Source organism: Diadema antillarum, unplaced genomic scaffold, assembly GCF_040938485.1.
Source record: "Diadema antillarum isolate AM-2024a unplaced genomic scaffold, OU_Dant_1.0 scf00000074, whole genome shotgun sequence".
NCBI classification, from domain to species: Eukaryota; Metazoa; Echinodermata; class Echinoidea; order Diadematoida; family Diadematidae; genus Diadema; species Diadema antillarum.
Window position 1 is genome coordinate 716,345 of NW_027270963.1, and position 68,656 is coordinate 785,000.

The window sequence follows — 68,656 nt, forward strand, 5'->3', positions numbered from 1 at the left end:
GACTTCTTTTTTTCTTGAAAGGATAAAAAGAAGAAGTATGAGCCTCCAGTCCCAACAAGGGTGGGCAAGAAGAAGCGGAGGACTAAAGGACCAGACACAGCAAGCAAACTTCCACAAGGTGAGTTACTGCATCACTGCTAGTGCCTCATAAGGCAATCAGTTCACCCTGGTACACAATACAACCTGACCATCGTGGACACTGCATGTAGTGTGGTCACAGGCCCACAGCAGAAGATGTAAACTGTTCACTGTACTTTGCAGTTCCCATGTCCATAATAGTAAGGCACACATGTGATAAATTTGTTAAGCAAGCATTGATCATCAGTGGCAATAGATTTGCAGTAAGTATTGTATATGCCATCTGTGCATTTTTGAATAGCAAGCATGATATTTCACCAATCATATGTGTGGTTAAAGTTGCTGTCAAGAATCACAGAGAATCACAGAACATGTATTGAAAAATAGCATCATTTTCAAGAAGTAAATTAAACCATATTCTCCCTCGGAGATGATAAACATTGTATTTGTTACCTTAGGAAGCAATAGTTGCCATGTTAATTTTGCGAATGATTCATGATTTGTAATTTTGTAAAATTTGTGACAATAAACTACTGCTATGTAATTAAGCATATGTCCCATAAACCATATTGTTTTTCATACACTGATATGCAGTTGCTTTTGAGGAGAGCACTGCAGAAGGACTTCACTGCAGTTTTTCATAGACTGCTTCTTTATTCACACACACACACACACACACACACACACACATTTATTCACATATAAACATTCATGTACAAATAAATGTGACTCTGCATGATATATAGTATAAATAATGCAATTTTACAGACAGCTACAGTTTAAATGAAATGAATACCATTCCAGCTGATAAGGGATACAAAACCTTCAGGGTCTTGTTTTGGACATATATTCATCTATTTTCTTCACTTTATGAAATGACAAAATGAGAAAGTGATTTCTTATTGTTTCTGGCAGAAAATATAAAATATTTTGCGTGCAAAAAAAAAACAAAAAAAAAAATGGCAATGTTACATCCAAGGTTTTCTGTAGAACCAAATATAAAAGTCCTTTTAGTAATTCAAATTTTATTCTGTAACAAAATTCCCTGTATTTTAGAAATAAATGTTTGTGTAACATCACATTCCCAAAATATAAGTAATTGTTTCATAGACTGCTTGCCTGAATGCAGAAATGGCTTTGCCGAGTGCACACACACACACACACACACACACACAAGAACAAGAACATATGGCAATAGCGTGTTCTTTTTATACCCCCGCCAAACGAAGTTTGAAGGGGGTATATAGGAATCAGTGGACGGTCGGGCGGTCCGTTGCAAATCTTGCGTCGCGAACTACTTCCTCAGTTTTCAACCGATTCCCATAAAACTTGGCACAGATGTGTGCCTTGGGTTGTAGATGTGCAAGACGTATTTTTTGACAGTACCCAAAAGTACGTTGCCATGGTAACGGCATATTATGGGCAAAAATGGGTACAAATCTTGCGTCGCGAACTCCTCCCACAGTTTTTGATCAATTTTTATGAAATTAGGTACAGATGTTCATCTGAATATGTTAATGTGCAAGACACATATTTTCGCAGTGGCAAAAAGTGCGTTGCCATGGTAACGGCATGTTATTGGTAAAATATAGGGCAAAATGCTTCATGGCAAAACTGCTTCATCAGTGTTCTTCCAATTCTCATGGAATTCATATTGAATGTTTGTCTTAGGATATAGGTCAGCATGACACATTTCTTGACAGTGACAAAGAGTATGTTGCCATGGTAACAGCTCACATATTATGAGCCAAAATGATGGAAAATTTTGTGTTGCAAACTACTTCCTCAGTTTTTGCCCAATTTCCATGAAACTTGGTACAGATGTGTGCCTTTGGTTGTAGATGTGCAAGACGCATTTTTTGACAGTACCCGAAAGTACGTTGCCATGGTAACGGCATATTAATGGCAGAAGATCAAGGAAAGATCTTGCGGATTTAACTACTTCCTCAGTTTTTTGACCAAAGCTTATGAAATGTGGCACACACCTTGATCTTGGTGGGAAGATGTGGAAGACATATTTTTCGGATGTGTCGGAAGCTGCGTTGCCATGGTAACGGCATATAAATGGCAGAAGATCAAGGAAAGATCTTGCGGATTGAACTACTTCCTCTGTATTCGACTGAAGCTCATGAAATGTGGCACACACATTGGTCTTGGTGGGAAGATGTGCAAGACATATTTTTTGAACGTGTCGGAAGCAGCGTTGCCATGGTAACGGCATATTAATGGCGGAAGATCAAGGAAAGATCTTGTGGATTGAACTACTTCCTCAGTTTTTGACAAAAGCTTATGAAATGTGGCACACACAATAGTCTTGGTGGGAAGATGTGCAAGACATATTTTTCGGACGTGTCGGAAGCTGCGTTGCCATGGTAACGGCATTTAAATGGCAGAAGATCAAGGAAAGATCATTCCTTGGGTAAGACTGTCGTCACGGGGCGGGGGTATTTATCACCTTAAGTGATATTTCTAGTTTACTAATGGGATTTTTTATGCCTCCGCCACAAAGTGTCGCCGGAGGAATTATGTTTTCGGGTTGTCCGTCCTTCCGTCCATCAAAGGCCAGATTAGAATGCTAAAATTTTACTATTTAATACTGAAATTACACTTTTTCTCCATACCTTAAAAATTTCTCAATGCATAAACTTATCAAAGGGTCAAAAGTCAAGTAAAAATCTTCAAATCCCCAAATACCTGCACTCTTAAACAATATAGCCATTCTTCCAATTAAACCTAGTTCAAGGAAAGTGAATATTCCACACATTTGTGACAAACCTGTCATTTTACTATTCTGCCAATTATGTGAAACTGTCATCACACATTGCCAAGACATTGGACTATAGACCTATTAGGAAAACAATGCATTATGGCGGAGGCATACTAGTCGCCATAGCAACGTTTCTAGTTGTTTTTGTGTTTATTTTTGTTACAAAAAGAGGATTATCTAGGATACACTGTAGATTATGTGTCATTTGTTCCACTGATGTTCTCATACATCATATGTACAAGTAAGTGTGAAGAGAGCAACAAAGTCATTCGTAACAATATGATACTGTCATCAACCAACTTTTTTTCAGCCTCTTGGTGGCGCCCTAGTGTAATATTTTACAATCCTCTTCATGTTTTTGCTACTCAGTTACGCCACACACAAAGTGCAGACTCCGGCTTCTAAAGATGGAGCGTATCAAAGACTACTTACTGATGGAGGAAGAGTTCATCCGAAACCAGGAGAGACTTAAGCCCCAAGAAGAAAAAGATGAGGTCAGTCATCTCTCATTCTCTTTTTTTTTTTTTTCACGTGCTGTCGACTTTTGAATGTTTTGTGACATGAGCAGAAATGGAGTGACTGAAGTGATAAGTAATGAGAAAATGAAAAACCAAGATTTACCCATGTGACAAACAACGAGGAGATTGCCTCTTTACGGGCTAGGGAAACTTATGTGTCAAAACCACATGATAATCATTGCACTGTGGATAACTATATCTTTGTAGGTCAAACATTTAAGGAAGTCTAAATTTATGTCCTGAATAAAAAGGAAATATTTTTCACCATTTACCAATATACATAACTTCAGTAATTCTAGTATCATAGTTCATTTATATCGTGCTCCCAGATATGTGGGCTGCAATATTGTAATATTTTGTGATATATACTGACTTGGAGGGGGACACCAGAATACAAATGTGTGTAATATTTTTTCTGGTGTCTCCCCCAAATAAGAGACCCAATATTATTGTAACTTATCTACTGAATGAAATACAAGTACCTCTCAAAATTTTAAGCAGTTCTTTGTTTAGAGTAGTGCAAACCTTGAGCTAATTGTGTCAACAATATAACCAAGGTAGCCTATGTGTGGTATGAAATATTGGTCTACATATTTAACATGTAAGGGTTTAACTTCGTCACTCCGTCTCTTAACACATGCACATTAGTCTATAAAGGATGGAAGATGGAGTTGTCAGGCCCACTATGTTGTTACAGTGCAATGTTAGCAAATGGCAAATATTCCTGGAAAAGGGAAGATAGTAATGTGGGGATATGTGCTAATATTCTAGACAGATTTGAAAAATTGTTTGCAGGCAAAAATACAAGTCTTATTTTTCACCCAACGCGTTAGCTCAAGTGAACTATTGCAATCAACCACCCCTAATTGAAAATATTCTGGGGAGAAATCCTGATGACCCCCTATTTCAAGGATCCCCCCCAAAAAATTGAGCCCCTAAAATATACCTCTTTTTCAAAAAGTTGGGAATGTTCATGCGGTACAGAATGACCACCCTAGTGAAGGGGGCGGGGGCAAAATGCAATGCTCAGGTGAGTTGTAGACCCACTGGTCTCTCCTCTCGTAGGAGTTTTTACAGCTTACAGCTTTTTACAACTCGCCACATGTATGACAACGATCAGCATTTTCTCTGTCACCTGACTTTCAGGAGGAGAGATCCAAGGTAGATGACCTTCGAGGAACCCCTATGTCAGTGGGCTCGCTGGAGGAGATCATCGACGACAACCACGCCATCGTGTCGGCCTCGGTGGGCTCAGAATACTACGTCAGCATCCTTTCCTTCGTTGACAAGGACCAGCTTGAGCCAGGCTGCACTGTCTTGCTGAATCACAAAGTGAGTTATCAGGATATTTCCCCGATTTAGTCAAAAGAAGAGAGAAATAGTGGAATGGGAACATTGTAATGCTGCAAAAGTGAATATTTTTTTGGGCGACTGAATCTTCGCGCTCTGCCAGGTAAGAAACGTTTCTCTTTGTTTTAATTCTGCGGCATCAAGACATCAACTACTAGAAGATATGGCAAGCAAAAATATTCCTGTGCTTTTGCTTTCGTGCTAGTTTCTGGTTGCGCGAAATGCTCAATAATCTCAACTCCGCAAAAATTTCCACTTGTACGGTACAATTTGCAAGGTGCCTTGAAGATAGAGAATACAGTGCCAGACCATGTACAGATCTCTCTCCAGTGTCAGTGTTTGCATTTCTGCTATATCATGTCTATTACTACCTCCGCCAAGGAGGTTATGTTTTTGCCGCCATTGGTTTGTTGTCAGTGGTGGAAATGAACTGCTTGGTGGAGGTCTGCGCTCTCAGAGTGCTTTTCCAGTTCAGTTTGCTCTACACCGCAAGGGCAACATCTTTCTCAAAGAACTTTAAGAGAAATTATGCTTGTCTATAGCAAATTGGGTTGTATCAATGAATTGCATTTGTAAGTACTATTGTGTTTTATAATGACGAAGTTGTAATGAAATCCATCTCTAATGTGAAAGAGTCAAGTGATCCTTACATATTTTACTGGTAACTGAGGTAGTTACTCAAGAACTTGTAATTGAATAGTAATTACAAATGAGACTGGCATGTTGGTTATTGTATTGCCATGTATATCACATTGTTAAAGTATTCATTTCAACAGTGTCTGAACAAAGAAGATGGCATTGACAATGTGACAAATCACATACTGTATACACCATATGTCTAGCGAGTCTAATTTTGTGCAAATCGGGACTTCCCGACAATTTCACCATCATGGTGGAGTACAGTAATGAAGGAGAAATGTACACATGCAATTGCATGTCACACTCATGTCTTGATCTGAGTTGATCTTTTAGCACCCGACTCACAAAATTCACGAAAGTAAAAATCCTGCAAAATATTTGGTGCATACAGTATTGGATGAAGTGATGCAGGCTCCACTCATTGTCGGCCTTTTCTCCTAATCTCCCTCCTTCTCTCTCAAATTATGTCCTCTTTCTCTTTCTCTGTCTCTTATTATTTTATGTAATCCCTTCCCAATCTGACCCCTGCAGGTGCTAGCTATTGTTGGTGTTCTGGGGGATGACACCGACCCCATGGTGTCCGTCATGAAGCTTGAGAAGGCACCGCAGGAATCCTATGCAGACATAGGAGGCCTAGACACACAGATCCAAGAAATCAAGGTAGGGTCCAGAAAGTCAGGATATTTTGGAGTGTCACTGATGATGAGAGCATGGTCATTTTTTTTTCTTTTTCTAGAGAATTTTTAAAATCCTATTGTAGCTTGTGGGTGAAATGCCACAGTGTTGATTAAGATAGTGATGATTAAAAACTGTAACAGATAACATGTTATAGTGTTTGATATAGAGATATAATTGCATTGATTGCAAAAATTGATTTGATATACAGAACTTCATTACAAACATTCTCTTATTTACATAGCAAAGGAGAGGGAAAAAAAGTGTATGGAGTGTGTGTATATTTGTCTTTTGAATTAAGATGTAGATAGTAATGTGAGGACATTGGTAGAGTACTTTCATTTCACTCAACCAAGAAACATGCAATGGAATACCAGGGTTGAATGAACAAAATCTAGGAGGAATCTAGAATGAAATCTGATGACTGTTATCTACAAGAGTCATTCTACAAGTGTGTTCCACTGTCAGGTTTACAAATTGTATGTTCACAATGTGAATTGTAATCTCGTAATAGCGCTTGGACTTCCTTTCTAGTGTATGAATGTTGAAGATGTACACCATCATCTTATCTCTGTACACACACTGGTTTGTGCCTATGTTTTTATAGGTATGGCTCTTTGCTGAATGACAGATTGAATGGATTTTTACCTTCTTGATCTTTTAAGTGGCTTCACTCATGATATATTGTGCATTTTATTGGCAGAAAAAAAAATTGTCTGATACATGAAGACACTGAGTGTTATCCTCCCAAGAATTGAAGGAATATTGGAAAGATTTCATTAGAGTCGAAGAGCAGTGTACACTGCAGCAATCCTTGTCTCTATGCTAAAAATACTCGCATTGCAAGTTTCTTGTGAAAGTGGCAGAAAAATATGCAATATAAGTATAACGTGAAGTCCTAACACAAGTGAATTGCGACACTCACCAGTATTGTGCAATTGATTTAAGCTCGACGTTGTGCAATCGAGCTCATTGTGTATGAATGAGAATCAAAGATGACAATACTACTTGTTGTTTCCATGGTGACAGGAGTCTGTGGAGCTCCCTCTCACCCACCCCGAGTATTATGAGGAGATGGGTATCAGGCCTCCAAAGGGAGTCATCTTGTATGGAGCACCTGGCACAGGTAATTACAAATATTATGGAAATATATTGAATACTGAATCGGAATACAGGAATAAAAACTTGTGCACAAATAAGTTGTGGGAGAGTTTCATTCTACCAAATGCACACCTGCTATCTGCTTGGTTTTCATCACAGTTGATATTTGACAACGGTGTAATGAAATGAAAGAGGATGGCTGTCTTCTCATGGATGAGAAATTGCAGTTACACTTGAGTTGATGTCTTAATCATTGATGCTGCTGTGTTTGTGTTGTTTTCTTTGTGTTGTTTTGGGTGCAAGGATTGAGGATGTTGGTAGGAATATTTCTGCAAGTTTGTCACCCAGGTTTTTTCATGTGGTATTGCTTTCTTTTGTTTTCTTCTCTGATAGATTTTTAGAATTGTTTTCCAGTACGTGTTTGTATGCATGTGCCTGTGTGTTCGCATGTATTTGTTCCTTCACAATTTGGAAGGGGAGAGGACTGAGAGTTGGTCATGACTAGATACATCCTCAAAATAGAAATGTTAGTGTATAACAAACATAAATTGCAAAACTGTGTACCATAATCATGAAAGTACATGTACAATTCAAAGACATGAATATTCCGATTATGGTAATATCTATGTGTAAGGAAATGTGACTTTTAGGAATATTGGTCCGTTTCTTCTGTCTGCATATCTTTCTACTGGTAGTTACTCTGTGGTATAATAACAAAGAAGTCTTTAAACTTTGAGCATTTTATGCTGTCATTGTTTATTTACCACTGGGTTCTTAGTCTTGGTACAAGTTCATTGTTGATTTTAACATTCGCTGATGGTGAGCAGCAGTTGTGATTTCCTCCAGTGATTTTGCTTTTTAAATTCTAGACATTACATTGTATATACATGTATTTCTCATGTGCCATTATAAATGTTGTTTATTTTGCGTGTTGAATACTTTTCCCCCTTACCAGGCAAAACACTGCTTGCCAAAGCTGTAGCCAATCAGACTTCCGCCACCTTCTTACGTGTTGTTGGCTCAGAGCTCATCCAGAAGTACCTGGTAAGCACGAAGATGCACTGTGTCTTTTATTATGAGAACTTTATGCATGGAGAGAGGGATACTGATAAGTTTTTAAGATCTTGCATTTATAATTTACACACAAGAAGAATGGGAAGAAAAACAGACAGACAAAAAAGACAGGCAGACAGACAGACAGAAAGGGGAGCACAAGTATCTATAGTGAATGAAAGTAGCAACTAACCAAATTCTGATGATGCTGATATTAAATTTTCAGATATACAGGACCTAAAGTGAACAAGAATTAACAATATGTTGGATTAGCTGGTAGTGAAATTGAAATGCCATATGTGATTAAAATGTTCATAAAATGTGTTTGCAGCCATACTTTTCATTGTATTTTGTCAGAAAAAAAAGACAAGAAAAATTATTAGTTTCTCACAAATGCGATGTGAGGCTGTACTGTAAAGTAGATTATTTTCACGAGGGTAATTTTTCGTGCGTGACTGGGTAAGGTAAGATGAATTTCACATTTTTAATTTCATACCATGGAATCAAGACGTTAGATACTGGAACACTCACTGCTTGCTCAGCCCCCCCCCCCCCCCTCCTCACTCTTTCTGTTGCTATTTCACTCTTCCTTTCTTTATCCCTCTGTTGTTCCTTATTTTATCTTGTTTGATGTTGCCTCCCTTTTCATCCTGATCCTTCATGGTCCTCCAGATTATCACTGACCCTCCTCTGCCTTTTGTCTGTCCACCCTCCTTTAATCCCCATCCCCCTCCCTTTACCTGTTGGGCTCCTTGCCCATGACCCCCAACCCTCCCCTTTTGTTTTCTTTGTTCTGTGTCCCTAGCCCTCCCTTGATTGTTCTTGTTGTGTGTAGTCCTACATGTATGTGATTGCTTTCCATGCCTGTTTGTCATTTTGCCTCTAACGAAGATTCTGCTAGGATCAAAAACTCTGGCCCCTTTTGACTTTAGAAGTCAGTTTATTAAGTTTTAGCTAAATATCCACTGAAAGATATCTTTTCAAAGGTCATACCAAAAACAAAAAAAGCTTTTGAAAAAAAGATAAAGTCAATCCTTTTGTATGTGTAAAAAAGAACTCCACAAAGGAGTTCATTCATTTGAAGAAAAAAAGTCATATTTTTACTACATGTATCAACATGTTAATTGGACCACAAGAAAAGTTGATGATATTGGGAAACTGAACATACTTCGCAGAATATGCTTAAATCATTGGGATGATGACTATGATGTCATTCCCATCATGCATTGCTGACAACTTCTTTCTCCTCACAATCTGTGTCATCATGTGACCAGGGAGATGGCCCCAAACTCGTCAGGGAGCTCTTCAGAGTGGCCGAGGAACACGCCCCGTCAATAGTCTTCATAGACGAGATTGATGCTATAGGAACAAAGAGGTAATTGTAATTTCCAAATCTCAACAAAACTATGTCACACAATACTTGTTTCGGGGGTTGGTTTGTGTTTTGTAGACAAAGAGATGAATAGTTTTACAACTGAAGCATCACAGAAAAGAACCTCGTGATATTATCACTTTTCTGGTTTGCAGACTTGCTTACTTTGGCTATTGTCTATTAAAATGTCATGAAACTCCTCTTTGCTCATATGTGATAGATAAGTATCAATTGCTTGTGCTTTCACAAGAGAATATTCTACAAACTGATCAATTACCTGGTCAATTATGATCAATTGTCTTAGGATATAAACTGAGGGAGACATATTTTCCATCCAGTTTCAAAATTCCTGTACCAGGTGTGTGGCAGATGACCTACCAATCATTCATTAGCACGTGTGGATGGAATATTGGATATGTGGCATGTCATCAATCTAAACTGAGGCCTGTTGTGCATGAAGTTTCATATCCTTTAATGCATACATCATATTTTTATTTTCTAATGATAATAACATGCTTATATCAAATATACACACATTTCCATGTATTTTATCATATACATGTATATTTTTAACCCACCCATCAGGTACGAGTCGAATTCCGGCGGAGAGCGTGAGATCCAGCGGACGATGCTGGAGCTTCTGAATCAGCTGGATGGCTTTGACTCCAGGGGGGATGTCAAAGTCATCATGGCAACCAATAGGATTGAGACTCTGGACCCCGCCCTCATCAGACCAGGTCAGCAAAACAGCTGTGATGGCGCCATCATTACTTGTAGATGCACCGTCACTGTGTAACAATGCCTGAACTCTTTATATGCCATGTTTGCACACCTGACACAGTTGACCGGCGTGCCAGGTTCGCATGTTCTACTCAAATGCACAAACCCACCCAAACCGATTGATAAAATTGCCAACTGCCACAGTGCAATGAAAGCATTCTCCCGGTTTCATTCCAATCACATGTAGCTTGGATTTTTTTGTGGTGTTCAAGTTCAAGTGGTGTTCCCTACTGGATTTGTGAGTGAATTCTATGTTTCTGTCACTGTTTTGTGTGCAAAAGTCATGCCTCTACAATAATGTAACTATTGGTCAATTTAAAGAAAAACACTCATAGATTTGTCATACAACTTACATGAAAGCAAAGCTTGGCATTTTCTCTACAACTTTGCTCATTACATTTCCAGAGTAACAAAAATTTAAACAGAATGTTTTCGCAAAGCATGACGACGTTGCTGTCACAGAATGATGTGGCACAGAGGAGGGTTTATACCATGGCACATAAAGAGTTAAAAGAAAAGGGTGGAAATAGCCTGAAATGTCTCAACAATGTCTACAATAGTCTGTAGTTAATGTGATTATACTGATGGTAAACCAGTCGGACTTTCAAAGTTGTTCCTTGGCTCCATGACTCCAGTGGGCATCTCTTGAGATTTGTGATGCACATGAGAGTGAAGCAGTATGCCATTATCTCTTCAATTTTTTTTTTCATGTAAATTCCTTGTTAAAAGCACAACTGTGACAGTCGCTTAATGTGCAAAGTTGTCTACTGTGCTGCTATGCATGTTGCATGTCTTCTTGATGCATTCTCTGTTGTATGGCGTATGCTTGATTATCTTGTGAGTATGCAAAGTGGCTCTGCTGCATCTCTTTTATTAAAGGAGGTGTCCCATTTTGATGTACATATTTCATGCTTGCATGTGCAGGTCGCATTGATCGTAAAATCGAGTTCCCGCTCCCGGATGAGAAGACAAAGCGACGCATCTTCAACATTCACACAAGCCGCATGACGTTGGCTGAGGACGTCAACCTGGATGAGTACATCATGGCCAAGGATGATCTATCAGGGGCAGATGTCAAGGTCAGTGATGTGTCGGAAATCTGCAATTCTAGTCGGAACACCAGTGGAATTGTGACCTGTTGTTACCCAACCCCACCTCCTCCCACAGCCATTTTTGTCAGTTTTTATGCTGCATTTGTAACTATACAACAACAACTACTACTACTATTACTACTACTACTACTACTACTACTGTTACTACTACTACTACTACAGGGCTCCTATTGAAAGCAGTTGTGTATGGCTGCACAAGAGGCTACCCTGCTGTCGAAAAAAAAGAATGCAGATACATTGATAGAAAATGAATGAATGAAAAGATGCCAAAGGATGATTTCATTTTTGCTGTTGTTATCATTTTAAATAAAACTTTGGTGGTTGCCCATTCAAGAAAAGGCTATTATGTGATATTTAGAAACACAAGCAGACAAGTACACAAAGCTACTTAGGGACTCATAACTCAAGTATTTTGGCTCAACATTGCGTCATTGGCTGCTTTATGCACTAGCGCATTAAAGACAACTCAGATGTTTGTTGACCTCATTAGACAAACTATTTTGACACATTGTTTTTGTGCATGATATGTGTAAATGGCTGTGTATGACAATATTGTACATATTATGAACAAAAGCAGTCACTCGACTTATCATTCTTTTTTGTGTGTGTTTGTATTTGATTTTTATTCCAACAGGCAATCTGCACTGAAGCAGGCCTTCTTGCTCTACGTGAGAGGAGAATGAAAGTTACAAATGAGGATTTCAAGAAGTCGAAGGAAAATGTGCTGTACCGCAAGAACGAAGGGACACCAGAAGGACTGTACCTGTAAAACATGTTACAGAATTCAGCATCATATCATTAAAGTCATATAAGTTTCAATTAATTTTTTACAAAATTAGTACCCCAACTATGTATTGGACTCAACATTTCTGGAAGTATGTGTTGTATGTTGTGGAAAATCATTCGGATGTCACAGTGCAGAAATCTTCAAAGTGACCTGATGCCGTTTTGAACTTTTGAACGTACAATGTATTCAAGTACAAAGGGGGCATTGCGGTACCACCCTTGCAAGGCGGGCCTCTGAGCCACATTGAAAAAAGGCCTTGCCCTTTAGCATTGTTTTTGCAACGATGTATTTCCGTAAGATAGAAACAGTGTTCAGTTCGCAAGTTTGCTGTCTAGCTCTCCACCACACCCTAGTTTATGGTTTCAAAACAAAGATAAGGAGCTAAATGAAAATTTCCGGTTCCTCTTTGTCTTGTGCAAAGATTCTGGCTGACAGTGCCCAGGAATAGCACATGGAATTTGTCTGTGTGTGAATTATCAGTGGTACAAGAGCAGGGCCTCAGCCACTGCACCTGCCGCAATGTGTAAACAGCCTTCTGTTGTATAAAATGACCACAAAGAAATCACAACTAAATCTAGTCGTGATGCGTCTTTTTGTACAGTCTCAACCACTAGAACAATATTCTTATGATATGTCTGCTTACATGTGCAGCTCAATAGCCATTTATATACCTTATAGTGGGGTGGCTTAGTGACAAATATACTGATAATCGTGACACGCCGGACAAAAGTGTCATTTTTTCCTCAGACATTTGTATATATATGAGGATCAAAATTAGGGGGTGCTCCAAGAAATCCGCTAACAGAAAAGATGAGAAAATGCCCTTAATTTGTACATAACAATAGTGTCTGAATTCAAAGACTATACACAGGGCATTCGCCAGGTTTCTGTACAATGCAATGCAATGTACATGGTTGCTAGTCTTAAAATTCAGACCCATAATACGACATATTGTGTGCATGTTTACAGTAATACACCATTTTTACTGGTTTTCCTATGGTAACAGGTGGTTAGTCTGTGTTGCAGACCTGAGGGAGGTGTGTTGGAATAGTCCAGTTTTCTTAAGCACCTTTTCATTAAATAATTTCCTATAATTTCTGGTAAAGGATTTTTTTAGTACTGTCTACCTCCTGTAGAGAAATGGCAAAGAGTGACATGTGACTCTGGCTCAGATACTTTAAATCTTGGGCAATGACTGAGCCAGGTGTAGGACTATGTCACAGTTCATTTTTTCTCCCAGAACTACTAGTTTACCAGTAGAAGAGCTGCATATTCCATTGAGAACTTAAGGTTTTGGGTATTGACCTACATATTTCCTAACAAATTTAACCCGTTTCCTCCAAGATTGTGTGAATTCCATAGGTTTAGCGCAGGGATTACCTGGTTCCCGTAAGCAATTTTTATAGTCCGCACCTCCCCTCTTTATATGTTTCTTATTTCTTGTGGGGGTTATTCAAATGTTTAAAAAGGTTAAAAGTCTATTTTCATAGATGAAGTTGAATTTAGACAATTTGAATATTTTTAAAAATATATTGATATTTGTAATTTCACTCATAAAGACTTGAAGCGGTTTGAATATTTTTGGTCTGATAGCTATGTATAGACATGTTATTAAAAAGTAAAAGCAATGTTTGATTGGTTCACATTATCCAAAGAGGGTGGGATGTAGTTGGCTGGTGAACAAAGTCTATGGGGAAGTTTAAAAAGTTGATAGAAATAAAACAAAATCGGCATAGAGCAGAATCTAAATCACAATATGATATGACAAAATTCCCGACCCCAAAGGCGGTTGATTCTATGATGCTTTATGTCAAAATACATTCCACCCAAAATACATGTGATTGATAGGAGGAAAAAGTATAGTACATTAAAAACAATATAGTTCAACTAACCCCATTAGTCGAGCAGCATAATGAAATGATTGTTAAGTTTTATCGCCTTGTCAATTGAAGATGATGTTACATAATGACAATTATCAAAGTCAGCTAGATCTACGAGTATATCAAGAAACCAAAAAGAAGGGGTGGGGTGGGGTGGGGAGAGAAGAATGAAGTAAGTTATTAGTATTTGTAGTTTTGGTTTTCAGTATATTCATTTTAATTTCCTTAATTTCCGTTAGGTCATCATGGATTGGAGCATTTGTGTACTAGTAATCTGCCAGGAACAAACACAAGAAAAACTTAAAGGTCCTATATTATACACTTTTGGGAGAGTGACTTGAAAAAAAAAATGTTCAGGATATCACATTTTATGCATAATATGTGTAGGTCTGGGGGCATTTCATGAAGCATTTTGTCCGACAAGTTGTCGGACAAATTTGCTCTCTGCCAATCAGATGCAAGGATTTCTGTAGTTTGTAACAGTTTGTCAGAAAAATATCTGACCAAACTGCTTCATGAAATGCCCCCCTGGGGGGCATTTCATGAAGCATTTTTGTCCGACAACTTGTCGGACAAAAATGCTCTCAGCCAATCAGATGCAAGGATTTCAGTAGCTTTTAACATTTTGTCAGACAAAATATCTGACAAAACGCTTCATGAAATGCCCCCCAGTTGTATCACAAGACATCCTACCATATACAGTTTTTGCAATCAAAGCAAACATATAAAGAGATATCAGTATTTTTCTCATTAAAGCATAAATGCGGACGGTTTAGTCTGGAAACATGTTATCATAGAAATATTGTTCACATTTTGTGTTATTAACAATACTTAACATTGATTATACAGATTCATTTTTTACAGAGGTTCTTTGTATCCGTAACTTACACTTAAGAATAATTTTCAAGCACTAATTTTGGGTTTTTGCCTTTAATTATCCACAAAAAGGAGGACTCAGTGCATAAAAGGTGTATGCTTTATTTTTGGAAAATGTTGAGGAGATCAGGAAAATAATATATATTGATGTAGATTTTGGACCTGAAGGAGCAGTTGAAGCATTTTTAAGAAACAATGCCTTGTGGCATCGTTCTTATCATCAAAAATTAATAATGGCAAACTCAAATGAAAATTGGAGGGGGGAAGAAAAGATGAACATAATGACATGAGACAGCTTGGTAAAGATTAAACGCTAAAATAGACAATGCAGCCTCTTTTCTCAGTTCATACTTATCCAGAGTGTGTGCTTTCTTTCCAGTACCGGTATTATTATTTAGATAGGTTAGGGGAATCCCTTTGAATTGTGTGATACATCATTTTAAAGCTTACAGTCTGCTCTTTCAGAATCTGTCCTTAAAGGACAAGTCCACTTTCATGCGCACGTGGATTCAGTGAATACAACAATATTAGTAGGACACATCACAGAAAGCTTGGAAAAAATCGTACAATCCGTTCAAAAGTTATGATTTTTTAAGGTATCTGCACAGTCGCGGCTGGATGAAAAGACTACCACAGTGTATGATGTCACATGCACACATTCTAAGGAAAATGAAATGAGAATTTCACAAAACCATACTTTTTGAATAAAGTTCACATAGTTTCTTTGACTTGCTACTTACGTATGTCAAGGGTAAAATTATTCCCCCTGCCTTCTGAAAGAGAAGTCGAGTATCCTTTTGTAAGCGAAAATAATTTATGTTGAATTTTCTTTATTCATTCTTTATATCGTTGTACACATGTGACATTACAAGGTATAGTAGTCTTCTCATCCAGCCTCGACTGCATGAGCAGAAACTTCAAAAATTCATAACTTTAGAACGGATTGTCCAATTTTCCTCAAACTCTCACTGATGTGTTCTACTATTGTTGCTGCATTCACTCAACCCACATGCTATAAAGGTGACAAATCTTTGTCTGGCGACTTTTTTGTTGATCAATTATACCAACCCTGATGGAAATCTCTTCAAATTCATAAGTTCTGAAGTCTCCTTTAAGTTTAACCAAAATCTATATATGTAGTTGCCATGGCAACATACCACTTAACACTAATGAAAAGTATTTCAAACCTCTATACATCCCGTTGATCAGTTGTACCTATTCAAATGGAATCTCTTCCAAACTGGAAAATAGCCTCCTGTAACTAACTTCAATCAAAAACCCTCGTTTTGGGTTGCCATGGCAACGCACAAATCAACAATTATATTTGACCCCTGGTTTATACTCTTGGTACCTTCTATATAACGTTCATATCAAATTTTGTGAAAATTGAATCTTCCTACCTGGAGAAATAAACAAAAACATGATTTTTAGAAAAAGTTCATTGACCTTTGACCTTTGACCTTTGGAAAATTCACCCCAAATTCAATCAAAATATTTTACTTGTTCTCAATATTCTTCCTGCCAAGTTTTATCCAGATTGGATATTCCTGACCTGAGAAATAGCCAAAAAACCTATTTCACAAATAAAGGTCATTGACCTTTGACCTCTGACCTCCTTCCCAGCATCAATTTTCTTGGAGCACCCTATTTTTTGAGAAGGTACATCATGAAGTACCTTTGGTGAAAAAATCATGCTTTTGTCCGCCGTGTCACGATAATTTCACTAAGCCACCCCACTATTATCCCTTACTTGGTTTGTCGTGGGTACTCAACAGAAATAGCATACTGTAAAAGTGGAAATTTTTGCGCATTTCACGCGACCAAAAACCAGCGCTAAAGCACGACACACAAATATTTTTGCCGGTCATATGTTCCACTTATTTCATTGTTTTGATTCCACAGAATTGAAAACACAGCAAATTCATCTTACCCTGCTGAGCGTGAAAAATTACTAGGGGAAAAACAACCACTTTTACAGCGCTTTTGACAAATAGATTATTGTGTAAATCTGAAGGTTGGAGATCTTTGGTTTTGTGGCCAAATACTACATTAAAGGTAGTGAGTTGACCGTGATCATATGATATGTATACGTAGTAGCTTTAATGAGTGATGAAGAATTGTAGACATTCAATGAGAAAGTGGAAAATCTGCAGTTTTGTTTTCCACTTCAATGATGCTTTGTGGCATGTTTGAAAAACATTCAGATCCCAGTTTAGAGGCCATTACTCTCCATCACGTACATGTTAGCAATACATGTATACATATCTTTTTTATGTCACAACTGATTGTCCCAAGTCCAGTGTGTATCTCTCACATTATTAGTGCATTGTTTTTGCTAATAAACAGTGCTATCATGGTACAATGTAACATTTGTATTCTATTGTTTTCCTTCAGAAAGTGCAACCTTTGTATTTTCAGTTACTTAGGGATGGAGAATGAAGAATACATGCGAGGAAAAATGAATTGTGATGTTCTGTGTGTACATGTACTTTGCTTGTCTATGAAGCGTATCAGGGCAATTACCCCCTAAGGACAATTACCCCCCAGCTACATACTGGTTAGTGATAAGATTACAGTAAAGATTAGGGTTAGAGTTTTGGTCAGGGTTAGATTAGGTTCAGGATCAGGATTAGGGTTAGGGTCAGGGGAAGGGTCTGAAGTAATTGCCCAGGGGGTAATTGCCCTAGACCCGAATGAAGGAATGCAGTTGTCATAAGTGTGAGGAAATAGGGTTGTACAAAATGTCTTTGTCTGTCTCTGCACAATGCAATGTATGCTAAGACAGCTCAACATCAGATCTGCTGACTGATAATGTATTGAGAGGATCAATCATTTGACTCCCTGGTCATGTGACTCTCTGTCTCCAGCTCCAGGGTCGTCCTCCCACACAGCCGCCCATTGTGACAGAAAATTATTTCCTGTCAATCCTTGATAAAACCTGAAACGGAGATCCCTAATGGCTCAATGTTGATCGAAATCCAGTTTCATTAATTGTCCCTGGTAGGCTTGTGTGTGTAGAATGTGCATTGTCGGTCAGTGATGTCAAAACAAACAAACATAAAAGATTGCTTCTTTGTGTAGAGTGTAAGAATTTGCCTTTGGAAGTACCAGGCATAATAAACTTCACAAAATTGGCAGATTTATGAAGTGTAATGAATCTTTATTGCCGTGTTGCTGTCATGGTTACACGAGGAGAGGTGATCAAGACACCACCATGCTCTCGATTCTATACTGTACGTGTACTTTGGAATGTAGGAATGAATTTGACCTCTGTACTCCACACAATTGTGTAATGTGCCAAATAGTGTAGGTACAGTACTGCTTTCATTGCTCAGCCCTGAACATGCCTTGTCCCAGGAGGTGTCAAAGAAGGAGTGGAACCTCTTTGCAGTTTGTGAAATTTATGTGTAGGCTCTGTAGCTTGACAACTGAATGCTTAGCGTTTCACTGGCTTTGATGTATCAATTATCTTAGCCTCTCTTCCCTATAGGCCTATAGACTTTTTGGATATGGGAACCACAGAATAAGAAGACATTCTTTTCAAGATGTACGTGTATTTCAGAGGAAATGATGAAATCACGTGTGAAACTTGGTGGCAATAATGAAATGGTACAAAACAGAAATACTTCCAGTTTTCCTTCAAAACTTATTATGAATACCCTAGGACTGAAAAGGAATACATGTAAAATGTAGTAGCATCTCATAAATAGTTTACATTTTACCATCTTGCCGCACATTTGTGTATAATTTTGTTCGCCAGGTTTAACACTTTAGGATGAAAGAATTGGCTAATGCATACTTCTGCGTGCTTGAGTAGTGTTTTACAGTTAAAGAAGTAGGCCTATATCTTTTATTGATTTTGTTCTGTTCTCAGCACACCAAGTAGCCGCATTCACACGTACAAAACAGCGAGGCAACAATCGCGATCCATATCTCGTTGTTTTTGCAAGCGTTCACATGGTTACAAGTAGCAGGGTAACGATCGCGATCAAAACCTCGAGATTATTTGCAAGTGTTCACGCGGACAGCATTGCACTTCATTGCGTGCGCTTCTCTTTGAGCTTTGTTCCTGCTGGTCACAGTGGTGTGGTGTGCATGCTGTTGTGATGTGCGCTTTGAATGATGGGATATAAAATGTCGAGATCATTGGTCCAGTGTTCACACGGTCATGGCGGGGCGAATCATCGGGATAATTCAGAAATAAGCTTAAGATTTCTTGGGATTTTGCACCGCGATGATGATCGTGATATTATTGGGGAGATTTAATGTCCACTCGGGCAAAAATCTCGAGATTTGTATCTCGCTAATACGCGTACGTGTGAATCCCACTAATTTGTAATTTGCTGCCGAAATATATTAAAAATTGCAGCAAACAGATGCTCACTGGGTCGTTTGTTTGTTTTTTATTTCCATTGAGAAGATGGTTGGACAGCCCATATTCAGCTACGTTAAGCTGGTCTACCATGGGGGGTCCAGTTGGATGTGAGGCGATGAATGAAGCGGAATCTTTTACTTGCATGAGTTGTTACTCTCTCGTACACGGGGCCTCCATTTTATGTCCTATCCAAGGGACAGAATGTTTTGCCTCTTGCTAGAGGGGACGGTATGATACACACAACATTGCTCAGTCTAGACTCGGGTTCGAGCCCGAGCCCTTAGGATCGTGAGGCAGACGCGCTACCGACTGAGCCATCTCACCGCCCAGGTATGGTGTGATAGAAGAGAATACCTAGACAGAAATGCCGTCTTTTGTGAAAGGAATATATCAACACATGCGATAGACTACATAACTTCTCCGCTGCACAGCATGGGTACAAAGGAGAGATTATTATATCTTCTACTCTCTGACACCTCCCTACCTAGTCCATGCAGGAAGATGTGAGAGAAGGAAGAACAACAACACGTACTGCCTCTCCTTCAAAGTCATGGTCGGCACCACCGAGAAGTTATGCGCCACCTATAGATGTTAAGGCCCTGTCACACCTTTCCGGGTAAGCTACGCGGGCTTGTTGCGAGTAGGGATTTTCCAGCACGCAGGAGAATTTTCTGCAGGCGGACAAGGTTGTTGGCGAGTTCCGTATTTGCGTCTTACTGCTAGACGCGTGCTACTTACCTGCTACTTGCGTGTATTCCGTGTGACCTGCGTTGGAGCTTTGAAACCAATCCATTTTCAGCTACGAGTGACATACGGGGACTGCGAAGTAGCTGCGTTACAGCTGCGAAGTACTTTCGTGGGAGTTACCTACGAGGTGCTGCCAAAGGCCTCCTATTGGTGTTTTGCGTGTACCTCTGTGGGCAAACCCCCGCGACTCACCCGGAACGAGTTTTGATCACGCTCAAGGCCTTGTCACACCGTGTCTTGCAAAGCCTTGCGCGTACTTTATGAGAGATTATCTTCTCCTCATAGCTCTGACACCTCCCTGCCTGGCTTGTCCATGCAGGAATTTAGATTTGAGAGAAGGAAGAACAACAACACGTACTGCTCTCCTTCAAAGTCATGTATCGGCACCACCAATAAGTTATGCGCGTTGACTTGCGGGGGGGGGGGGGGGATTTAGCCACCCGGACCTCCCAGCAGTTGGTCCGCACCTGACAGTATCAAGCGCGTATCTCGCCCGTATAGTTGCCCGGAGGTGCGCACACAAGTCCGATTTACCCGCAGCCAAGTTTTGAGCATGACCAAATTTTGTTTCCCGGTGAGTCGCGGAATTGCCGCGGCTAGAGGTCCATGCAGAACGCCAGTAGAAGACCCTTAGCGGCAGCGCCTCGCAGGCAGCTCCCACGCAGGTACTTCACAGATGTAACGCAAGTACTTCGCAGTCCCCGTATGCGTCAAGATAATGACATTCTGTGGAACTTCTGCCATTCCTTCAGAGGGATTCCTTCACCGAGTTGTCAGCCCTAACTCGCCACCCACGCGCCTGACACGCAGGTCACACGGAAGTAGAAACGCTTACAAGTAACACGGGTCCAGCAGGTAAGACGCATGCGAAACTTGCCCAAATCCTTGTCCGCCTGCAAAACTTGTCCTACGTGCTGGAAAATCCCCACACGCAAAAAGCCCGCCTATCTTGCCCGGGAAGGTGAGACAGGGCCCAAACTTGGCTGCGGGTGAATGGGACTTGCGTGAGCAACTCCAGGTAACTACGAGTGAGATACGTGCTACTAACTGTCATGTGCGGCGGGTCATCTGTGGGATCGACCTCCGGGCAGTAAAAATTGTTCTTCGTAAGTCGCGCGCGAGGCTTGCCCGGAAAGGTGTGACACGGCCTTTACCCATGTGCCTTGACAAAAGAGAGCATCAATGGTCAGGACTAGCAATCTCATACACATTTTCAGGAAGTACTTCCCCTTATAGTGTAGTTCGCTATTTTTTTCATTGTGATGGCAACAATGAATTTGTGTGCCTTGAATTGGAGCCGCGGATCAAAATGCAGTGTAAAACTGGCAATTTAGCAGCAACATGTCGAAAAGCACGCTGGAACACACTCCAGTGGAGTATTTTATTTGAAAGATCAAAATATCCCAAATTGAAAGATATAAAACTAGCATGCGCAAATGTGCGCATCGTGGAATAATGTTGAATTTCAAGAGGACATAATTTTCATTTCATTTCGACTTGCGCATTACGAGGTAACTAGAATTAGAATATGTTCTATAACTCGAATTCTTTCCTAAACTGATGAAATAATAGCTTGTAATTCGATGAAATGTGAAATGCGTTCTTCATCTCCGAACTTCGCCTTGTACACGAAGCTAGAGCAACGTCGAGCATGGCATCAAATCGTAGACGAGTGTCAGACATCCTATTGTAACTCTTTAAACCCAAATACGTGTTTTGCATGGATTATAAAGAGTTGCCAATCAATCCATTTAACACCTCCCTGCGGATGGTCCATGTTTGACTAGGTTAAGGCAAAGTGCCCAATGTAGCCCTATATGTTTTCAAGCTGTAGACTGTTTTGTATTCAAATTCTATACATGGTTTGTTCACAAAAAGTTGCCCATAACAATCACAAAGCTTGCCGGAGGCTTGCCCCAACTGGCAACAATTAACTCTGTGAATTCCCGCCTAAGGAACCTAATGGGAGGGAACAGGTTATGCTTCGTCATTCTAGGCTGTATAGGAAAAGAAACGTGAATTACCGGACATTACATAAAAGGTCTTTTGTTATAGTCATTTTCTCTGCCTATAATAGCAGGTTTTATTTTTTACTCATGAGTTTTTCCATAGCTTGAAATGGTAGGTAATTTCCCTGCATCCTGTAGATTTAACAAGTTTTGCCATCACGTGTAATTTAACATTAAAGCATGTATCGTACATAAAACTGGATTTGAGGAAACTTGCTGACACATGGCCATTGCGAAGAAAGAAATGCTGAAATGATTTTACGATGAGAATTCCAATTGTAGGCCTAAATGTAGGCGCCTATTAAATCGTAATCATACTTTTGCTTTTGACAATGAGTCAATCAGATTGCAGTTATTCTGACACCCCTTTTATGAACCCTCATAAAAACAACCTCATATTGGTTTTTAGAAATGTTAGTGGTGAACCACATGGTTTTATTTTCTTTCATTTTTCTTTATGATGGTAAGTTAACACTTGGCGTGAAATGAGCTCAATAAACTTGGTTTAACAAAAGGCATACTTCCTCTTCTCAAGTAAGTATACTCTAATAGATATTTGACCTTCTCGCACTTTGACTGAGACGTAAGGTTGAAAAGGGAATTTCCCCAAACATGTAATAATGTGGATCTAGTTCGTGCGGGATTTTTTTTTTCTTTTTAAGTGAAACACATCCGTCAGAGTTCACTAGAAATCAAGACAATGATTTTAAGACTTATGAAGTTTCAAACACTAGGTTGATGCTTTGGGGAAACTCGACAACGAGTGGTGATGCCACAGTACAAGACGAATTTCACAGAATATAATCTTTCAGGTAATTCAAAAAAATACAAAAGTCACGAACAAACAAGCCAGAGCGCGCCTATCAATGGGGCTTGCGCCTCGTTGTTGGTTTGGCACTCGTACGTGACGACCCTCTAATCCCGCTTCTGCTGCAATGATACAGCGAAGTTGGGCCTTTGACGAAGGCTAATGATATATTATGCTTAATGAAAATCATATCTACCCTATGCACATACAAGGTCAAATTAATCTCTATTTACATACATAGCTTCTAAATGGAAACTCCGGCCGACTTTAATCACTGAACAACGACACAAACTCACCAATGCAAATATTTCTTGATATTATTATGACTGGAAACATTTTGATGATTTATTTTGTTCATTAATGAACGTCAGCAAAACAATGGGTCATCGTATTGAACTGCACCTTTGAAAATAATATGCTGAAGTCTTTCTTACAGTTTTTAATTAGAAAAACGAGAGCTTAGGGTATAACACACTCGATCTCCTATGCGGCGTTTCAAAATTAGATGGTGAATCTGCATCGTTCTCTCACGCAATAGCGGATAGTACAGATTTTTTCAAAAGGAAGTATGTTGCAAAGCTCCATGACTTATCAATTCTCTGTTTTGTTTATCTATCAATCTTCTGATATGACAGTTTTCGTGACCTGTTCCTGTTGAAGCTAAAGTGACTAGTGTACAAGTCAACAGCTGATTGAATTGAACAAACTGTGCGGTGGTCAGCTTGGCGCAAAAACATCATTATTTTATTTTGCTACCTCGTGCTTCGATCATGGTATTGTGACCGCCTAGCACAATAACATGACTCGCAGATTTCCACTTGTCCATCAATAACCACAACAAGGATACCGCTTGTTGAGCAGCACTACAACCTCAAGAAATAAAAGTCAGAACAGAATTCCCGGACTGAAAAAAAAACCCAACCCACAAACACACACACACACACACACAAACAAACAAAGCAAAGCAACAAAAGCTCATGGTGACAAGACGTGTTTCAGATGACGAGAGGTACCGTGCATGGGAATTACCGGGCCATGATCCGCTCTTCTGTTTAATAATGATGTGCCTTTCTATTGTTCTTGCGGCTTTTATAATGCATGACACTACAGAAAAAGAACGTGAGCGAAAGCAATATCTCCCCCCCCCCCCCCCCCCCCTCCTCCCCCATCCCCTGCAAAGTGTGTCGCACGAATTATTTGTCTGTCGAGCAATCAGACACTAACACCACGGTCGAAATCAACCGCGGATCATTTTCGATACGTGTGTTTATACCTGCTATTAAAAAAGAAAACCAAAACCAAAACCAAAACCCAGAATTCATACTGGCAGTAGAATGATATTTGGTTTTCGTGCCCGGAAACTCGCTGACAGTGAAAATTAAACCATCTGGGATTATCTCAATGAGCGGCAAATGTTTGCGAACACAGCGAATTTTATTGTTCGTCAGGATTCGCAAACAGTTGCAATCAAGTTCGTAAACCGGGGCCGGGTATCTCACTGAGCAGCGAATGTTTGCGAACGTAGCAATTTCTGTGGAATCTGTCAGGGTTCGCCCAGGCTCGTTAATTAACACTTGCAATCAAATTCGAAAACAATTGCAATCATGTTCAAAATTCCTTTGCAACAACAAAAACTGTATACAACAATAAAAACTGCGAATTTGATTGCAATTCTATTGTTTAGGCCCCCATCTCACTAGGAAGGCGACCATGGCGACCATGGAGATCTGTGACGATTTAACAAATCGTGGCGCGATCGCCGTCCGTCTCCATTTTTGGCCTCCGAGGCGATTACACTACGGTTTCTCCACGCTCAACCTGCGCTGTATATAGGCGATAGCGCCACGATGATAATACGACTCTACCACGTTGTTGCCGCGTTTCCAGGCCGACGATACGCGCTGCTTCTGCGATCGAACCGACTGTGTTGCGATATTCGTACGCTTATCAAGACCTCGCTACAACAGTGATACGATCGGAGCGACAGTGATACATTTACGCCGGGCTCATGTTACGATCTCAAGCGATCGGGGTATAAAATGTGTTTCATGATTGAATTTCTTCAGGCAGATGTCAGTGTCAAATTAACATGGATATTATGCAGAATATGGTTCTACCCTTACATCTTAGCATTCTAGAACACACCAGTTAGAACCTGATGTGAAATTGCACTATTAGTTAAGTCATCCATTCAATTAAAAGGGTAAAACATGTATGATATTAAAGAACCGGCTTACGAGCAAACTACAAACCGTATCCTACAATGAGACAGTTTTATGAAGATAAGAAATTATATTTGAAAATATTGTCTTACAATGGTATATGACAAACAAACAAAACAGAGCAGATTCGTACGTGGAAAAATGAATTTTATACGTTTTTCTCATTGTCCACCTTCCTGGTCTGTGCATCACTTTCTATCGTTCATGGTTGGTTCCTGTTATATTGTCATACTGTACAAGTGGTAATTTTCATGGGCGATGGCATGGAGCCGCTTTTGACGCGCTTGAGTTACGTTTTGCGCGATGCTACCCCGTCAAAGCTACGAATGTGGCGCTTTTAATGCGCTCGTGAGGCGATGCCGCTCTAAAACCACGGCGATCGGTCGCGACCTCGCTACGGAAGTTTTGGACATGTTCAAAACTTCCGTAGCGAGGTCGCCGACCATGGCGAAGTTGGCGATCCTCCGCGCTTCTGAACCGCTCAAGATACGATGGAGAAGATTTAAAGCGATCAAGCCACGATCCGCCGCGCTTTGTCGATTTTTGATGATCGTAGCGGAATCGCCGTCTAGTGAGATGGGGGTATTACGAATTTGATTGCAACTGTTAACGAACCGTCACATTCCCTGTGCAGGCGCGGATCCAGGAATTCCGTAAAGGCGGGGCACCTTTACAAAATTAAAGGGGGCGCACGCCCCCACATTTTTTCTTTTTATTTCTTTTGTTTTATCAAAAATTAAAGGGGCTTTATGCCCGGTGCGCCCCCGCCTGGAGCCGCCACTGCTGTAGAATTCGCTACGCTCGCAAACATTATATTTGCAGCTCAGTGAGATATCCCCTTCAACACTTGATAACTGTCAAATTCGTAGACAGTTTTCAACGCCGCAAATATTTTTTTTTTGTCGCAAATTGTAAAGCTTGTATAAAGATATCATACAATAGACGACAGAAACACTATTTCGACATTAGCGCACTGTTCACAATTTCATAATCCTTTCATTACCATTACTTCAGCATCATTATCATTATGATTAGCATAATCATTTAAATGTTTATCTAATTTCTAAGTTTATCATTTGCCCATTGACAAAACAATGAGAGGATCGCGATGAAGATGGCAACCCCTAAGGTCCAGTTAAAACATCATGCAAACACACGTGTAGACAGATGAGAGAAAGAGAGGGAGACGGAGAGAGAAGGAGAGAGAGGGGGGGGGGGGAGGGGGACATGTAACTTCTACCTCGAACACGCGGTGGAATCACCCATATTCTCGATACACAGATTCGCGATGCATAATATTCGTGATGTCAAATCTCACACAAGAACTCGTCATCTCATGCATACAAATACGCACCCGTTTGCCTTTCATTTCATTCTTACGTAGACGCATTCACTTCAATATCACTATCTTTTTTGGTCACTATCCTTCGTTTTGGACATAAAACTGATTGTGTTACTGCTGAAGCTCTTTTGCGATTGACTTTGCAACCTATTTTATTTGCGTGCTTATATCGATGTCCCGTTTTTGTGATTCGTCTGTTTAATATATAAAACAAAATAAAGTTAATCCTTTGTGTACCACGTTTATTTCCTTCAATAGGTATGTGTGTAAAATTTGTGCCTTTTTGACTCTTTGGTACAGAGGGGGTTAATGTTGCCCTCGTTTAGTGCCAAAAGGAAATATACATCACAAAAATAATGCAGGGGCGGATCCAGGAATTCTGTAAAGGGGGGGGGGGGGGGACTAATATTTCTGGCGCCACTTCTGGGTTTCATTTCATTTTTTCTTTTTATTTCTTTTGTTTTTAACGAAAAATAAAGGGGGGGGGGGCGTGCGCCGGCTGCCCCCCCCCCCAGATCCGCCACTGTATTGTCTTTATTATCTTGTTTCTGTATTTTATTTCATTGTCACGAAATTCAAAAGGAATGCACACAAATTCCAAATTTGTCATAGTAAGCATATAAGGCTGTTTCACAAAATGAACAGGCTATGCAATTTCTAGATTGTATATTATTTCTACCTATGAAACATCTGTTTTGTGTCCGTACCTTCAGAACTGGCTCAAATAACAATCCTCGTATTAGTGAAAACATAACATGGGGCAAACTCAATACGGGATATTTTGCATATTTATTAAATGTGCTGAAATTGAGTCTAATGATATAAGCATATAAAACAAAAGTCAATCCGTCCAGAAATATGTGCATAAGTGTAAATCCGGTTCGTTGTATACTAGGCTGTAGAAAAAACAATCATCCATGAATTTGTAATCCATTACAGAAACGATCGATTCAAACTTTCTCCCCGACACTTCTAGTCTCTTTGCAAACTGTCATTTTTTAAATAATTTTTTTTTTAACCACAGAAGCATAGTGTCTTCCCCTTCTCTTTTATCCCTTATACCTGCTTGCACTTGAAGCAAAATCTAGGATTTCACGGTTAATTATACATGTATTCATATTCAAATGAGATTCTTCAGGAATTTCACAGCAAAATGATAACAACACCCCAGAAGCAAAACACAGTGTTTCAGGAAACACAGAGATGTTCTAGATCATTTGTTTGCTTTTTATTCTCATTACTCGAAGAACTCAGTACATTATTATACTCTCACATCAAACCATGCAACATAAAGAAAACAAAAAACTACATTTTAACATGCAGACAGCTCCTCATGGAAACTACATGTTTGTGCTTTATGAAAAAAAAAAAAAAAAAGAAGCATTACACCACTAGTGTTTCAAATGAATGATTACAGTGGACTCTCGTTATAATGAAGTCCTCGGGACCGGCAATTTTCTTTTGTTATATTGAAATTTTGTTATAACTGAACAAGTAAACAATAGAGAACAAAGAGGGGATAATTTTGCGGCCTGAATTTTTACTTCGTTGTAACTGGAATTTCGTTATAACCGTTTTCGTTATAACGGGAGTGCACTGTACACATGGAGTACAGCAATGTGATGACATAACATAGAGTATTATGAATCTCTGGAGATGATTAAGCCTGCAGTACATGCCTGTACATGAAAATTACAGTACATGTCCAAGGTAGCATCATTTCATACATAAAATAAGTGAGGTATAGTGACAGGACGACAATTTAATTTGTTACAAACAATTTTCAGACATTTTCCCTGCCACTGGCATTTATTATAGATTTCAGTAAGTGTTGCAAAAGCAGGTTCGTTATCAACCTGGGTCCATGTGTCTGAATATCTCTTTGATTTCATGCCTTCCACTTTTTCTGTTATTTTTCCTCTCTCTTTTGGATACATTTCTGTTGTGAAAGTGTGTATACAATGATTATTTGACTGCTTAAGCTAAAACTTGCTTATGTTGATGTAAAACAACATTGCCAAGGCACTACGTGTGTTGCAGCACTGCAAGATAGGTTACTTTGAATTTAAAAAAAGTACACCGACGAGACTGTTTTTTTTTTTAATCATGATATATGTCTGGAAAGGTAAGGGCAGGCAAATTCTTAGAAATTATCATTAAACATACCATGTGAATACCAAACGGTTAACACTGCAAACTACAGTAACATTCAAGGAATCAAAATTTACATGGCAAATTCCCAGTGACTTTGAAATTTCATGTGAGCATAATGATAATATTGATAATTTAATTACATGATGCAAATATACCACTGACCCCTTTTCTTACTATATTAATCATATCTCCACAATATTCTCTTTACTGATTTTCCTTTCTCTGCGCAAGTTTAACACTGTACATTTTTGTTTTTCTCAAAGCTTCATAAGGCATGCTGAAGAAACTATTGCACAACTCTGAGTGACATATGGCATTGTATGGAGAAGGCATAATGTAAAGACGTTAATAGGAAACTTGCTCATGATTATGATAGGTACAGTTCACAAACAGCAAATATATATATTCATGAATTCCTTTCCAAGTCAGAGTGCATGATTTTGTAACGCTGACCATACTTCAGAAGGCCACTTCATCGTCCATACACAGAGTACAGATCTTGCCTTTGTACTTCACATGATCTGCAACCTATGTACATGTATGTGTTGCAATCAACTTATACAATGTATCGGCATATTTCTCCATTTGAGGGACAATACACTTTATAGAACAAACCTTTGTTGAATATTGTTTTTCCCTTTCTTCAGTACCTTGCCTTCAGGTGTTACAGCGATTACAGTACATGTATGTATCTCAGGCTTTTAATATACCATTGATAATGCCCAAAGTAGAAAGTACCTTTTTTTTCTGCAGTTCAGTAAAAACAAGGGTCTTGCCCTATAAAGTGCTTTGTAGACATAAACCACAAAAAGGACCTTTTGTCAACAAATTGTCAATCATCCCTCAAACACATACAGTATATACAGTACATCAGATATCCCAGTCCATTATACTCAGATACAGAGGGTGCATATTACTCCGGCATACTTTAAACAGTATGCACTTGTCATGGCAAGTAGCTTGTCACACATTGTCATAATTTCTCATGTGAAAACCATACATGTATTTACATGCGCATTAGGTAGCAGCCACTAGCAGTCACAAGAAAGGCTGCAGTTTATACTAATCACACATCTCTTTTCATATGATGAGTGTTATTTTTCTCATTCATTTTTCAGCTCATCACATATCAAATAATGTTTCATATTTTTATGCCAGAAATATAAAATAAGATCAAAAAATAGCTGCATCCATGCTCATACACCTGGGCCATGCTGCATTAAAAGATGAAATCAAACATAAGTGAGAAAATCAAACATAAGTCTGGCATCAGCCAATCACAATTGAGTAATCAGATACTAATGTTTGATTTTCTGACTTATGTTTGATCACAACTTTTAATGCAACAGGGCCATGGAGCAGGAACGATGTCCCCCCCAAATTACTTTCGCGTACAGATATTTTCGCAAATGAGGTCACAGACATTTTTGCGAGATGTTGTTTTTGCGAATTGACACTGAGGCTATCGTAAGTCCATTATCACTAGCACATAGCGAAACTTTCGCGTGTTGTTAAATTCACGGTCCAACAGTGATTTGCGAAATTCGTGAAAATTAAATCCTCGCAAAAATAACAGCTCATACAGTATAAGCTCTTGTAATTCAATACCGGTATATAAGCATTTACACTACAGTAGCAGGATATGTTAAATTACATATCTACATTTGCTGCTTGAAAGACAGGCATTTCAGGTTCGCAGACTACCCATTTTAGCACTTATGTTCAGCCAAGCCCTCTAGAATTCTATACACCACTGATTGTACTACAAAGGAAGAAACTAACAATATTAACATGACACCAATGACCATAGTTTGGACAGACACTCATACATTCTCAAACAACTGGAACACACAAGCATAGTATACACAAAGAGACAAGAACATGTCTATAACAGAGACTCCAACTCTCCTGATTTCGATGGGAGATCTCCCGCCGAAAACCCACTTTAGCAAAATCTCCCGTTCTCCCGCTTGAGATTTAATTTCTCCCGCCCTGGCTCTTTGTCTCCCGTTGGAGAGGATTTCTTACTGATTTCTATCGTATGTTGAAAAAATAAGCCTTAGATAGCACCAGAGAGCATCTAGAACCCTGGAAATTTCGCGCTTCGCACACATCAACTTGGAGTCTCCCGTTTGCTAGAGGTTTCAGGCGGGAGAATCTCCAGATCAGAAGGTGCTTTGGGTTGGAGTCTCTGCTATAACCATACCCACAAATTGGCTTATCCACTTTAATTTGATAAATTGAATTGATTTCGATTTAATACACATTAGTATGAAAATGACCAGAAACACGAACACACAAACACTACACATCTCCATACACATACATGTGAACACATACATCCAAAAGAAAAATGGAAAAAAAAAGGGGGAAAAATGAAAAAATGGGGGGGAAATTAGACACTTGCCACTCCTATGTAAATGTGATATTATCTGCTACTCAGTAATGAGTTATTGGAAGGAGGCAAGGTGTCTGGATTACTTAGAGCAGCCATCATCATACTACTGGATAGAACTTTATTCATTCAGTATTTTAAATAGCTCGATGTTTGTCCTTTACAATTCGATGTCCTTCACAATTTGATACATAAATATCCCACAAGACAGTCCAGTTGTATCCATCTACTCTTTAAAGAAACACTCTTTGCTATAAAAAAAAACCAAAAAAATCTGTTTACCATGGACCCAACATGCTAAACTTACTTCTGACTAAAATGTAGTAATCAGTAAGCCCTTGCATATCTACATTGAAATGAATAAAACAAAAGCATACAGCTCATAAAATAATAACTGAAAAGGTGAACAAAACAGATCACCCTCCTTCACCTGTATTCCCATCTATTTAATTTTATTGTCTTTTTTTTCCCTTGCATATGACATAACACTTTAATCTACGTCATGAATAAATTGCCTGCATTTGATTGTGGTTTCAATTCACATATATAATCTGCGATGACATCTTGAGCTGCACATCATCGAAGAGATATCAATTTTCATGTCATAATTTCATATTCTTGAATGTTTGAATATTTTTTTTTTCATGATTACTGTTACAGTAGGTGCTTTTATGGCTATAAGTGGTTTCACTCTCAGGCTGTAATGACTAGGGCAGCATTGTCTACAATACAAATGGGGGAAAAGTGGCACATAGTTTCTTCCTGAGAATTGTGAAACCTCCAACCAGATCAGGTGGTGCCAAATCTAACAGGATGTAGATCATCTGACGAGGAAGACTAAAATCCTAATCCGGTAAGATTACGGTAGAAGTAGGGGGAGGGGGGACATTTCAGCAAGTCATCCCCCCCCCCCCCCCCCCACATACACACACATACACTTTCCTTCCTACTTTCTTGGTGGATACATGATATCTTTGTCGCGAGAGCAGTTCTCATCCTCAACCTGTGTCCCCTTAGCTGCTCCATTGACAGGTACACAGTCAACAAGGCCAAACTGTTTGTCCAAGCAGAGCTCAACTTCGGACAGATACACCTTTTTGGTCCCCTGTTGGGTCGGGATTGAGCAAAGAACAGGAAAGGGAGAGTGACAATTTTAAGTTGTTACACGATACACAGAGTATTAAATAATGATGATTATGATCCTGCTGATGAATACAATAATACAAGCACAGACTATATGATATATCAATAGTTTTCTATAATTTTGTCATCATCATCATTACAATCCTTATTGTCATACCAGAAGTACTAGCAGTAGTAGCAGTTGTGGCAGTAGTAGTAGTAGTAGTAGTAGAGTGCACTCCCATTAAAATGAACACGGTTATAATAAAATTCAGGCGGCAACACTATCGCCTTTATGTTTTATTATTGCTTATTTGTTCGGATATAATGAAATTTCGCTATAATGAAAGAACAGTGTCGGTCTTGAGGACTGCGTTATGTGGGGAGTCCACTGAAAAAACTTGTGACATGTGGCAGAGGCTGCAGACCCAGTGGGGACTAGGCCTGCAGCCCTCCCGAAACCCCCCCCCCCTACACACACACACACACACACCTTCACTTTTCAGAACTGATAAGAATAAGAATAATAATAATGATAATAATAATAATAATAATGATAATAATAATAAAATTATTATTATTAATATTATTATTATTATTATTATTATTAACAATAATAAAAAAAATAATAATAATTACAATGACAATGATAATAACAAACTATGCTAAAAACAAATATCATACATACACTAAACTTTAAACAGATCAGACCTTCCTTCCCCCCATCTCTAAGTATGCCAGGTGATGCAAACATCACACTCATCACCTAAATCTTTTGAAATAAAAATCTAAGTTTGCACATGCCACATGAATTTCCATGTAATTGCAAGGGGAACACGGACACACGTCGGTTTTCACTTTCAGACATGGATACTCTCGACACTGGTCAACACTCACCGGATCATATAGGCAATTGATAATGGGGTCTGTCCCCACTGTGTATCTGACTGCGTCAAATATATCCTGGAACTTGTAGACCTTTTCCTCGTCTGGTGTGATTTCATGACTCTTCAGAATTCTGTGAGGGGCACAGTGAAACAAAAAACACATTAATTACTATCGCAGCAATTTTGGCAGCCCGGGACTCCGGTGTATAGTCACAACTGAAACTGAACACTACTGTAACTGAGCATGAATGCATGAAAGCCATTTTTTTTCTCTCTCTCTTTGGTATGTGGACTTGCAGTAAAATTATGTGCGCAAGAGTCCCTCCAATCATGATAAAGTCATGGTATGACCTCTCACCCCTGCCACTCAAACATATTGTCAAAAGTCTCATCGCGCCCTATTACACTGTAGCCCACATGGCAAGTTTGACAACCTTTACAATGTCCATGCGATTATTTCTGCATGAACGCAATGAAATGATATTATAAATTAATTCATCTGAGCTTAAAATGCACAGTGTAATAAAATTCACATAGATGTCCAAAGTACAGAAACTACATAAAGAGATATTCTAATTTCTGCTAAAGATTTTGATTGAAAAGATGCACTTCTATTTATCTGAAGTGTTGTGATACTTATTATCTAGTTTGTGGGGGGTACAGTGTGCACACAAACAATTTATTCTATATATTGGGGACTGTGCATTTTGCAGGCCTACATGCTAATGTATGATCGCTGGGTGCTTTTTCATCTGAGTTATTTAATTTTACTTTAGTCTTTATTCTTTTCTCTTCTTTTTTTTTTTGGGGGGGGGGGGTGAATGTGACTAGATTTGCATTCTATGAGTGATGTACATTAGTAATGTACAATACACGTATCTACCTACATTGAATGCAGCTACAGACGTTGTGGATGTGGTTATAATATACAAGTTTTGGCAGTTCAGGAATAACTAGGACCTTGACCTCTACAGGTAAGTGCTTTGTAGATTTAGATCTAACAAGACTTTAACCTGGTCTAATACCTGTAACTGTCAGCTGAAGAAGATTTCTCAAGAGAAGATTTATCTTTGTGGATTTGGAGCAACCACAGGTACACAATTGTACTTATGTAATTCTTAATGCACTAGTGTTTTTAACCACTGTATGTACATTGTAGCCACAATCTGTGAGTTTCAGGGAAGTAGATTTACACCTCCCACTGCAATACTGTAAATAATAGTGTATTAACCATACCCATATATAAACCACTCTCCTTTTTTTCAGCAGTGGGGGGGGGGGGGGGGGGGGGGATATTTGCCTTGGCATACAAAAGTGTGTACCTCTTCATATTTTCTCTGTGCACATCTGTTTCAATTTTCCCTATGACGTGATGAAGCAATCTTTTTGCAAGGTTGAACAAACATGTCAGACACATAAAATGATTTATCACTGTTTTTATTTGAGGCCACTTAGATGAAAGAAATATATAGAATCACAACATTTGAAATCATGCAAGTGGTCTCGACTTCAGCTAGCTTCAAAAGATTTTTTTCCCTATTCATCCCCCCCCCCCACCCGGCCCTAACATTTTAAAATTTATTTAACAAAGAGATGAATACCTGGTAGTGATGCATAAGCGATATGTAATATTATGAGATTATATTAAAGATAATATAAAGTTTTGGTACCTCAAAAGTTTCCATGAATTTCCTTGTCTTAGTTTGTGTTTCAGGTTAAAGTGCCTTTCATATAACTAACACTGTGAGACTTTCTCACTCACTGCAATAATGGTTTCGTACAATACGTGTACAGTACTACCTCGCCGTACGGCGGCGAGTCAAACTAACGGCTCTGGTACGAAACCATTATTGCATGATTACTAAGACATGAGAGCACTTTGGGGCGAGTAAGTCTCACAGTGTTAGTTATACGAAAGGTACTTTAACCTGAAACACAAACTAAGACAAGGAAATTCAGGGAAACTTTTGAGGTACCAAAACTTGATATTATCTTTAACCTGTTGAGGACGAGTCCCGAGTATACTCGGGCAGGTGTCTACGGGAAATGCGTTTTGTAGCAAAATCAGTCTGTCCTAAACGGGTTAAGGCTCTAGTTAGGGTAGGGAGTAATACCCCCATCTCACTAGATGGCGATTCCGCTACGATCATCAAAAATCGACAAAGCATGGCGGATCGTTGCTTGATCGCTTTAAATCTTCTCCATCGTATCTTGAGCGGTTCAGAAGCGCGGAGGGTCACCACCATCGCCATAGTCGGCGACCTCGCTACGGAAGTTTTGAACATGTCCACAACTTCCGTAGCGAGGTCGCCGTGGTTTTAGAGCGTATCACAATCGCCTCACAAGCGCATTAAAAGCGCCACATTCGTAACTCTGACGGGGTAGCAACGCGTTAGGCATAACTCAAGCGCATCGAAAGCAGCCCCCATCGTCTATGAAAATTACCACTTTTACAAACTTTTACCAACCATGAACGAAAGAAGAAAGAAAGTGATGCATAGACCACGAAGGTGGATGTGGAAGAAAGCGTATCAACTTTATTTTTCCACGTACACTCAGTACGAATCTATTCTGTTTATTAAATTGTTTGTTTGTCATTTACCATTGCAAGTCAATGAAAGTAAATTAAGTTGTCATCTTTTCAATATATATCTTCATAAAATTGTCTCATTGTAGGATACGATTTGTAGTTTGCTCGTAAGCCGGTTCTTTAATATCACATACACATTTTACCCTTTTAATTGAATGAATGACTTAACTAATAATGCAACTTCACATCAGGTTCTAACTGGTGTGTTCTAAAAGGCTAAGATGTAAGGGTAAAACCATATTCTGCATAACCATGTTGGTTTGACACTAACATCTGCCTGAAGAAATTCAATCATGAAACCCATTATATACCCAATCGCTTGATATCGAAGCATGAGCCCGGCGTAAACGTATCACTGTCGCTCCAATCGTATCACTGTTGTAATTTGTAGCGACGCTTTGATAAGCGTACAAATATCACAATATGATTGCTTTGATCGCAGAAGCAGCGTCTCGTCGGCTTGGAAAAGTGGCACAAACGTGGCAGCGTCGTAGCATTATCGTGCCACTATCGCCTACAGCGCAGGTTGAGCATAGAGAAACCGTGGTGTAATCGCCTCGAAGGACAAAAATGTAGACGGACGGTGATCACGCCACGATTTTTGTAATCGTCACAGATCGCCATGGTCGTCATTGTTGCCTTCCTAGTGAGATGGGGGCCTAAGAAAGAACATCACTGCCATTGGCACAGTGTTCCTTCCATTAGCTTTATGTAGACAGAATGGCTTACAATGGATGTTCCAAGCAGTATTGCTAATGTCAATTCTGTGATGCGCCATTAAATTTCAAATGATTAACATGTGTCTGATGTGTCTTTATTTGAACATTCAACTACCCTATTAAATCATCCAAAGGTCAGCTGAGAATGAATGGTTGTACACATTACTGAACAATGTCTACAATATATATTCAGACATGAAGTAGATACTGGCTGTAACAGTGTAAAACCGCATCCTGAATTTTGACCTGTTTGAGCGGGAAATAAGGTGCATTTAATACACCATTACTTACAGTTTAATCTAGCTTGCTGAAGACACAGACACAAACAATTCTATCAATGTTGTCTTGATCCAGACATTTCCAGATTTACCACAGAATATGAATCATACATTTTATTGATTTACTGTACATTTCCCATGTATGCTTCCATATTGAAATACATATCAAGACACACACTTGAAGTACTTGAATCTGAAGAGCCCATGGTTTAAAAAGTAGTTTCCAATTGATATCCCATTAAAACTGAGTTTAGATACCGTGGTACTTGCTCAGGTGTATCAATAATCATTTAGTTTTGCTGTCATTTACCAAGCTTGAGCTTATAGTCTGGTATCCATATATTCAATTAATATCAAGATACACTTGGGTATTGACCAAAATGTGAAATGAAAAAAAAAAAAAAAAGGAGTGCAAGGAGTATTGCAATCTCAGAGCAATCCTCATTGTGGTTGGTATGTGACATTTTAATCATAGTCGATTGCATTGATTAACAATACATCGGGGCAAATATTATCCATCGCACAAGAGTGAATCACATGCACAGCTTATTAGCCACATGCATTTCAATAATACTGCTAGGGCACGTTTTGATTAGCACATACTTGTAACATTCTAACCACCCACTACTGAATTGGAAGGGATCTTCAGGAATAAAGGTTGTGTCAGTACTAAAGTATTGAAATTATATAACACTTTTCATCTCAAAGTACTCCAAAAACAACTCACTATCCTGGCATATTGTGCCAACCAGACAAGTTTCTTGGTAGAGCCTGTCAATATATTACAAGCAAATTCCAAATGGTGGAAGATGAATTTTGAGCCCTTCTGAGAGCTATGCTTTAAGCTGAACAATACATTTCCAATTGCTAGCTCATTGAAACTGAGCATTAATGCTTGCTTTGGGCACAAATAATAAATCATATCATTCCGCTGTCATGTATCTAGAGCATCAACTGGAACTTTATATCCCGGTTCTCATCATGAGTAATAAATCAAACCTTTAAGAGCAACAATGTCAGTGGCTCTTGTACCCCTGCATCACAATGCTGTACGTTATCTGTGTACATCAGTGACAAGATGGACTATAACATTTCTTTCCACCAATCCCAATAAGATTGCTCATGTTCACAGGCTACGTTAGGGGCCCAGTCGTGACCCTTGAGGGATGCCATAGTGAACTACTGATGTAAAACAGCATCAGAGATATATGTCTAATTTGATAACTACTATTCACATGCAATGAAATCCATCCAAGGATTGTACCATTTATTTAAAAGTGTGGAGTAAGCCCTATTTTTTTAATTTTTTTTGTGTGCATCTTCTGAGATCAAGTCTCAGTGATGGTCTCTACAAACTTCAATGCAAAAGGTGCAATACTAAATTCTGATCTCTAATCTTTACCTGGTTTTTACACAATGTTTTTCACCTTTTACACTTATTTGGCATTTTTACTCATATGCTGCATATTCAGTGTCACCAAGTTTCTTGGAGATGTAAGACAGCTTTTTTTTTCTCTCTTTTTTTTTTTTTGGTTATGACAGGTGCATCTATGCTATATTACAAGAACCGATGAAACTACCAAGTGTGACATCATTCAATAAAGGTAGTTTGGTGAGGTGTCCCTGTGTGTTGCTTTGCATAGCTAATCATCCACAGCATCTGACTTCAAAATGTTTACATCAAACAAAGAAGAATTGTTTTATAATGAAAATGAGTTAAGAAAAATGACTGATAACAGGAAATCATAATCAGATACTAGTGGACAATGTGACCATTGCCACCCAGTTACAATATCTGCCTTGATGATACATCATCTGCATCTAATAGATTAAATAGTTGTGTACAGCAGAGAGACTTGAGAGGATCTGAAGAGGATCTCAATTTTGCATTGTTGGCATCAACACGGATGTCAAAATCCCCTCATCCATTCTGTGAACAGTAAGGGACTACATGTATTTTGACAAAAGATGATGGACCATGATATCGTGTGCAATCATCAAATTCTGATATGACCCAGTAACAGTTTGAACATCCTGTCAAACAGGATGTAATCCTGAATGTAACAGCCTGAATATAATACATTGATATTTTTTTTAATAGCAACAGCTGGAATGATCTGCAAGTAATCTCCTACTAGGGATAAGAGCTGAAATGGGAGAGAGGATCTTACTATGAAGTGGATACACTTTCTCTCCTACAATAGTGTACATCAGTATGTATTTCATGCTATATTGTCAGTAACAATGGCATGAAACACACACACACACACACACACACACACTTGCTAATCATTCAATTCCCATGACTACATATGCAGGAAATATATTCACAAATTACAGACACTGATGTAAATAATGTATGACCATGTACATTAAATATTCTTGTTAAGGTTATGGATATTGATAAGATACAAGCTTGTAGGTAATGTAATTTGGACGATTCTCTTTCTTCCATCTAAGGGAAAAAAAAAATCCACTTCAGGATCATCAAGGAAAAGGTAACAAGAAAAGTCTTATGTTTACCCTATCAAGTTGTAATATGATCTGGGAAAGCTTTATGATATCATTTCCAGTTTGCATATTTCACACTTCCCGCGGTGTGTATCCTGCCTACATCGCAACAAACCCCACACAGGATGACACGTACTGTCCGTAGATATAAAGACTAGAACTGGTATGCAGTTTCAGCTCTGCACTCAAAAACAGGCGGTTGGATGATTCATTATCATATGGCTATTGTACTAATTGTCATTGTTGGGAGCAGGCTTCGTCATTGTGGGAAATTAGGGAGTTCACTGTTGTTTAAGTTGGTAGCCAGGGGTTATCACTGTTTGTTGGCAGTGGTGGTGATAGCAGTGGTTGTAGGGGTCTAGGGCAATTAACCCCTGGACAATTACCCCAGACCCTTACACTAACCCTAATCCTAAACCCAAACTCTAACCCTAAACCTAATTTTTATTCTAACTTTATCATAATCATATCTAGTGGGGGGGGGGGGGAGGGGGGGGGGGGATAATTGCCCTGATAGAGGTTGTAGTAAGGCTTTAGTGCCTTTGTTGGGTGGTGGTGGCAACAAGTATGAACATAGACGAACTTCAGATTACCTAATTTGAGCAATACTCACGAAAGAATGTCGTACTGCTGCTTCAGTTTGAGGGTGGCCTTGAAGTATTTGTGCTCTCCATACAGGGCTGGTAGGTCAGACGCACAGGTGCCATGTTTGTCCCACTCATGTGCCCTGTCCACAAAAGACAACACCACAAAGCGATGAGTGAACCAAAATTCCAGTTTGGGGTTTTATACACTGATCGAATGAGTAGTAGTAGCAGTACTTGCAGGTAAGGTAGGTCGTAGGAGCAGTCGTGCCGTGTGCAATTTATAATTAGTCACTCCTTTCACATTGATATAATTAGCACATTTGTGATAAAAATAATTTTAGCAGTATGGTTGCAGAAGTCATATTAGTAAAAGTAGTAGTACTATACTGGTGGTGGTGGTAGTAGTAGTAGTAGTAGTAGTAGTACTAGTAGTACTAGTAGTAATAGTAGTAGCAGCACTAGTAGTAGTAGCAGCAGCAACAACAGTTGTAGTAGTAAGAGTAGTAGCAGTGGAAGAAGTAGCAATAATGTTGGTAGTTCTAGTAGATGTAATCATGGTAGTGATATAAGTAAAAGTAGTGGCACTATCAAATTTAGTAGAAGTAATTTAGTATGTTGAACTGCTGGCTTTTTAATTCTTTGAAGAACATTGTTCTCAATGTCATTGCGCTGTTACAAATGTAATCTAAGAGATGAGATTTATGATCTCTTTTAGACATTGGCAATCTGCAAGATTTTAAATCCAAATCGAATTCCGAATCACAACTTCCGATATGGAAAGGAAGCAAAAACTCCCATTTCCTATTCCTATACACCAATAATCACTTGCACACGTCCACACTATGCGTATTTATGAACACATCTGGGCTCATGCAGGCTCTATATCATGGTATATGTCACAAACAGAAAAAAATATATATATCACAATCTTTTTACCTGTACCATATGTACAACTCACACACAAACATTGATTTCAGTGTCTCTTGGGAGCAACTGGTGTATTGCAAATGAAATACTATCGCATGATATGAGGTCTTTCATCACGAAACTCACAAACAGTTACTTCAGGCAGTTTCTCAATAGGTTTATACTTTTTGGGCCAACAATAATTTTCCATTTTTTTTTTTTGGGGGGGGGGGGGGAGTGATGAGAGTATTTTTTTAAAGGAATAATTTACACTTTTGCACAAATTTCTGCACGGGATTAACTATTGTTTTACATGCTTTATCATTAAGTGAAATTCATTTCATTAAATGAATAAATAAGCAAAATATGGCCAATATTATGTTAATGTTCAAAATTAATCTTCAGATTGCTCAGCAAGACGGTAGCTTCGTACATCGATCATCAAAGGCACAAATTCACCTGTAAAATTCTTCTGTACATCAATAGAAATTTGACAACTGTTTGAATAATTACAGTTGTATAGCCAGATGGAACTCCAACTCTTAAAGGGACTGTACAGTATTGGTTGAGGTGGGGATTTAGGTTTGTAACATTCCTGAGTGAGATAATGAGAAACCTCTTATGACATATAAAAGAGCGTGGAATTTTAAGAAGGATTCAACGTTTGTTTGACGAAATTTGGTTTTTCAAATGGCTGAGATATCCAAAAAAGTGATAATAATAAAAGGCGACAGGCAAACGCCTTTTATTTGGATCTCTTTGTTTCACCTTGTTTTTGGATATCTCAGCCATTTCAAAACCGATTTTTCATCAAATAAACTCTTGATACCCCTTAGAATTGCATGCTCTTTGACATCTCATAGAGTGGTTTCTGAATATCTCGCAAAAACGTTAAAAGCTAAATCCTCACCTCGACCAGAACTGTACAGTCCCTAACGTCCTTGCTACAATCTATCATATATCATGATGCCACAATTTATGTAATGGAGAAGAGTTGGCATTCCTTAAAGAATCTTGATGTACATCCTCGTTCACCTGGCATGATCCAATATTCCTGGCCAACACAAATAACACCAGTCCACAGAGATATCAAAACTATGGAAAATGTTTTCATATTGCACAAGACATCACACAATATTGCTCTTCCAAACTGAAAGTTTTCCTAAAAGAGCACTATGGAAGCTAAAGCAACGAACACAAGAGAATCCTGAGACATCTATTGCGCAAAACAATGTTATGATTAGAGCCGTTATGGGCATTCCTCCATGAGATTATCTGCATCAATCTGCATGGGAAAAAGGACCAGTATTTTTAACAGATGTAAACACAAATGTTGGGATTACCATACATACATCCTGTTCCATACTTTCATTTCTGACTTTGAACCAATTCATACTCAGTTGATAAAAATGATCATGTTAACCAGATATGATATACTATCCATTTGTATATTACACAAAAAAGGTGCTTGTTGCCAGCACAATCGAATGTAACTCACTTTCTTTGTACAAATTAGATGTCTACTGTCAGTTGATATTTGTCAATTCTGATGAGTCGACTGCATTTCGGAGACTGCATTTCGGTAATCCAGACTTCCCAACACTTTTGTGAGTGGTTAAATTTGCAATTGTGGGGTACAGTAATGGATGGAGAAATGTACAGTACATTGATTCATGTCGGCATCAGAGTTGATATGTTATTGCGCATTTTCAATTTGCGAACAGCACACAACTCACAAAATTTGTGAAAAGTTAACTCCACAAAACATCATGGAGTAAACAGTACCTTTAATTCAAGGTGGCTCCATATTAGTCTAACTATTATAGTCTGAATTGCAGTTAATACAATGGCAATCCACCATGCACATGTTTGTATGGCGGTGTCTAGTGATGACCCCAGATAACAGCTTACAGGGTCGCAGTAGCCAAAGCACGGAATCAGCTCAAGAAAGTTCACCTATTCATGCAAAGCCTGCCAATGAAAAATGGCTCAAATTTGGACCATTTCAGCATGCTGTTTACCTGCTTGAATCTCTCCTTCAACACGAGTGAGAACATACACTACATAACTGGGTTTTTCTAGGCACACAGAGGGAACTACGTTGACAAGTATCAGTGCATGACATTATTTGAGGTTCGTGACAACTGCGAGGGATATAAATTTCAACCACAAACTGGCAAACCCATCTCACCACATAAGTGATGTTGAAGGTATCATGACGCAACATAAGTCAACATGCATTTGCATTGCATAGTTCCTTTAAAAGTAATGATAAGTAATGTGTTGCTTGAAGGTTTGCATGGGGAGGTAAGTGAGGAAAAAAAGGTTTGCTGGTAGCAGCACACATGGTGCTACCCCCAAACTTTTCTCCCGGATGATAAGTAACTATCAAAGTGAGTTTCATATGTGAGGGTATTAATACTTCGCCTGGCAGTGAGCAAATCTGATACAACGAGCTCATTGTATATGTGACCCTGCATCACAAGACCACCAAAAAAGTTGCCAGACATGGATTTTTAGTTACACGTAAGGCCATATTCTGAAAGAGCAGACTCTAAGCTTTGAAAAGATGCATAACTCATCTAAACAATGGAAAGAAAGCACACACACACTGAAAAAAGTGTTCAATTGGAAAAGAGGCTTTGAAGGTACACAATGTAAAGGTCTATTCAAGCACCTAATTTCACAAACATGTACTCTGTGCAATGATGGGGACAAAACGTGGAAGTAAAACTCCAAAGCAACCACAACGAAGGGATTCCAGATTACGCTGAAATTTTAGACACTTTTGTAAAACATTTTATTTAATAACTTTAACCAACATTCAAAAACAGCACCACTCTATCATCAGAAGTTATTACAGCTGAAAGAGAAGAATACAAAAAAAATTCATAAGAAATAAATTGGGGCTTTTAACCCGTTCCTTCCGCAATTCTCTGACTGCCTTTAATGCCCCCAAACGAGATTCTTTTTGCCCAGTCTACAGAGGACAGGAGGTTGGTAATCCACCTGTGCGAGAGCAGTCAAGCGGCGCATGTATCCCCTTTCCATGGTCAACTACATGTGCCATCGAACAATGAAAATATCAATCGGGGTGCGAGGTATGAATAGAGCGTGCACTGATGGGCTCACAGACTCTTTGTTTTACACAAAACAGGGCACCTGAATGGAATGACTGGGGTCAGCGAACACAGGAATCTACTGAGCTCAGCATTGATCGCTATGTACATGTTCATACAAGTTTTTATAGCAGAACAAGCGAAAACTAAATCAGTAAAAAGGCAAATAATAGGCCTACTGTGATATACACATTTTTTCAGACAAAAAGAGATCATATGCTGATAGAATAAACTCTTATCTTTTTGTCAAACCCATTTTTGGGGACTTTATAACACAAAGAAATATGAATTTAGGCCATAACGGCAGGCACTCTTTTCTTCATCTTGGCAACCTGGTATACCAGGTTCCCATATATCAGTTGCTCCCACGGGAACCTGGTATACAAGTTTTCCGTGAGGAAAGAGTTAAGATACCACTAATTTTTTTTTTTTTAATGTGATCTAGAAAGACTGCAAAAACACACAATTTCCCATTCTTTTTGAAGACCCTATATTTTAGAATTATGTAGAAGAAGAATTACTCTTTCAGGAATCAGAAAATTAAAGATCTACTTGGATGATTGACCCATATCACCTTTTTTCACCATTTGAGTCCTCATTTAATGACACATGACTTTTCATTGGTTTTGTGATGCATGGTCACATTATATCAATTTCTCCCTGTAAGATGTGTAACTGAAAGTCCCCATTGTTTTTTCACCACAAAATGTGGTACTGTATTTGTATCAAGGTTCTTGTTGACACAACTTTTTTGAAACGGGGCTTTTCAGCCATCACCCAACGTAAGCTGTGTGAGAAATGCAGTTGAAAGTGAACCTTAATTCATTGTCCTGTGGTATTCGGGTGATTTACTGATTACCTAAGATGGATTTGTGCGTTTGAGCGGGGAAAGCAAGTTTGGCATGACATCCAGTGAGTCAGGCATGCAAACATGGCACATAAAGAGTTCAGGAAAATTATTATCATACACACATTTGATTTATTTTCTTGTATTCTTAGAATTCAAGATTTCCAGCAAAAATGGTTGAAATTTTTAGTTTCCTCTTTACATTCCAATATCATTTTGTGGTTATTTTTGTTGTTGCTGTTGTTGTTGTTAGGATGCACTGTGAACTTCGTTAGAGAACCATCTGAAACAGCAGAGGCACATTCATCATAGGGATATTTTCAGTTGATTTATTTATGATGTTCATAATGTTCAATATTAATGGGTTAGTCAAATACTGGTTAGTGATTGGCTATTAAACACAGCCATGTGATGGAGGCACATTGGTTATGTTCACCCATGGGCAGAACATTTTTGTAATGTTCTCCCATGGGAAAATATTTCACGTAACAAATGACAAACCATACCAAACAATTTTTCACGCAATCGATAGGATAAATTTGCCTATTCCATACAAGTGATGTGAAAAAGTAGAGTTGACTAACCCATATAATATAACAGATGATGACTTTTGTTGTCAGGAACATTTACCGGTACCAAACGTTCCACCCTCAGGGTTTGAAATGCTATTTTGGGAGGCTATAAGTCCCTTGACTTCGTCTCGGGACTTATAACCTCCTCAATAGCATTTCAAACCTTTCGGGTCGAACATTCGGTATGTTCCCTCCCCGCCAGTCATCATCTATATGTTGTTACTGTCATTGACACACACACACACACACACACAACTGTGATGCAAAATGTGTTTGTATTGTCATGATTGTTGTACATTTGATACTACTCCTTTAGAAGAAGTTTCTTCTTTTAAATTTCTTGGTGTTTGCGTCGATAACAAGCTTTCATGGAGGAATCATATTGATAACATATATGTAAAATTATATCACGTAACATTGGCGTAATGAAAAGATTAAAATATTATCTTCCTTCATCTGCATTATTAACTCTTTATTCTAGTTTGATACTACCTTATTTAAACCAGGGGATTCTTGCTTGGGGTAATACATATCAGATGTTACTTGATAAACTTCTTTTATTGCAAAAGAAAGCGCTTAGAATTGTTTTTAATTTACATACCCGAGAACATACAGATGCTTTGTTTTCTGACCATAAAATATTAAAAGTAAATGATTTGTATGTGTTTCAACTTGGCCAGTTCACGTTTAATTACAACAGTAACTCTTTACCTAAAATATTCCACGATTCATTTCATCGAAACAGTCATGTTCATAACTATCCCACGCGACGATCCGACGAATTTCATCTTCCATTAATGAGAACCGCACATGCCCAAAATACATTTCTTTATACCGGACCCAGACTTTGGAATAATTTAGATAATAGTTTAAAAGATTCCCCCAAATTTGTTACATTTAAATACAAACTCAGAAAACATTTACTTTCTACTTATAATCTTAGATAATTTAAATTGTTTTAATTCATGCTTGAGCTTTCACCTGTCCTGATGTCGCAGCACTTGGCGTGTTCTGTGTGCAGACTTATCTTCTTTCTTCTCTCCTCTTCCTTTCCTGTCTTTTGTTCTTCGTAGACTTGTATTGTTACCGTCTTTGTTCTTCGTAGACTTGTATTGTTACCGTCTTCTCTCCTCTCGGTACTGTCTCGCGTCTTACAGTGTATATACGTGTGGGTAATCGAATGTGTGTACGAACGTGTTGTCCTTGTCACATTTTCCCGGTACACGTGGTTCGGTGAGCAGTGTCTGGGCACTAGCATTGGTATTCTATATTTTTTTCCCAACCGGTGTATCTCAAAATAATTACATGTATATTGTTATAGAATAGTATATCATTTTAATACTCATTATTTATCTAGCGATCCACGTCCGACAAGCTTTGCTTTTTAGTGGATCACTATTTTTCATAATCGAATTTATTTTCCGCTCACCCACGAAGTATTTATACAATGTTTTTCCTAAATATTGTACATGTTATATGTTGTTCTATAATTTGTCTCGTATATATATTACATGAACCTTTTGCAAACGTTTGAACAATATTATTTCATCACATGTATACTTTGTACTATGTTTTTTGATTTCGATGATTGGAAATAAACTATGATTGAATTGAATTGAATTGAATTGAAAAATTGAATTGAATATGTCAAACGGAAACAAAATTTCTATGTCCCATCACAAATCAATAACAATGAATCTGAATGAATCTGAAGACAGACATGCTAATCACATACACACACAAAAAAAAAAAACATGATGAACATCTGATTTAAACGAAAGAAGCTCCTAGCAACAACAACAAAAAATAATGATAATCAGTGTTTTGCTCAAGAAAGGACAGTGTACATACCACAGCGAATAATACTGATCCAGGATTAAAAAGTCTGGCCAGTCCTTCTCCAACTGTGGCACTAGATCCTGGTTTCCAGAAAAGGTAGAAGAAAAATCCATAACATGAACTTAAACATAAAACATATTACCAACGGGACAGAAAATGCTTTATCATCTTTACATTGTTACAGACTCTCAAAGACATACGAGGTACATGTAATTCAATAATCAACTGTTCTAGCCCGTTTCAATAAACGCATTACAAAAATATTAAAAAGAGCATTATTGCCACAGATCAACCAGCAATTGTTTGCTTTATCTCCCAAGAAACAAACATGTCACATAGCCAAGTTCTTTTTTTATATTATGCATTGAGTACCAGTGGTAGTTCACAAAAGATTCATGTCGTGAAAATATCTTGCTGTACAGTAGTACCCTGGACACATGCATACATACTGATTCAGTTTGAATGCGTACTACCATCACTATTAAACGTTACACAGAATCTATATGTTTGAAACTGAGTCCTTGTCATTAATTTGTATTTCACAATGGCTTGTACAGCGTCCCTGTCATTCACTGGTGCTACATGTACCATCCAGAACCCTTGCATGTTTCAAACTAAACGTCAGCAGATTGTGAATAACTTAATCCCTCTAATCCAATCAGTGTTTCTTCTACCCTAGACTTGCCATTGAAGGGGATCTGAGACAATCTAGGGCCTATCAAGCTGCACAATGTACCATTTGCTTCAATACATCTCGTTGTCAACGTATCTAAAATGAGTTTCCACAATGGATTGGGGGAAGCACCACCTTTCATTGCAAATGTGAATATTTTCTGGAATATGTCGCTTACAGTGTAGCCTTAACTCTTTGATAACAAAACAATATAGTATTCAATGGCAGTAGGTACTGTATACACCATATATTTTGTGAGTCTAAATTTTCGCAAATCGGGAATTCCCAATTTTGCGAGTGGTTAAATTCGCGATCTTCGAGTCTGTACTGAATGGAGAAATGTACATGCGTACGTCACATTCACATCGGGATCAGAGTCAATATTTTCGCGTACACAAGTCTTTAATTTCACGAATAGCACCCGACTCTCAAAATTCGTGAAAATAAAAACCTCGCGAATATTCAGCGTATACAGTATGCAAACTGTACATGCACCATCACTATGATATCTATACTGTATCATATCCCTCACAAATTGCTTCTTGTCCTCTGATTGGTCGAGAGCATTGAAAACGCAAAACATATTTCTACCATACAAATCCGCATCTTGCTATTCTCCCTAGGGAAATAGTAAAAAACTATATCACGCTGGTGAAATTCGCGCTTTTTTTGCTTTGCGAAAGATTTCACATGTAAATGAATGGGTATTGCGACACCTTCGCTTTGCGAGAGATTTCATGTACAAATGAATGGGTATCGCGGTGCCTTCGCTCCACGAGAAGACAAAGTCAATTTTCATTTACAAGTGAATGAGTATCAAACACCGTAGACAATATACTCAATACAAGAAAATGACAGAGACTCAGAGAAATTCTTATAAAGCCATCATTCTACCTAAAAAGATGCCCATGGCGCTGTGGAACAGAATATTACGTAACAACAGAGTCTAGGCATTATTGTAGATATATTGAAACATGGGTTCTAGATTCTAGAGATTTTTACGTAGAAAGATCTACCTGGTACCATAAATCTTGGCAACCATTGTCAGTGCCTTATCTAACATTAGACTTGCTGTTACTGAATTTAGACCAGTGGTCTACCAAAATTTACGATGTTGTTGCATTTTTAACAGCAAAGGATAGTCCAAATTCATGTATAGACAGTTAGAAAATGCTGGAAAGACAATAGAAAACATAACAACAGCTGCAGCTCACATCGTTGATCAGTTCGAGCACATCAACATATCTAGTACTTGACAGAACGGATAGGCGTATTGCATGCATGAAGCCCGTACTGAGTCTGCAGTTTGCGCATGTTTACCAGTACACAGCAGTGCACTGTCAAGGACGTTTAGTGGCTGAGCGCACAATTGTCTCTTCATTATACGCGTACGCGCAACCCTCCTGCTGCTTTCCCAAGGCATGATTGACCTGTGAATCTTCTCGAAAAGAGTAAAGCAAGGATGCCATAAAAAGGGTGAATTACAGAATACCAGCAGTCAATTACTCTTAAATTCATTGGGAGGGATATAAAACAAATATACCAGGCCATTGTTCGAGGCACCAGTTGAAACCATGTGCATTTCGTGTGAAGTCACCTCATGCACATAGTTTCAACCAAAGCCTCTCAGGCCTGGTATATTTGTATACCGTGACCTCATAACCTGAGGGATACAGGTGCCATTGAATACATTGCATAATCTGTCCATGACATCATTACACAGAGCTGCCGGTAGGAATATACAGTGTATAAATAGTATACCATAGTGCACTTACAGAGACTTTTTTGACATCAAACTGCCAGGAGTTGTTGCAGGATACTGGTCCAATCTCTCCTGGATTTGATGGCCTGAAGGTGCAAGGAATATATGATAACACAAAGAACAGAGAGAAGAACTTTAATAGTAACAACAAGGCAATATTTTGAATTGATGTACAATTGCATGATGACCTACTGCACATGTATGCAAATGAAAAAAAGTGACACATAAATCATACAATCATCATGCTGTTTATATGCTGTTTATATGCTGACATGAATCTTGCATGTCAGATTCATGTCAGCATCGTAATATTTTTGCTTGTTTTTGAATTTGCAAAGAGCACCCAACTTGCAAAATTATGAAAATAAAAACCTTGTGAAATATTTGGCATATATACAGTACTTGCTTGACTAATGCTAAATGTATGGTAGCATTATACATGACACCTTGTTGAAGTCACTTTCACTAAAATAAAGTCAATTAACCCGTTGAGGACGGTTTGATTTTGCTACAACACGCATTTCCCATAGATGCTTGCCCAAGTATACTCGGGACTTGTCCTCAATGGGTTAACCTTCTTTGATTTGACACTCAAGAAGATTTTTTTTTTCCTTCTGAATTACAGAAATATTATTGGTTTTTTTTTTTGTTTTTGTTTTTTGTTTTTGTTTTGTTTTGTTTTTTAATGAATTTGATCTTTTTCACAACTGGGCTAGAAAGTGGTCTATTATTGTCCTACTTTAGTGAACTCATTTGGAGAGGGATGGTATAGAAACCATTCTAATTGTACATGAAACAAATCCCAAATCTGGTGTCAATCTAATTGTAAGTGGAGGTCAGCATACCAGTACACGATTTGAGCGCTTGCAAATGGATGGTCAAGAGGGCTCAAAGCAGCTCAAAGTCTCTCCACAATTAGGGAAGCTGGGCATTTCTTCCCTGCTCAAATCTTATATGTGTCAAATGCACCACCACTGCATCCTACAGGGCCGGCGCACTGTTTTCAAAAGTGTGGGGGCCCACTTCCGGGTTTCATGAGCTAACAAGCAAAAAAAAAAAAAAAAAGAGGTCCTCAGCTCATCTCTCCCCGTCCCCGTCCACTTCCGGGTTTCTTCAGCTAACAAGCAAAAAAAAAAAAAAAAAAAAAAAAAAGGTCCTCAGCTCATCTCTCCCCGTCCACTTCCGGGTTTCTTCAGCTAACAAGCAATAAAAAAAGAAAGAAAAAAAGGTCCTCAGCTCATCTCTCCCCGTCCACTTCCGGGTTTCTTCAGCTAACAAGCAAAAAAAAAAAAAAAAAAAAAGGTCCTCAGCTCATTCTCTCCCCTCCCATTGTAGTGCCTCTTACGTACTTCCGGGTTGAAAAAAGTGTGGGGGCCCAAAGTGATGACACCTTATGTATTCCTTTGTATGGTGCACAAAATGTGTGGGGGCCCGAGCCCCCACGGCCCCCACGGCTGCGCCGCCCCTGTCCTAACAGCAATCTGTAGGTATCAATTTTACTCAGGCAGCAGTCACACAGACATACAATGTACATGCACATAAAAACAGCCATGCGTTCAAAAGTACCACATTATGGGTCAGATCTATCCTCCATAAATACACGTACAGTTTAACCTTTATTTTGTTACTGCATTATCTGCTCACAAAAGGTCAAGCTAATTTTCACTGACCATTAATCACCCCAAGCACAAAAGAGGTGCCTGTGAGGTCTTCTGAAACAGAAACAAAGACACAAGCAACACAAAAGCGAGGTCATGATTACAATGAGATATGAGGAAAATTACTTATCAAAAGCCTAATCTCACTTGCTAATATCGCAGCACTAAAAGATTTCATCTTTGCTCTCTCAATTCAAACTGCAATATACAATGTAAACAAGGATTGTTTCATTTTGTTATTGCCATTTAATTTTGGTTTCCTTGGGGTTGTTGTGTTTTTTTTTTTCTTTCTTTTGCCACAGCAATGCACTTGAATCATTGGCTCTGCAAAATGCTGTGTGCAAAAGATGGGACCCTAGCCTGGCTAGCTAGTGGCACATTGCCTAATGAGACTTGCAGGGAGTGATCAAAACAAAGTCACTTGACAGGAATCTAGATCACAAGTTGTTGTTTTTTGTTTGTGGTTAGGTTGCAAACTCACAATACACGGGTGCTCACAGCCAAAATAGCAGGATTTTGACTGCAATCCATGTACGAAGACTTTTGTTTTGCCCCCATTCAGACGGACAGAAATATCTCGCTAACTACCGATTGTGATATTTTGTTGACAAAACTGCACATGCCTCAAGTCTGCTGAAATAGTATGTACCAGAAATGGCCCTTGCCCTTGTTTTCACTGGCGCATTTTGAATGACGGAATAAAACAAAAAATATCAAGATTATTTGCTCTATCTTTCAGACATCTGCTGTGGTGCAATGATCACACTAGTTTTCAAATTGTGATAACTTTGAAGGAATTGTACAATTTCTTGCAGTTTGGAGCCTAATTCCAATCATGCTGAAGATACTGATCACAAAACTCATACTACAGCATGCAATTAGCTCAGGTGATGTTTTGTGTGGCTTTTGGCAAGCTGGCAATTCGTAATTTTTTCCAAAATAATGTGAATTCTTACTACCAGTGTAAACATCCCCCTTCTTCTCTCTCTTTGAAAGCTTCTGAGATAATAATGGTGTACTGTAAAAGTGGAAATTTTCGCGGTGTTGAAATTTTCATTTCGCGCAGCCAGAAACTAGCGCAAAAATTAAAGCATGCAAATATCTGTGCTTGCCACATGTACCAGTAGTTGATGTCTTGATTCCGCAGAATTAAAAACAAACACCGGAACTCTTCTCAACCAGCCGAGCGCAAAAAATTAGTCGTACAAAAATTTCCACTTTCACAGTAATGTATGTTTTTTTTCAAAGGCACTGTATGCAGGAAAGTTTACATGTGATAAAGTAGTCTACAACATGCTCTGACGAGTATACCCACCAAGACAGTCTTGAAATGCCTCTCAGCCTCGAGTTGCAGCATTAAAACATAACGACCCTCCAAAGAATTTTTGTGCGTTGTGCAAGGTTCACTGAACGAGCTTTCGCTCTCAAGAGACTCATTAACACCACAATGGGCCAAATGCATAAAACAAGCAATTGCTTGTAAGCAATTGCTTCAAGCAAAAGCACAAGCTCGTCTAGCAAAAGGTCTAGCTCAAGCAATTGCTTAAATCCATATGCATAACCTTTTGCTTGTGCTTATACCTTTTGCTTGTCCCGCACAAGCAATTGCTTGCGTTTTCAACAAAAGGGACGTCACGCCTGTGCGCACACAAGAACAAAGGCGAGTGTGACGGCATGTATTTGAAAGGGCGTGTGTGTGCGGAAACATTTTCTGACATAAAAAGGGAACGTCCCAGTTAAGCAAAAGCTTAAGCTCATTTTACAGAGCTTGCAAAATCGTAAGCAATTGCTAGCAAGAATAAGCAAAGGCTATGTTTTATGCATACGTTTTTAAGCAAATGTTTGGTCTCAAAGCAATTGCTTGTGCTTGCTAGCAAAAGCTTCTGCTCGCAAGCAATTGCTTGTTTTTATGCATACGGATTCGAGTAAAAGGCTAGCACAAGCAATTGCTAGCGTTTATGCATTCGGCCCAATCACTGTATTCTTCAATGCACATTTTACAAACATCAGCAAAGCATTAAAAGAAAGTTCCCTCTTACCACAGGCCATGAAGGGTCCAGTTTGATTGTGATTCCGGCACAACGCACTTGTCGTCCTCACGAGTTGCAGTGCTCTGTGTTACAATGCACACATGCAAATAAAAATTGGCACAAAAGGTGTTTAATAGACCAACTGCACACAAAGAGAAGAAAATTTGAAGCTATTGGGCAGGGCCAGACTGGCAAAAGATCGAGAAGCTTAAGATCTCACAGTCTTCACGATCTTTTGTGGTCCAGTCCCACTGGCAAAAGACTGAGAAGAAGTTTGGCGGGGGTGGCACAGGGGAAATATCCCTAGCTGTAGCGGGAGTGTGAAGTTTCGCATGGCAAGAAGTTTTGCTAAAGTCTCTCCACTATACAACCTTGTAGTTCACTCCAATTTCACTCATCTACAGTATAAAAAACAGTACTACACAAATCTAGATCCTGGTCAATCTTTCAAACACATGATAATAAATGTTCAACATGCATGCATTTTAAGTAGACTATTTGTGTTTCTTCTGTCATGCTAACAAAAATTAAAACAGCATCCAAAATCTGTGGAATTATAAGTCTTGTACCGGTACTTCAAGTACTGCAAGTGATGCATCATTCATATTCTAGGTATTTTCTGAAGCCCTGTTTCAACAGACCTTACTGCGGCAACATAGCGGCAACATCATCCAGAGAACAAAATTTCTCGCCTTGAACAATTAAACAGCAGGAGATTACAAAAGCAAAAAGCAGAAGTTACCATGACAATGTCGAGGCAATAAAAGTTCGCAAGCAGGGTGAAAAAAGATTACCCAGACACTGACGGTGGTAACTCTAGTTTGAAAGGCTCTGTTAAAATGGAGCTTGAGATTGCTTATCCTGTAAATGACAGAAACAACATAACCAATGAACTAAAAATAGAAAGAACAAAACACTGGATTGTTTACGTCTGCTATGCACGTCTACTATGCACATGTCTTGACAAATTACAAGTACATGGTAAAGTACCTGGTATGTACGTTAGTCACAGTTAGAACACAATGGATGAATATCATGGTGGTAATGACAGGAATTGAATGTGGGTCAAGAGGAATTTTCTTACATTGTAAGCCATACAGAACGTCTGAGGCCACTGTATGGTGAGAACCAGTTCAGTCCAGTCAGATTCTGTAGATCTGGTGGAATAATCATATCGACAAAAAGTTTGGTCAGCATACACAATGTACATACACTACTTTGTACAGATAAGTTATTGTTCAGCCACTCTACATTCAAGCATCCTTCATAAGACTACTAACATTAGATCTTGATTATGAAAATCAGAGACTCCAACCCCAAGCACCTTCTGATCTGGAGATTCTCCCGCCCGAAACCCCTAGCAAACGGGAGACTCTAAGTTGATGTGTGCGAGGCGCGAAGTTCCTTAGGTTCTAGGTGTTCTCTGGTGCTATCTAAGGCTTATTTTTTCAACATACAATAGAAATAAGTAAGAAATCCTTTCCACCGGGAGACACAGAGCCAGGGCGGGAGAAATCAAATCTCAAACGGGAGAACGGGAGATTTTGCAAAAATGGGCTTTCGGCGGGAGATCTCCCGTCGAAAACGGGAGAGTTGGAGTCTCTGGAAAATACAAGCACACACATAGAACAAGGTAATGAGAAAAGTAAACTCTAGATACAGGTGTCACCAATGCAAGATCAAAACTGAAACTCAATACAGCAGACAGTCATGTCTTTAACCTGTACTGTGGTAATGATAGTACAAGCACTTGAGTAGAGCAATACAAACAAAAAACAAACATAAAGAATAATAATGGACAAGGAGTCTGTGTCCCTTCACATATTCTGCAATTGAGATAACGTAATAAAAATTAAAATTGTATCTAGATGCTTACTTACAAAATAAAGCAAGAGGAAATTGCCCACAGCCATTTGAAAACAGACACTCAGCATACACATCTATATTGTCTTCCTCATAATATCTTTGCTTTCTAACCAAGGAGTCAGTTGCACAAAATCAAAACAATCCCAATACCACTCAGCTTTGACATCACATTGTCATTTGTATACTAATGGCCTATGGACAATTTTTGTCATGTGACTAAGTTTACAATTCAACCAAAGCATTAGGTGACTGGTGACATGATTGACTCCATAAAAACTTTGGTGTCTGTAAGTTGTCTTTGTTTAAACATAGTATTATCAGGCATCCATGAGCATGTTATAGTGTTGCTGTTTTTCTTCCGACAGTTCTGCACATCTAAGTTCTTGGAATGTCCACAAGATGTGGTCATGCTGCAGAGACTTTTTTTATTTTTGTCTGTAACTGGTGAGACATCTCCGCAATGTCTCTGCAACCTGTCTCAACACTTAACTGCATTAGGAGATTATAAATTTAATACTTGGCACAAGGTCCAATCTCACAGGATACTACCTACTTGTAGTGTTAGGATTTGGGGTTATTGTAGATTCTACAGATCAGTTACTCAAGTGAAGTCTGACACAGGAATATCATGGGAATGAGCCCCTAAGTAAATTCTTGGGGCTGTTTGTATTGTGCAAGTATGGCAAGTGCATCAGCGTAGAGCTACGCCATTCTATCAATTGATTTCTTTTTGTGAATGCATTAATTTATTCGCTAACTTAAAAACTTAAAGTGGTCATCACGCGAAAAATATAGCTTGATATCTATAATAAAGTGAATTAAACATTTCTGGAAAGCTTAAGTCTCTAGGAATATGAACACCGGGTAATTAAGTTTCAGAATGTGAAAACGTCTCTAGGACGATGGATAGATGGTGTTTTGAGACCCTTTTGTACCCACCAGAACTCCATCTGAAGGTGAAATTTTGGCAACTGAAATTATGACATCGCGCAAGAAATGAATCAGCCCTGCACTGATGCCCTGTTGCTACGCAGCACCTTGGTTCAAAGCCTGAATTCCACATGATCTGTGCAGAAGCCGAAGTCTCTTCTTCACAGGATCAGGCACAAGTTGCTAATAATTTTAGCACATTTTTACTTGTTGAATCCATCTTGCTTAGAATTATTAGCAGGGAAGTGATATTGTAACAAAACCAGACCTTGCTCCTTTTGGCGCACCATAGCAAAACATATCAACACGGACGCACTACAGACAAACAGTGCAGGCTCCACTGCCTCACCCTCGCTTCTTCTCCCACCCCGACTTTGCCACTGTCACTATTAGTGTCACTGTCACTGTCATCACTCAATTCACTCTCGATATCAAAGTCAAAGTCTTATCATACAATATAATGTAAAAATTTGATGTTTTAATGGCCCAGCCAAGAAAGCTGATGAGAAGAAAGACAGGCCAGATATTACATTTGCTCGCCCAGGAATACGAGCTTTTATGAATGACTGCCTGAATGTACCGCTGCACTCATACAGGGTTTTGAGCCTTGCGTGAAAATACTTCACGTCTTTAGGGCTCAAAAAAGACAGCTGTTCGGGGGCGAAAATCGGTGAAGTGAATCGATCAGTTTTAACTCGCGATTTCTCAGTGGCATGAATATCTTTTAATAAGTTACCGGTACATTAAAAATCTGTTTCAGGAGACATACCTCTGCATTGACACCTGTTTATATACATTTTCTTAATATAAATCTTGCATTCTTTGTCCTTAAAGTCACATATTGAACACAGAAAAGTACAAGAGACACTAGAACATAAAATAATAACAAACATATCAAATGTACAATGTACATGTATATTCAAAATACGAATGCAAGCCACCCATAATTTGACCATTTTGCCATCCAAAATTCGACTGCCTGCTACTGACTGTGTAGAAAACTATGCTTTTGCGCAGTCGAACCTTGGTGCAGGTGCAGACAGATAATACACAATTGAACTGGCAAGTGGCTATTTTCAAAATCACATAGGGTCTATATCACAGTTTAGGTAATGTAAAACATGATATAGATCTAGGCTGCGTTCATGCGAAACTAGAATTGCGTTTCTAAACACGTTTAGTTGCTAAACGTGTTTAGTTGCGTTGCGTTCATGTGATTTTTCCATTTAAACGCGTTTCAAAACGCCGATCTGAAACGCGGAAAAAGGGCGTTTTGAATCATTATTCTGCCAGAATCACGATCACAGAAGCCGCATGAACGCAACCGTGATTTCAATCATGATTCTATGACGTCATTGTGCGCTGTGCGCACGCGTGTCTCATGGGGTATCCCACAGCTTCTTGTTCTGTTCGCGCGCTTGTGTACATCTTTAAATGAATCGTGTGTTTCGGTACCATACTTGCATTTGTTGGTTTACATCAACGCCATACACCGATTCTATGCTAGTATCTAGCTGTTTATATATAATAACTAGCAGCACCCGTGGAAATCCACGGGTCTGAGGGGTTTTATTTTTTTTTCTCATAATACGATTTTGCACATTTTTATTGAAGAAATAAAAAGAAAAGTCGTCTCATTCTTTCGTTAATTGTGCTGTCTTCTAAATGACCACCCTTCCCAGAAATTTTATAATACATTTTTGTATGCCAGGCGATCCGGTCCATTGGTAGGGATCATTCCCGCCACTACTTGCTTTTATTATAGAACTTGAGTTTCGAGGGGTTATTTGCACCCGTTGAAGTCCAACAGTTGTCTTGTTGCCCCTCACCCCTCCCCCCCCCCCTCACGCACACACACATTTCCACCTCCGCAGGGCAAAAAACAAAAACATTCAGGGAAAAATTACCAAAAACGCAAATGAGATTCCCCGAAAGTTCTGCCCACAGGTTGTTCCCGTCGAAACGGGAAGATATTAACACTATGACTTTGATTACCCCCTGCTCTTGCATCCACGCGGGCACCCGCGGGAATCCACGGCTGGTCTCAAGGCCTCGGTTTGTTTTGTGTTTTTTTTTTCATGTTTCTTTTCCCCACGTTATGAGAGAAAAATGAGATATTTTCGTCTTCATAATTTTGCTCCCTCCTTGTTGTTTTTAATCACCAAAACTTGGCTTGATATATCATATTAAAATAGAACTACATCTGCTTCAGATTGTACATTATCATAATTAATATTAGGCCTACAATTATTGCTCCTATTATTGTTATTATTATATCATTATTATCATTATCCTTATCATTATTATTATTATTATTATTATTATCATTATTATCATCATTGTTATTATTTGGGGAGGGGGAGATCATAGTCATCAGGTTTAATAGGCACCCGTGGGAGTAGGTTCTCACGACCTCGTATTTTTTTCTTTAATATTGTTCCCATGTTATGGAAGAAAGAAGAATATATACATCACTGCATTCGTCTTCATTTGCTCCCTCTTTTTTTTGTCACCAAAACTTGGTTTGATAGACCATAGAACCACACATTCTATTTCCACTTGCAATTTTAAAAATAGGCGGTCGGCAAAGCGAGGTTTTCCTCTACGTCCGCTCATCTTATGAATATGTATGATTACAGCAGCTCTGCAGTAAACGAATGGACACAGCTGCGCGTGTACTGTAAAAGTGGATATTTTCGCGTGACTAATTTTTCGCGCTTGGCCTGGTCGGAAGAGTTTCGCGTGTTTTTAATTCTGCGGAATCAAGACATCACGCACACGCACATATGGCAAGCAAAAACATTCGCATGCTTTTATTTTCGCGCTTGTTTCTGGTTGCGCGAAATGCGCGAAAATTTTAACACCGCGAAAATTTCCACTTTTACAGTAATCTGATATGTAAGGGTACGATCGGCAAATATATTTAGCCGCGTCCTAAACAGTCTGCGTACAATGACACCGGACTTGAGAGCAAACGGCGAGCAAACTAAATGACGTACCTGAGCTGCATATAGTATTCTGCAGTTGTGCAAAATACAATTACATAACCAACGTTCGTTGTTTTCATTTGGGGACGCCAATAATGGCGAACTGTACGTAAATGCCCTTGTAGTCCATATCACGCACACACAGATTCGTGTAACCATCGTCAACACATTCAGTACACTTAACAGGCGGAGGCATGGTACATCACAGAACTATATACACACAGTGTAGAGTGTGTATAGAGTTCTGCGAGGTACATTGTGTGTGTGCGTGCGCGTCCGCCGGAAGATGTCAGAGATTTCGCTGCACCATCATCTTTAGTATCCCCCATAGTGTCTCTGCAAGCTAAAAGATGGAAGATCGAGAAAGCAGGAGGCCAGCGCAGGATCGGTGAATATTGAAAAGCTCGGCTCTTTCGTCACGCACAAAAATGCATTATGCATGTAGCTAATTAATTTTTCTTTTTCGTCCTCGACGTCGACACGGAGGCGGAGAGGGGACGAAACCCATGCCATTCGATGTAGGATACTCTCCTACGGCCGACGGCACCGGTCGCAACTGCCCGGAGCCGACGGCTCGGGAGGAGATAGAGAAACCAGCAACGCCGAAATAAAACAGGAAATACATAAGGCCGCGACAACAACAACAACTTCGAGTATTATAGTATAGGATACATGTAATTACTCTCCGAGTGAGTTGATAATAGTAATGGCTGCAGCGCTGTGTCTATACCAAGGGAAACAATATTGGAGAGACGAAGAATTAAGATTTTTCGATCTGTGGGCAGAGCCTGAATGCCACAGCTTATTGGAAAGTATTCACCGAAATATAAACATAAAGGCCTATAATAAACTGACTGACCAGTTGGCATAAGGTGGTCTGGCTCGATTTGCAGAGACAAGGTCAAACTGCGCAGTATGCTGCGCAATGGCAAAGAATGAGCAGAGCCAGAATCAGCGTTGCGAAAGCCCGCATGAACGCTCTTCCGCTGAGACCGTGATTTGAAATGCCGTTTTGAATCATGATTCATGTTTGTGATTCTGGCTACGAAATTCACATTTTGGGAATTGGAGCTGACGGCCTTTTTACTAATTTTAGCAGCATGAAATTTTCGTGAACTGCAACTGGCATTCAATGCATACAGTGTAGACAAGAACTTTCCCTTGCATTTCAATTTCGCGAATCTTGGCGCTCGCGAAATTCGTGAAATTTAAATGCACGCAAACATTCCACATTTTACAGTAGGCTAGTCGGTTTCAAGAACATACATGTAATTTACCTGTTTCTAAACAACTTATTTAACCTGTCTCGCTTGTAACTTGATGTGACGTTAGCACGTGTACGTGTATCGACTTGTTCTTTGCTTGCTGTAGCTGGGACAGATTTCGAGAACTGGTGGTAGCTGTCATCTGTTGAAGTAACTTGTTTCAAATGGCTCACGATATTGTCAAATTGTGTTTCCAATGACCTCAACCCAGTGGTGCTCTGTCTTGAAAACATCCCTACCGCCGAGGGACCGATGATGGGCCATGCATAGACCTTGTGAGAGTTCAAAACACAGAGCCTGACAATGATTGCCACCACGAGTATGCGAATACCCATCTTGCTGATGTAGAAATCGAGCGTCACTTCTGAGCACATGAACACAATGAAATTACCAGCTCCGGCACGACTGTGTTTTATATCACCGCACTGTGTCAGGTGATCACTGTTCACTGTCTGTTGTTTACGATTGATCGCTGGCCCGACCCCCGCCGTTTTCATTGGGTGGGTGCTGAGAAGGACACAATTCGCACAAAGTCCACTACCCTATTCATTACCACTATCATGGCATGAATATTACCTTGCCCACTTCCTTAGTCCTTTTTTTTTTACAAAAATGTGGCACTTCCTGTTCCACTCCACGATGTCGTCTGCTAGTGCATACTACGTGCAAGAGCCCAAAATGAGTAGTTTTCAGTGTTCTAACGTGCTCCTGGGTCACTCAATCCCTCGGCTCAACCCCAAGTCGGTAACACTGCACGCAAGTACTAATGTATGTAATAAATGGCATATTGGCACATTGTGCAATCAATGGATTATGAACATGTGTACGTCGGATGAAGTGATATACAAGGGCGCCCTCAATCAGAATGTAGTAGACATCGACATTAATTATTGTATCTTTGAAACAAAGAGATATATCATGAATTTAACCTCGTTGAACACAATTTGTTGACGGAGATCAATTCTGGTTTGTGCGAGACGTATAATACGCAGGTCTACTTCAACTTGGAGCTGCTATCAGAGCTAAGCAATCCTTACATGTCATCCCACACATGAACTTAGTTTGTGATAATTTTTCGACACTAAAAGATAAACGCACCGCCTGCAAAAATAAGCAACGAATCATCAACAGATCAACAGGCATCCCCATGGATATCCATCACTCTCTATCAATGTAGAAAATAATTCAAGGCCAAGTGCATGGACGCAAATATCACTGTCAAATGATTAACCACAAAAAAGTAATACATCAATCATCGACAATGAAGTAAACGAATTGCTTTCATGAATAATGAAAGTATACTTCCATCGTGCTTAACAGCGATGCCCACGAGCTGTATCGAAATTGTCTGAAAACGTTACGTTATTATCAGACCCATGTCGTGTCAATGATATAGCCTATAAATACTCGGAAGGCCAAGTGCAGGGCCGGCGAAACCGGGGGGGGGGGGGGGGGCTTTGGCCCCTCCCTCTCCCCCTCCCCCCCAACTTTTTTTTTTACCCCGGAAGTGCGTAAGTGGCACTAGAAAGAAATAAGGCCTTCTTTTGTGCTGGAGCGTTGTTGTTGTTTTTTTTTTTCTTGTTATGCTGATGAAACCCGGAAGTGGCACCAGAAGTCTGAAGTGGCTCCCCGCCCCCACTTTTGAAAACGTGGCGCCGGCCATGAAGTGTGCCGCATGGCAACATAGCACTCATGCCATATGGAATATGAAAATCTCACCTATATAGCAAAAAAAAAAAAAAACAACAACAACAACAACAACAAAGGCAAACCAAACCAAAACAAAACAAAATACAACACATCGAAAGGTCACATCGTTACTCAGCGGATAAGCCACGACGGTGGAGGGTCCTGGGCCTTTTGACAAGACGAAGCGGTCACACAATCTCCTGTTGCCAGGCCCATAAAGCGTCACACCCTGTCATTTCATTTCAGGTGAACGTTTATTTCCTTCTGTACTAAATCATTACAAAGAAAATTTACATACGTACGATGACAATTTATGTATACAGTAGGCCCTACATTGAAAAAGGCGTGGCAACAAAGAGCACGGTTTTTATCGGCACATACCAGACAATACCAGGGGAGGATCCAGGAAAAAAAATTAAAGGGGGGCGCACACGCCCCCCCCCACTTTTTCCTTTTTATTTCTTTTGTTTTATCCACACAAAAAAAAGAGAGGGTGTGCGCCCGGTGCACCCCCTGCCCCCCCCCCCCCCTGGATCTGCCACTGCATGACAGACATGAACGACAAGAAACACACAAAGACACCAAACAAAACAAAGCATTAAAATAGTAGGTTAGCAATGCAGGATTGATATAATGTTGATGATGAAAATATGATGACACAGCGTTGATTTATAGCGCCATTTACCTGTCAAAGAAACATGACAAGGCGCCTAAATAAATGATGTATGTTGTTAAAAGAGAGAGAAGAAACCCGGAAGTGGCACCACATTACAAACTGGCTCCCCCCCACCCCCTTTTGAAAACGTGGCGCTGGCCGTGGTGTATTATCATTTTTACCATTATTATCATTGTTATGAATAATATTATTATTGGTTATTATTTTCATTATTGTTATCATCATCATCATCAACATCATTTATCAATTTCATTATCAGTGGTGGTAGATTTATGATGATATGATCTCTATTAATGTCCTCAACCTTATTAACATGAATTTTAACGATCGATAACTTTATCATCATGGTAACAACAAACCTTAAATTGTTATATCTTACGGCATATCAGAACTAAACGACATGACCAACATGTTTAAAATCCCATACTTTGCTGCAGATTTGATTGCTACATCCGTACATTATTTAAAACTGCCCCCCCCCCCATGCATTATGTTTACCTAGGTTAAACGGGTGCACGTCACGAGACCGACACCCACCAGTCATACAGTCCACGAGTCATACAGCTCACAAGTCATACAGCCCATGAGTTGTACAGCTCACGAGTCATACAGCCCATTAGTTTGACACTAAGCTAACAAGGCCCAAGAGACCGACACATCAAGCCCCGTGTTGTATCTGTTGAACTCGTGGGCTGTTTTTACTTAGTGTCGAACTCATGAGCTGTATGACTCGTGAGCTGTAGGACTCAGTGACCTATTTTAAATGTCGAACTCGTGGGCTGTATGACTCGTGGGTGTCGGTCTAGTGGGATGACCCCGGTTAGACCTCTAAACGGTGATGTTTAGTGCTGTAACTTTTGATAGCTTTTGCTATTCATTGTTTGTGCTTCATGTAGAGGAATAAGATCTGTATCAGTTGAAATCTTCGTATAGTTGACACGCAACTTATTGTTTTCGTCAGTCTAGAATTTTCTTGAACCTCCAACTTATAGATTTCTAACTGATATTGAGAGAATTTTATAATTGTCTTCATCTATAGTATTATCACTTTTGTTATAGAAAAAACCCCGGATGATTTCAGAATCATGCTGAGAACGAAAGTTGAAAGAAATGGCATGTAATCGATTCATAATCCTACTTTGCGACAGATTTCAATGTAGGCCTATATACTGCAAATTGAAACCTACCCCTGGTGCACCCTTTACGCGTCAGTGCAGAAGAGTGAGACGGACAGAAAAGCACACACACACATACACGCATACACACACACACACACACACACACACAAACACACACAAACACACACACACACACACACACACACACACACACACACACATATATATATATATATATATATATATATATATATATAATTTATAAACATATACATTAATACATCCTACATAATGCGTGTGTGTATATAATTATATGTGTGTGGAAATGCACAGGTTTAAAAATAAAAGTGTAAATTATTACGATTATATTATGTGAACTTGCTTTTTAAACGCAATATCAGCCATTTTGAAATGTCATGGGACTCGAAGATAGCAAGGAACACTTAAAAATGAATTACTGTACAGTTTTCTCTTGCACTTTTTATCAAATCTAATAAAGATTAAATACATTTTTACGTTGATATCAAATATTTTACAACAGAGCTTTTCGGATTTCTCGCTTCAAATAGGATGATCCTTTAGTAATAATATTCTAAAAGATACTGATTTCTCTCTCACCCCCTCCCAACATCAAAATGGTAGATCATAAAAAAATACATATATATATATATATTGATTAAGCATGTTATATCAAACAAACAACACCGCTCTTACTATATAGTGCTATAAGAGATGATTGAATATCACACTACATGTACTTACTTAAAATATTATTACAAGTCTTCCGTACGATTACGGCTCTGTACGATTACATTTGATGGCGCCCCCTACCGGCAGTTGCGAACTCACGGTTTATATTGGAAAAGCGAAAGAAAGTCCCCAACAGGACAATATCTTCATTATTACTACTGTGCAATGTATAAAAAATATGTAAACCAATGATATCCTCACCTTTTTAAATATTAACATGAATTATAATGACACCCGTTAAGACTGACATTTCCCTAGAACTCGGTGTGTGCTTAGTCAAACGCATGGAGATACCCGACATTGCCACTACAATGTACTAAGTGTATTGAATGTATATAGATTAGTATCAATGCAGGGAATTCCCTTTTAATCTTAATCAAAACAGTTCTTGAACGGTTGATATGAAGATGCCAGTGAGTGAGCACCTCACAATTTTCCACTGATCGTGTACCGAAAGAAATGGCAGAAATCTAATTTTTCTGCTGTAAAAGTTTTAACTTTATGCTATCGCTGGTTTAATAACTTCAAAATGGTGATCAGTCAGATATATCAGGACTTGAGACTGGGGGCATAATTATATTTGAATGGAAAACTGGAAATTTCAAAATTTGATGTACAAACTATTATTCATTCGTGAGGGGATGACACAATATTCATTGTTTGCATATGAAGAGTTTGTTTGCAAAAACCGATAAGTCCATTTTTGAAGATTTTGAAGTACGGTCTCTGTCATAAAATACAAAATAATACCTTTAAATGATATATTGGTCACTACATATATAAAGGTACATTTTTGAAGTTATGGTCAAAAGAAACAAAAATTTTCTTATTATTCCCTTTATTTTTCTTGACCTTTAATCGCAAATATCTCCATTTGGCAAATATGGACTTATCGGTTTTTGCAAACAAACTCTTCATATCATGTTCTAGGACTGTTTCGTACAATATTGCTAATCTTCAAATTTCTTAACTTCCTTAATCTTTATCCGATTTTAATCATATTCTCATTGTTCTGCAATAAAGAAATAACTCTTACTTTCCAGACTTCCCCTCAAATGATCTGAAATATCCCTCTAAGTCTTTTTGTATGGGTTTTCTCCATTCATTAATGCAAAATTTAATATTGCGTGGAATTGCACTTTAAATTAGTACTGTATTTACAATCGGCAGCTCTTTTTCACAACACTGACATACTTTTCTCGTGGGGTGATTGATAATCTCGGTGCAAGCAAGGTCCCCACGATGCATGGATATTTAGCGCCATCTCTTGTGAGACTTTTTATAGCGTGGTCGTAATAATATAGGCGTTCCCGAACTTTCTACATTCATTTATCTCATATAATCAAGGTTTCAAACGTAAATCTTTCCTTTAATGATAACGTTTCCACAATTTTGGACTGAAAGTGATAAAAATCGTAACACAAGACGACATTATGAGAGGAAAAATTTAAATCAATACAGGGTGAACAGGCTAGAAGATAAAACAAATCTATGTAAAACGCTGCATACGCCGGCATACTATCATAGATCATTGTTTTCATTAACAGTATGTCGTATGACTTTTGTCATTTTAACACAGAATAGACAGTGTGTTGTGTACTCATTACGTCAAAATGCTTAAGAGTGCAGGAAAATTCGATTTGTGATAAGAGACAAAACTACTGCCTCCTCTTGCTTCAAAAACATGACGTGAGCACAGTCATTCTTTGAAATTATGTGCAACATGCAATATAGTACGTATACGTATGATATCATGTATTATATATATATACATATATATATGTATATATGTATATATAATATATATATATCCCTAGTTGGCACCTTAGGGAGACATATTGGGGGGAAGTGTCTTCATTAGGGAGACAACTGGTAATTAAGGAGACAATTTTCGTGTCTCCATTGCGTAAACTGCCATTGAACATGTATGAATAAATTTGCATATAAAACAAATGGAAATGTCTTCCAAATGACCCATCTAGGAGTATATATATATATATATATATATATATATATATATATATATATATACATACACATGTCTAACCTTATCTCTTGTTGACAAAGTATACTTTGTGGGTATACCCATTTTTAATGAATACAACGTCCTACAGTGCTGGTTATATTCACGACTCTCATTTCCAATTGTTAAAATCAGATCCTGTCCCGATTAAAATCACGGCATTTCATAGCATGTACCATAATCAATGTGCATGTATAAATCACTGTTCTTAATCGAACATCAGCCGATATTTTATGGGGCATCATTCACACTTTTCTACGGGGTGACGTTTACTAAAGTATTAGGACTGCTAGAAGGTTTTCTGACAGCACAAACCTTCACCCACAGAAGGGCAGCTAATCCTTCAAATGCGGTGCTGCTATACGTAATATTGCTGTCCGTATTTTATTGCTGAAGAATATGACAATGCCGAATTTTTAGACCTCGGCATATCCACGGAATTGCCAGTATGCGTTTTTAGTATTTTTTTTTTTAGGTTTGTAGCACTTGAAGTAAACATGTATTTTGTCATTAACTTGATCATCGGTGATGTTGATGGAAATTAAGTCACAATTTTGTAGCTGGTCTATGTTCACTGATGCTATAATCATAGTATGCAAACTTTTTTTAGACGAAAACATCAGGGGAGGTCGAAAGTTCTTCAGGAAGCAAGTAAGTAGGTCTAGGCGATACAGATGTAGTTACTTAATTCCGTGCTCCATATGAATATGATAAACATTACCGACAATAATTACAATTACAGTAATAGTGAACGCTGTTATCATTATCAATATTTCTTTAATTTGTATCTCTCATTTTTTCACTAAGAGTCAATCCCGACTGACGTAATTACAGGCAGAACGAGTCAAAAGAGAACCTTTTTAATGGAATGAGAGGGGGGAAAGACAAATATAGGGGGAAAACAGGTCTTAAGGGAGGTTGTAAGTAATGTATAAAAACCGAAAGAAAAAGATGATTGGTATGACGTAATGAATGACAAAGGAGTATAGATGGCCATATGACTGAAACGAGCCGATATCTGACAGCGAAAGCACTTTCCCGTTCTACGTCATTCTCATGCATAATTTCTTACCCCAGCGTTTCGTGTTGTTCACAAAGAAGGGCTGCTATATTCGTTCGTCACGTCGGCCCACGTGCGACTATTCATTATCTGATGCTCGAAATTTCACGCCTCAGAGACTGGTAACCATTAAGTAATAATAATCACGAATGGATAAACCCTTCGTTGAGAATTACGAGACGTGCCAAGCGGTCATCTCTTCCACCGGTGACATCTCGTAACAAGGAATATCATAATTATCTTGGGTGCAGATCTTTTTTTTTTCTCAGATGATATCTGTTTCTTGTTGGAGGATGCTATTTTGTGGAGCTTTTGATTTCACTAGTATAAACTGAACTACATGCGACATGACTGTTATTGAATCCTTGATAGACGTGACAAATTCTATATGAAGCATGGGCTAAATGCAGTATAAAATTACAAATGTTCATTATTATCCATTATAATATCATTATCATCATTACAACCCCCTAATCATCATCATAATCATCATCATCATCATCAGCAGCAGCATTCAAACCATCCTCCGTCTCGTTGTAATTATCAGTTTACTATAGCTTGCGCATGATTATATAGATAATGAAAACTTTATTTTGATTCCTTATACCCGCAGGGAACGGAAATCCGACACAACGCAAAACATCACTTTCTGAGTCAAATTTTGCAATGATTAGAGTCGGAAATCGGAAAACCTTCAAAGCGACGGCAAGTGGCTGAAAACTTTGTATACCAATTATTGATCGTGCTTCTGTACTTTGCTTGCTGTCTATAGTGATTCCATACTTCGGCAAATTGTGGCTCGTTTGCTTTTTTGCCTATAATGCGTGCATACCAATTATAAAGTGATTCAAAATTCGTGGTAAGCGCGAACTTTAATTGACAGCAGTAGTCTTTACATGCCATCATGACACACCTTTTCTGTGCGTGTAGTATTGCGTTGTACGAAATAATCATCTTTAAGGTATCAACGTGTGCCAATATGATATTAAAAAGGAGAAGGATGAGAATTACACTCAGGGCAGGTTCAAAGAAAATCTGACGATCTGTTATTTTTCTAAGTTATACCAACAGTAACGATTTTGATTATGTCCGTGTGCCACCGTCCATGGATATGGATGGGGGGGGGGGGGGACTCTCAAACAATATGTAATG

The 68,656-nt window shown here is 38.8% G+C and overlaps 2 protein-coding genes across 2 annotated transcripts in view; one reads left to right on the forward strand and one right to left on the reverse strand.

The window, feature by feature from the left end:
* LOC139717276 (26S proteasome regulatory subunit 4-like) overlaps positions 1 to 12,214 on the forward strand; it is a 16,157-nt gene extending 3,943 nt beyond the window's left edge. Inside the window, exons 3-12 of the mRNA XM_071628769.1 lie at positions 22 to 118; positions 3,215 to 3,339; positions 4,510 to 4,695; positions 5,884 to 6,012; positions 7,057 to 7,153; positions 8,084 to 8,172; positions 9,456 to 9,556; positions 10,139 to 10,290; positions 11,258 to 11,412; positions 12,080 to 12,214. Coding sequence (XP_071484870.1) covers positions 22 to 118; positions 3,215 to 3,339; positions 4,510 to 4,695; positions 5,884 to 6,012; positions 7,057 to 7,153; positions 8,084 to 8,172; positions 9,456 to 9,556; positions 10,139 to 10,290; positions 11,258 to 11,412; positions 12,080 to 12,214 — 1,266 coding nt within the window. The remainder of the gene's footprint in view (positions 1 to 21; positions 119 to 3,214; positions 3,340 to 4,509; positions 4,696 to 5,883; positions 6,013 to 7,056; positions 7,154 to 8,083; positions 8,173 to 9,455; positions 9,557 to 10,138; positions 10,291 to 11,257; positions 11,413 to 12,079) is intronic.
* A 19,740-nt stretch (positions 12,215 to 31,954) lies between these two features.
* Positions 31,955 to 60,689, reverse strand: LOC139717277 (ribonuclease Oy-like). Its single transcript, XM_071628770.1, has 8 exons — positions 60,201 to 60,689; positions 54,225 to 54,297; positions 53,150 to 53,223; positions 49,466 to 49,538; positions 47,030 to 47,097; positions 39,761 to 39,874; positions 33,060 to 33,180; positions 31,955 to 32,145 (listed from the first exon to the last, which is right to left on the reverse strand). Exons 1-8 carry the CDS (start codon positions 60,683 to 60,685, stop codon positions 31,987 to 31,989), a joined length of 1,167 nt encoding a protein of 388 aa, XP_071484871.1. The 5' UTR covers positions 60,686 to 60,689; the 3' UTR covers positions 31,955 to 31,986.
* Between the last annotated feature and the right edge of the window lie 7,967 nt (positions 60,690 to 68,656).

Excerpts from the sequence above, each read along its gene's own strand:
- LOC139717277 (XM_071628770.1), bottom strand. The coding sequence starts at position 60,685 with ATGAAAACGGCGGGGGTCGGGCCAGCGATCAATCGTAAACAACAGACA. Across the intron at positions 54,298-60,200 it reads AATAAGTTGTTTAGAAACAG|ATCTACAGAATCTGACTGGA; the intron begins GTAAATTACATG and ends TTATTCCACCAG. Across the intron at positions 32,146-33,059 it reads TCAATTGCCTATATGATCCG|GGGACCAAAAAGGTGTATCT; the intron begins GTGAGTGTTGAC and ends CCGACCCAACAG.